The 72,089-nt window shown below is 43.8% G+C and overlaps 2 protein-coding genes across 3 annotated transcripts; both read right to left on the bottom strand.

The window, feature by feature from the left end:
• Window positions 1-30,046: 30,046 nt before the first annotated feature.
• LOC127000257 (short-chain specific acyl-CoA dehydrogenase, mitochondrial-like) lies at window positions 30,047-42,782 on the bottom strand. Its single transcript, XM_050863709.1, has 9 exons — window positions 42,639-42,782; window positions 38,828-39,012; window positions 38,497-38,606; window positions 38,037-38,188; window positions 37,135-37,323; window positions 36,190-36,333; window positions 35,550-35,677; window positions 32,823-32,918; window positions 30,047-31,861 (listed from the first exon to the last, which is right to left on the bottom strand). The coding sequence occupies exons 1-9, from the start codon at window positions 42,703-42,705 to the stop codon at window positions 31,649-31,651; spliced, it is 1,284 nt and encodes a 427-aa protein (XP_050719666.1). The 5' UTR covers window positions 42,706-42,782; the 3' UTR covers window positions 30,047-31,648.
• Window positions 42,783-45,583: 2,801 nt separating this feature from the next.
• On the bottom strand, window positions 45,584-58,406 carry LOC127000256 (uncharacterized). Of its 2 annotated transcripts, none has more exons than XM_050863707.1 (4): window positions 58,250-58,406; window positions 51,995-52,215; window positions 48,783-49,013; window positions 45,584-46,328 (listed from the first exon to the last, which is right to left on the bottom strand). In XM_050863707.1, exons 2-4 carry the CDS (start codon window positions 52,166-52,168, stop codon window positions 46,140-46,142), a joined length of 594 nt encoding a protein of 197 aa, XP_050719664.1. In that variant the 5' UTR covers window positions 52,169-52,215; window positions 58,250-58,406; the 3' UTR covers window positions 45,584-46,139. The 2 variants fall into 2 exon arrangements, with proteins under 2 accessions (XP_050719664.1, XP_050719665.1); XM_050863708.1 differs by having other exon boundaries at window positions 46,304-46,849.
• Window positions 58,407-72,089: the final 13,683 nt, after the last annotated feature.

Here is a 72,089-nt window from a genome sequence, read left to right as displayed (position 1 = left end):
TATATCTAGCTGGGGGTGTTCCGTCGTCTGAGAGTCCTACCCCTCCTTCCCATCCCTTCCCTTTCCTCTACTTCGTCTGATTTCTGCCTCCTCCTCCGTCCCTTCCCTTTCCTTTCCCCTCCTTCCTTCACTTCCCTTTCCCTTGTTTATCTATTTCCCTTCCCTTTCCTCTACTTGTCTGATTTCTGCCTCCTCCTCCGTCCCTTCCCTTTCCTTTCCCCTCTTTCCTTCACTTCCCTTTCCCTTGTTTATCTGTTTTCCTTCCCTTTCCTCTACTTCGTCTGATTTCTGCCTCCTCCTCCGTCCCTTCCCTTTCCTTTCCCCTCCTCCCTTCACTTCCCTTTCCCTTGTTTATCTGCTTCCCTTCCTTTTCCTTTCCTTTCCTATCCCTTCCCTCCTTCATATCCTTTTGCTTTGTTTACCTTTTTTTCTCTTTCCTCCTCTTCATCCCTTTCCATTATTTTTCCTTCTCTCCTTCATATCCCTTTTCCCTTGTTTATCTATCTCGCTTTCCTTTACTTTCTATTCCTTCCTTTCCCTTGCCTCCTCTTCTTTTCCTCCCTTCCCTACCCTTCCCTTCCTATTTCTCTTCTTTCCTTCCCATTCTCTTCCTCCTCCTGCTTCTCTTTTTGATGGTATAACTGTTTATCTTCCTTCCTTCCTTCCTTCCAACCCCCTTCCTCCTCCTTCTCCTCCTTCTCCTCCCCCTCTATTTAATGCTATGAATATTTATCTTCTTCCCATCCACATCCTCCTTCAACCTCTCCTTCTACTCTCGTTTCTCTTTATCTTTCCGTACTCATCTTCCTTTTCCTCCTCCTCCTACTATTACTAACACCATTTCCAACCCCATCTTCCTGTCTCTCCTCCCGTTGCAACTATTACTGTTTTTAAATCATTTTCCTGCTGCCGTTTCTCCTCGTCCTCATCCTTCTTCTGTCCCCTTTCAATATAACTTCTTTCTTTCTTTTTATTAGCTTTCTCGTCACCCTCACACTTTCTACAGTCAAGACCTTGGAGCGGTAAAAAGAGGAGAAGGAAGAGGAAAAGCAGGAGGAGGAGGAGGAGGGGGAGGAGGAGGAGGAAGAGGAAGGAGAAGAGAAAGTGTAGGAGGAGGTAGAAGGAAAAGGTAGACATATACAGTTACAGAGGAACGTACAAGCAAAACACACTAAATAGTTTCAATGAGTCACAGGACAGGAAAGAACGTCACTGGAAAGAAGTACGAAAGAAAACGTTTATGTTGGTTATTTCCGTTCCTGCATGACGTTTTTTTTTCTCCTCTATTCTCTATTCCCTCTATTCCTTACCCATATTTTTCCTATCTATCTTCTTCATTCCCTATAGCAATTCATTCTTTTATAACAGTCCATTATTTATTTTTCTTTTACTGTGAATTTCTTAGTATAATTTCATCCTTGCAATCACATATCAATTTTCCTTCTCTCCTTTCCCTTTCCTTTCCCTTCCCTCCCCTACCCTTCCCTCCTCTTCTCTCCCTTTCTTCCCTTCCCTCCTCTTCTCTCCCTTTCTTCCCTTCCCTTCCTATTTCTCTTCGTTCCCTCCTATATTCTCCTCTTCCAGCTTCTCTTTTTGATGGTATAACTGTTTATCTTCCTTCCTCCTCCTCCTCCTCCTCTTTATCTTCTATATCTCACTCCCGTACCCTCTCCTCTGCAAACATGGCTCTAACATTTCTTTCCTTCTCAGCGCCTCGTTCCAAATCACAGCATCACTAATTAACTTTTTTTCATTCCTCACCCTCTTCAATGACCTTTTTTTCCATCATCTCACAACTTCTACCTCCACTCATTTCATTCTTCCCTGTTCTACTTCTCCCATTCTCTATACTCTTTTGAATATTTGTCCCTCTAAAGTCCTATGCGCTTTACACCTTTTTTTTATTTCTTCTTCTTCTTCATCCCCTTTCATCGTCACGTCGTTTTAGCAGCAGCATCTTCTATTTTCCCTCTTCCCATTATTTTCCCTTTGCTATGCTCTGCTCTCAGTCTTTTAATCTTTCTCAACTTCTTTTCTTCTCTTTCTCTTATCCAAATACCATTCCAAATATTTCTAACTTCTCAATCTCTTCCTCATTCAACGCCTGTAAGAAAGACAATACAATTCTTGGGTTCATAGCGAAGAACTTCGAATACAAAACGCCGGGAGTTAAGTTATTCTTGTATAATTCGCTGGTAAGGCCCCACCTGGAATACGCCGTGCAATTCTGGTCTCCAATTTACAGGAAAGACAGTGAGTTACTGGATAGAGTACAGCGCCGCGCCACGAGGATGATACCATCACTGAGGACGATGCCTTACGAAGAGCGACTCGAGCGACTCAACCTCTTCACGTTGGAAAAGAGACGACCGCGGGGAGACATGATACAAGTCTTTAAGTACCTGAACAAGCTCAGCAATGTTGATCATTCGAATCTCTTCACGCTACAAACAAACCCGAGGACAAGAAACAACGGAAAAACACTTCAAGCAAAGCGATGCAATACCGACATCGGCAGGAATATTTCTTGAATAGAGTTGTTCGCCACTGGAACAGCCTTCCTGCAGAAGTGGTTAGCGCAGAGACAATCAACTCCTTCAAGAAACGCATTGATCGCCACTTTGCTGCATCGGGAGTGAACTGAACGTATGCAAGAGTAGGTACACAAGTGCTTTAATCCTTCCCTGCAAGCCACTCCTGTAGCAAACGGATTGATTAAATCACTGAAAGCAGGCAGCCTTGTAATGAGCCAACAGGCTTTCTGCCGCCTGCTAGTCCATGTTTCCATGTTTCCTCTACACTATCAACTTTTCACTTTCATAACCTTCTCAATCCTTCTGTTTTCCATCCCCAGCACTCCCTCCTCCTCCCTTCCCTGCTCCCTATCATCCCAACAGACAGACAGACAGACGGCAAGCAAGAGAGGTAACGCGAGCAGTCTAAACCAGTTAACGGGTGTCGGGAAGAATGTCAGTCAGTCAGTTACTCGGTCAGTCAGGCAGTTACGGAGTCGGCATTGTCTGGGAAAGATTCACGTCTGTCTGTCTGTCTATCTGTCTGTTTGTCTGTCTGTGTTGGCTCTGGTTCTGGCGACCCTCTGTTACTGGTTGCCTGGGAAAATAATTCGATTTTTTTTTTTCCTTTTTTTCGGGTCGGGGGTAGGAGGGGAAATATTGGGTGGTCAAGTTTTGCCCTCATTTTTTTCCTCTCTCTCTCTCTCTCTCTCTCTCTCTCTCTCTCTCTCTCTCTCTCTCTCTCTCTCTCTCTCTCTCTCTCTCTCTCTCTCTCTCTCTCTCTCTCTCTCTCTCTCTCTCTCTCTCTCTCTCTCTCTCTCTCTCTCTCTCTCTCTCTCTCTCTCTCTCTCTCTCTCTCTCTCTCTCTCTCTCTCTCTCTCTCTCTCTCTCTCTCATATTCTCTTTCTTTGTTTCCTTCTTTCTTTATTACTCTCTCTCTCTCTCTCTCTCTCTCTCTCTCTCTCTCTCTCTCTCTCTCTCTCTCTCTCTCTCTCTCTCTCTCTCTCTCTCTCTCTCTCTCTCTCTCTCTCTCTCTCAATGAAGGGAATCAAACACCTCATTCACCGTCGCCTCAGATTTCCACTTCACACGCGTTTGTTTTCCCTGAATCCTCATCTTCGGCCTGAATCACCTGTCGCTCGCACCCTTCAACCCTATACCCGCCCACCTGTCCACCTCTCTCTCCTCCTCCTCCTCCTCCTCCTCCTCTTCCCTCTACTCTCCTCCTATACTTTCCCACCTGTCGATCTCTCTTTTCTCCTCCTCCTCCTCCTCCTCCTCCTGATACTCCTCCTCCTCCTTCTCCTCTTCATCCTCCTCCTCCGTATCCTTTCTCGTCTTCCTTAATGAGTTGAGACAAGGGGTTAATACGCTGTCTGCCTGCCTGTCTGTCTGTCTGTCTGTCTGTCTGTCTGTCTTTCTGTCTGTATGTATGTATATTTATGTCTGTTTTGGTCTTCTAACAAGGACCTCAGCTTTACTAATGAGCTCTGGTGCGTGTGAAGTGCGTAAAAGCATTGAAGGTAGTTTTCTTTTTCTTTCGAAGTTGATAAATGGCACACTTATTTTTTCTATTCAAGTTTGGAATTTTTTTTTTTTTTCTGTGGCTGATGTTCAAGAATAAGCGGTATATACTCGTCTGTAGGAGAGTTCTTGTTGTTGTTGTTGTGGTGGTGGTTGTTGTTTTTATTAAGGTAGTGGCGGTGGTGGTTAGTATCATTATCATTATTATTATTACTATTACTATTATTTTTATTATTATTATTATTCTTGTTTTTATTTATTTATTTTTTTTTTTTTTTTGTTTTTTTTACATTCGAACGCAACATATGTGAGGTAAAAAAAAACTAAGGTACAAACAGGTGAGACAAGATTACACACACACACACACACACACACACACACACACACACACACACACACACACACACACACACACACACACAGCACGGGGAAGGGGGGACACATACACAACCACACCCCGGCTCTCTCTCTCACTCTCTCTCTCTCTCTCTCTCTCTCTCTCTCTCTCTCTCTCTCTCTCTCTTCCTCGGGGACGATATCGGGTTTCTGATAACAATGACGACAGACAGAAAACCACGAGCGGGGGGAGGGGAGAGAAGGGGGGAGGGGGGGAGAGAAGGGGGGAGAGAACGGGGGAGAAGGGGAGAGAAGAGGGGAGGGTGGAGAGGAGGAGGTAAGAGAACGGAATAAAAAAGTGTCTGGCATGAGGAACTGTCGATGAAATTTAAAAAGCAAAAATGAAGACCAAGGAAAAAGGATGAAGAAGAGACGAAGAGGAAGAGAAATTAAGAGGAAAAGATGAGACGAGGAAAGAGAAATTGTGATAAATGAAAAGGAAATGAGATGAAGAGAAATGTGGATAATGTAGAGGAGATGAAATGAGGAGAAATGTGGTATATAATGAGGGAATGAGATGAGGAGAAATGTTGTAAATGAAAAGAGAATGAGATGAAAAGAAATGTGGATAATATAGAGGGAATGAGATGAGGAGAAAAGTTGTAAATTAAAAGAGAATGAGATGAGAAAAAGTGCGGTAATTGTAGAGGGAAAGAGATGAGGAGAAATGGAGAGAGAGAGAGAGAGAGAGAGAGAGAGAGAGAGAGAGAGAGAGAGAGAGAGAGAGAGAGAGAGAGAGAGCGAGAGAGAGAGTATGCAAGAAATCTTTATTTGAACCGCATTCCTGACTCAGACTTTATCACTCTTCGATAAACTCCCATAAGCTAAACATAGGAACGAAATATATGCATGTGTTACTGGATAATAATGAATGAATGTGTGTGTGTGTGTGTGTGTGTGTGTGTGTGTGTGTGTGTGTGTGTGTGTGTGTGTGCTATTTCTTAGTGCATTGTAAAGCATAAACATTGAGCATAATATTTACTTAGCGCATGAAGAAATCGCCAGAGAAAGACCCTTGTTAAGCTAACCCAAAACTGGAGTGAAACGCTGAAATACACTAGTCAACCTTTGTCCAATTTTCTTTAATTCACGTCACAAGGCTGTCTCCCACCATGCAGCAACTTACCATATCAACCATTTCTAGACCCAAAACATGCACTCCTAATAGTAAATCGATCACGTAAGAAGAGAAAAAATATATTACTAAACAATCTCAATTAAAAAATAAACCCAAGGAATAGAAGTAGTGATAAAACAAAGAGGCGTGTGGGCAGGAGGCAGGGCAGGGGAGGGCAGGGCAGGGCAGGGCAGGGCAGGGCAGGGCAGGGCAGGGCAGACAGGCAGGCAGGCATGGGCGTATCCTGAGCCGCGGGCCATGTAGGGTAATCACTAATATTCTGCCCCACAGCCTCGCGCGGATCATTTACACCCGTAGGCTTAGTCATCGTATCGACTGGCACCCTCGGGGAAGGCCTGGAGCTGGGAGGGGGGGGGGACGGGAGAGACGAGAAAAGTAGGGACGAGGGGGGACTAAAGGGGACTAGAGGGGGCTAGGAGGGGGGTGTAGAAGGTTGTGTTGATGGGGGTTGGGTGGGGCTGAAGGGAATGTTAGGAAGGGAAAAATGAGTGTGTGTGTGTGTGTGTGTGTGTGTGTGTGTGTGTGTGTGTGTGTGTGTGTGTGTGTGTGTGTGTGTGTGATTTCCCAAGCTCGAGTGTGAACCTGAGAGCTAGTGAGACACACACACACACACACACACACACACACACACACACAGTCTCCACGTCATCCTCACTATTTACCTCTAGACTTTCACACAGTCATGCCTACAGTAACCATCCCAAGGACTAAAACAAAAATGGACTTTAAACTTGTACTGGACCGGGATTCAATTTATGGAACGACACCCGGTAAATGTTGGCACGGCGCATTTTCTTGTAGTGTTGAGGTATAGGCCTGCAGCAACCTCTAGACGGCCCTTCTTGGATGGGCCGCGCCTGGCTGGGAGTGAAAGCCTCGGGCGCCGTGACACACAGGCCACAGGCAGCAAGAGGCCTCAAAGCACTCTTAATTACAGGCAACAAAGGCCGTGCGACTGTCAAGGCCGAGGAGCCCAGCGCTGGGCCGTCTTGTTAGCATTCAGGGGGCAGGTTGCTAAATAGCGTCTTGTGTTACCGGGAGAGCGATAACCCAAGGGGGCCCTCGCCCGCCCCCTGGCCCCCCGCCCGCTGCACAAAGCCCTCGCCAGCCCCCCGCGGAGCCTCAATAACGCCACCCTTCCCCGCCTCCGCGTATTTACTTTTTTGCTCGGGCCTCGTTAAAGATTTCTCAAAACAGTATGAGGGTGCGGGCGGCGGCGCGGCGGTGACTCGGGCGCTGAGGGCGGCGCAGCGGGCGGGACAGCGCGCCTGGACGGCCACTTGTCAGGCGGCGGGATTATAATCGGGGGCAATCAACGGGCGCGAGAGGAGGTCATTGTTTAGCGTGTGGGGCCGCGGCGAGGCGCGGCGACCTGCGGGGACTACTCTCCCCCAACAAAGCCGCCAATCACTCACCGGCCCCGCCGCCCTGCAGCTCCGCGGGGCGCCGCCCTACCCGCCGTGACCGCCTCGGCTCCGGTGTCCCGCGTCTCCGGCGGGGCCCAGCCGCCGTTTGTTTAGCCACCCACAAAAACAGCCCACCAATATGTGGACTCATCTCCCCGGCACGACCCACAGGTGTACGGAGCCTCGTGTCAACGCTGCAGCCTCCCAGACGAGACGGGATGCACGAAATACAACATTTCTCATTTATATTATCTCAACATCTCGCCACCATGGCAGACGCCCTGAGTCACTTAAGTCCTCAAAGATATGTTTGTGTGGCTGCAGCTCAGCAAGAGTGTTTAAGGGGCATGAAGACACCCACAGCACCCAACAGACCTTAACGTTCCTATGCCAATTTAGACGAGTTGTTAAGAACGGAATGTTCCACCTCTCCCCTGCTCCCTATCCGGTATCCTGGCGCGGCGGCTCGGCTGCCTGAAAAATAGGCGCATAACGACCCTTTAAAGTTGACCCTTTATGTCAAGGCTGGAGAACAATGACCACTTACAAGCCACTTACGATAACAAACAGGAATCTCTGGAATGACGTGTAATTACTCAGTTAGTCCTCTATGGCGATCAAGCGATGATTCTTTTACCTTTCACTCCTATCTCTTGGTCGCTCTCGAGGGTTGTTTTCTCTTATGTTACAAAAGTGACTGACCTACAAGTATCAGCAGAGACAAATAATACAAACATAAGCGGAGCGTTCCCTTTAGGCGCGCCGCGACGGCCAGACAGCAGCAGCGCGTTAAAGTTACAACCCTTGAACGCCTCCCAAGGTCCAGCGTGGCATTACGGACTCCTCCGGTTACCAGGGCTCGTAGGTAATGTTCCGGCACTGTGGTTTACGAGCGAGATGCCACCGCGATAGTCCCGCTACCCCACACCCGACACTCGTCCTCCAAAAACAACTACACGGCTCCTGACGCCCCGACACCCCGAGCCCTGAACCGCGACACCACACCATGCATGTCACACCGCGCTCCTCTTGCCCTTCCTGCCCCTCTCACTCCCCGCGTCCCCCAAAACCACGACGAACCTTCCTCATCGTTTGTGTCTGTTACAAGCATTACCGCATCATCCTTACCCATAACACCAATTTGTCTGTATATAAAAACTACAGCTATCCTCCGACACCATATATATATATACCTTGTCACACCGAGCCCCTCCTGTCCCTTCTCCCTCTCCCCTCCCGCGTCTTCTAAACCATGACAAATCCTCCGCATAATTTCTATCTTAAAAGCATACCGAATCCTCTTTAGGTATATCACCATTGCAAACCAGCGCCGTCATTTGTGTCTGCTACAGGGCCATCGAATCCTCCTTACCTATCACACCATTCCATACTAGCATCGTAAATTCTGTCTGTTAAAAGTACGCCGTGTCTTCCTTTCTCCTGACACCATTCCACACCACCACCGCCGTTTGTGTCTGTGTTAAAAGCCCGCCACATCTTCCTTCCCCATACCATTCCAAACCATCCTTGTCACTATTGTCTGTAAATAGCATCATAGCATCATCCGTACCCATTACATGATTCCCCGTTTAAAACATCCTTCTCCCCATTATTTTTACAGTAGTTAATAGAAACAGCTCAAGGGGGAAAACAAAGAAAAAATAAACAGTCCGCAAAGAACCGATCCTATGAAGTTAACAGAATGAGTCAATTTCGGATGGAGAAAGTGTCTTGATATTCCATTATCCTTCCCGTCCTTCACCTTCCTTGTCTTCGTCTCATAAGAGCACGGTGAATCGCTCTCGTCGTCCGTTAACAGCCTTCTGAGCCCTCCTTCTCACTCCTAACACCACATTATAGTCCCTTTCCTCTTCCATCTCACCCTCCTCGTTTTCCCGATCTTCCTCGTCTTATAAGAACACGTCAGATCGCCTTCATCGTCTGCTTCTCACCGCTACACCACTTCACAGTCTACATTTCCCCTCCCCCTTCTGCAAAAATATATCACACCATTCCATCGTCTAAGTGTGTGATAGATACACAAAACACTCAAGAATTTCCTATATATTTAGACAGTTCCTGTTTTGTTCCACGCTGTATATAGCCTCAGATAGATGAGGCACTTCTAACGACACAGTGCAGGTAGACTCTATACGTAAAGCTAGTACGTATATATACAATGAAACACCTTAAAAAAATGACATTAACTTTTCTGATCCGTTACACAAGCCACGTAACTGAACTTACTGAAATTATATTATGGCTTCCGACAGAACGCGTCTGACCCTTGTATACTATACCTGCAATAAGTGACTCATGCAGACGCCCAACAAGACCCAAAACTAACACCAACAAATACGAAAACAAGTTCCATTACAACATCAAAAGAGAGTTATTAGACGCACACACGATATTTTTGGGTTTTATATAAATCTAGCAAACTTATGAAAAAGATACACTGCTATCCCCCATTAGGCCCACCGAGACGAACATCAACAGAGGAAGCCGAAGGAGGTACTAGCAGAACTGCTCTGAAGATACTAATGCTCCATCGCTCCTTCCCTCTCGCTTCGCTCCACCGCAAGACACGCAGTTACTCTCCACAACACCCGCCGAGTCGACCATTACCACAGAAGGTCGTGTTTGGGGAGGCAGTTCACGAGCGATGGATTGGCGGCGATGGAACAGAGATACCGACGCTCCGCCGCTGACCTTCGCCTTCCCGCAAAACACGCTCTTAGCTCCCATTACGCCCCCAGAGCAAAGCATTAACACGAGAGGTCGAACTGGCGGCGCAGGAGAAGCAGGGATTGATTGCGCCGGAGGGACTGGTTGTGCGAGAGGAATTGATTATACAGAAGGAGGGATTGATTGTGCGGACGAAGGGATTGGGTGCCCAGGTCCTTATACTTTCCAGTCGCTCATTCCATCTCCCCACTAGACACATTTTTGTTCCCCATTACGCCCGGTGGCTCGAGCACTACAGGAAGTTATGTTCGAGGAGAGGCTGGGCGGGGGGGCGTTTAGGCGGGGGGGGCGTTCAGGGGCGTGGGAGTGCCTACCGCCCACCCACGCCCTCCCGCCCACCTGCCGAGCTTCTCATTCTCACAAACAAGGCCACAACTTCCTTTCCTCTCCTTTCCTTTCCCTCCCGCGCCTTCCCGTGTGTGGTTTTCCTTTTCTCCTCCCCGTAAGGCATGAGATGAGATTTACTGTACCCGGGAATGCTAATTAAAACACTGCGTAGTCTAATAAAACAAGAAAGGTGGAGAGGGTGGAGGATGGAGGTGGCGGGGAGGAGGTGGAGGAGGGCTTGAGAAACGGCTGTAAATGTTGGCTGTGATTAATTGTCGAGGTGGTGGAGCGGCTCTTAGTACGACCAGGCATGTGTGTGTATGTGTGTGTGTGTGTGTGTGTGTGTGTGTGTGTGTGTGTGTGTGTGTGTGTGCCCTGACTATGCATCGTAGGCGGGACGGGGCGTAACATGAGGTGCCTTCAGGTGACTCAAATGAGGCTGCAGGTGAAACTAAAGTGTCCCTATAGATTAGAGGGAGATGGATGGTCCCCGGGTGTGGCGTACCCTGGGGAGGAAGGGAGGGGGGGGGGGTCGGCGCCCAGCACGTCGCGGGGGTTCGAGAGGTGAGCTCCCCCAGGTGGCGGCCAGGTGATTGATGCGTGTCCCACTACATCGCGAAGCCCCCGTTGCCCCCCGCCACGCTCACCTGTTTTATGGCCCAACTCCTTGCCTCCCCCCCCCCCCCGTTCCTCCTCTCCTACTCCGTGTCCTCCTCCTCCTCTTTTTTTTCCAACTCTGTTTTTTCTCATCCTTCTGTTTAAGTAAATCTTTTATTACTTCTCTCTCCTCCTCTTCTTCCTCCTTTCTCCTCCTTGTCCTCCCTCGCCTCCTCCGTCTCCTCCTGCTCCTCTTTTTCTTGTAATAACTTATTTTTGACCGTCTCGTTTATTTCATAATTCTGTTCTTTCTCATCCTTCTGTTTTGACTTAATTCCTCTTAATTCCTTATTTCTCCTTGCCCTCTCTCACCTCCTCCGTCTCTTTCTGCCCTTCTTTTTTTCAACTTTTCTTTCTTCTCTATCTCACACACCCGATCGTTCTCATCCTTCGGTTTGAACTTCTCTTTTAATTCCCCATCCTCATTCCCTACTAAATCCTCCTCCTCCTCCTCCTCCTCCTCCTGATCTGCTCCTTTATCAACTCTCCCTCTGTCCACGAGCTATCTGTGGGTATTTTTTGCTTTCCATTACCATTTCATCACTATTCCTTCCCACCCATCTCTCCTGCGACCATTCACCCTGCAATAACTTTCTTAACTCGGCCTCCCCTGAATGACTTCGTTATGTACAGGAATTAGTAGTGATGTTAGTAAATTTGCAGATGATACCAAGATCGGTAGAGTAATTGAGTCGGATCAGGATGCTAGTATTCTCCAGGGTGAACTCAACAGATTGTATGACTGGGTGGATAAATGGCAGATAGAGTTCAATGTAGGGAAGTGCAGTATTCTGAGTGTAGGTAGGAACAACCCCTCACATAACTATTGCTTAAATGACACTCTCATAAGCAGATCTGGGTGCGAGAGGGATTTAGGGGTCTTAGTGAGCTCTGATCTCCGTCCAAGGGCACAATGCATTCAAGCTAGAAATCGAGCTAATAGGGTACTGGGATTTATTTCAAGGAGCGTAAGCAACAGAAGCCCCGAAGTCTTCCTCAAACTATATTTAGCATTAGTTAGACCTCATCTTGACTATGCGTTTCAGTTCTGGTCACCTTACTATAGAATGGATATCAAAATGTTAGAATCGGTGCAGAGGAGGATGACTAAGATGATTCAGGGGTTGAGAAACTTGCCATACGAGGAAAGACTCAAACAGTTAAACTTGCATTCTCTAGAAAGGCGAAGGGTGCGTGGAGACATGATCGAGGTTTATAAATGGATGAAGGGCTATAATAAGGGAGACATTCATAAGGTTTTGTTGGTAAGAGAACCGGGTAGGACACGAAGTAATGGGTTTAAACTGGATAAATTCAGATTCAACAGGGACATAGGCAAAAATTGGTTTACTAACAGGGTGGTGGATGAGTGGAATGGGCTTAGCAGTCATGTGGTGAGTGCCAATACAATCGTCACATTCAAAAATAGGCTAGATAAATTCATGGACAGCGATATTAGGTGGGGTTAGATACACGGGAGCTTAGGGTCAAAGGAGCTGCCTCGTACAGGCCTACCGGCCTCTTGTTGACTCCTGCGTTCTTATGTTCTTATGTTCTTATGTGATACTTTTCCTATCTCTTGTCTTTCCCTTCCCTCCTCGACCTCGATCCTCAACTTTACTAAGAACATTAGAACAAAAATTATGGAGTCTGCAAGTGGCCGGTAAGACTATATATACAGTGCAGCTCCCGTAAAACGTAACCCAACCTCACCTCAGTATGGATGAATTTATCTAACCTTATGTTCTTATGTTCTTGAATGTATCTTTCATATAGGCACTCACAACATGGTTGCCAAGCCAGTACGGTTATCCACCACTCAATCAGTAAACCAATTCTTGCCTACTCTTAAATCAATTACTACGCGTCTTACCCGGCTCTCGTACCACCGAAACCTTATCATCATCACCTTGTTAAAGCCCTTCATCCATTTACAAACTTCGATCAAGTCTCCTCGTGCCTTCACCTTTCTAGAGAATACATATTTAAATTTCGTAATGAGGTCTAACTAACGCTAAATATAGCTTGAGGATGACTTCTGCGTTTCTCTTGCTTACGCTTCTCGAAATGAAACCCAGTAACCTGTTAGCATGATTCTTGGCCTGAATGCATTGAGCGCATGAACGGAGATCACAGCTCACTCAAATCTTGACCTACTTGTGGAGTGTCACTTCAGGAGTCCTTGTGTGATGGGTTATTTCCGATTCAATTACTCTTCCGATCTTTGTATCATCCGCAAAATTACTGATATCACAAGTATTCCTAATCAGTTGATTAATTCAAGTCATCAGTAATGTAAATGATACACAGCATTGGGCCTAATATCAAACCCTGAGGGACCCCATTCGTAACACAGCCCCAATCAATTTTTTTACCACTGACTTTCACCCAGTGCTTTCCTACTTCAAGTCTCGCCTTTATTCAGTTCAGCACTGCAATTTTAGTAAAAGCTGTTGGTGAGGAACTGTGTGGAACGGCTTCACTATAATCTAAATACATTATAGTATAGTGTTCATTTATCTACCGCTTCAATTACCTTATGATTCCAGTCCCCACAACCTCTTCATGCTTCTGTTCTTATAAAACCGGTATTTCAATAATTGTCATGCATTATGTTATGGGTGTCGACAGGCCGACTCAGTAATATCGGCTGACGCCCACCAAGTCAGTCTGTCGACGAGGACTGACGTGTCTATGGGGCATTAACTCCTGATAATTATTAATACGTGAAAAAATAAAGGAATTGTATATCTTACTTTTCGCTTTACAATAAAATAAAAATCATAATTTTGTTTAGGAATAACTAGCACTATGTTTCGAAGACTTTTATATATATATATATATATATATATATATATATATATATATATATATATATATATATATATATATATATATATATATATATATATATATATACACGGTGGCTGAGTCGACAGAGAAATGGCGCCGCGTTCAGGAGGACGCGAGTTCAATCCCCGCCCGGTGCCACCAAGCTGGGATTTTTCAGCCGCCGCCGAGTGGCTTAAAACTACCCACATGCTGTCCAGAAAACCACATACCAACCCGGACTCTAGATTCTAGGATTAAAGATGAGCTCCGGGAGGTCAGCATGAGCCAATGCATGATGGCGCCACTATAAAAACTCGCCTGCGCCAGAATGGGCTGGGCCGACCATCAGGCCGTACCGGGAAGAAGCCTACTAGCGCAATAGGCCGCGACGGAATAAAAAAAAATTATATATATATATATATATATATATATATATATATATATAGAGAGAGAGAGAGAGAGAGAGAGAGAGAGAGAGAGAGAGAGAGAGAGAGAGAGAGAGAGAGAGAGAGAGAGAGAGAGAGAGAGAGAGAGTTGGTGATCTTCAAAAAAGAAATTTACATATATTTTACTTTAATAAACATGAATACATATTATGTATGTTCTCATACTTACTTCGTGTACGCTAACTTAATACTTATGAGAAAACGCTTTCGTTTGGGTCTCATATATTTCGTATTGTAACATATAAATATATTGATTTTAATGTTTTCGTCTCCAAAAATCGCCCAATCAACACTTTGGGTAGGCGGTGGCTGAAGTGGTAGCGTGCTGGGCCCACATTCACCGCGTGATGGACGACACGAGTTCGAATCCCCACGCTACCACCTCGGATTTTTCAGTCACCGCCGAGTGGCTTAAAACTACCCACATGTTGTCCTGAAGACCACTCATCAACCCGGACTCTAGAGGAAACCGTCCAAGAATCAAGAACGAGTTCCGGGGGGCAGCATGAGCCAAGAGAAGATGGCGCCACTATAAACACTTGCCTGCGCCATGACGGGCTGGGACCGAATACCATCCAGGCCCCACAAGCAACCCTACCGGCGCAATAGGCGGAGACGTAAAAAAAAAAAAAAAACAAAAAAAACGACCGATTTCTGTCGTTGCCCTTTCATTATCAGTTTCATCAACAAAATTACTCGAGTGGCGGCGACAAGTGTTGAAAAGCGATGGGGCAAGGACACAGCCCCGCCTCACTCACTCCCGCATTCACGGGAAAGAAGCTGGACAAGCCCCCCAGCCCCACCCCAATTCACAGCACACACTGTCCCAGAATACAGGCAAGTCAGCAAACCAATAGTCCTCGCAAGAATCCCACGGAGTCGCAGAAGATCCCAGAGTGCCTCACGATGCACTGAATCAAACGCCTTCTTGAGATCGACATAGGCTGCAAGCATCCCCTGTCGAAACTCACGTCGGCGCTCCACCAATACGCGAAGCGCTGGGATACGGTCAGTTGTTGACTTGCCTTGCCAGACAACAGGTGTCTCAGGTCTCTCAGCAGCAGCTGGCTGCATCTCATTAGCAGCAATAGGTAGCAAGCACCGCTGCCACCCGGGTACACTTTTTTTTTTTTTTTTTTTTTTTTTTTTTTTTTAACGTCTACGCCAATTGCACCGGTAGGCTTGCTTGAGGGGCCTGGATGGTAGTCGTCCCCAGGCCGTCATGGCGCAGGCAAGTGTTTATAGTGGCGCCATCTTCTCTGACATACCACGGTAGTTGTTGCAATCCTGGCGGTCCCCTTTCCCTTTCCAGATAGGGACAACCAACCCCCTCTTCCAGTCAGAAGGAATGGTACCGGACTGCCATACGGCAGTCAAGACCACATGCAACCCGCAGATCATGGCCTCACCTCCAGCTTTGATCAGCTCCGCACTGATGTTACAGGCGCCAGGTGCCTTTCCACCCCTCAACTTGGACACAGTCTCTCTGACCTCACCCAGAGAGGATGGGGTTTCGTCAATGGGTGGGTCAGCATCCGCCACCTGCAACCCAGCAACTGGAAACTGCCCACGTGGAGGGTCCGCCATGTACAGCTGCGCAAAGTACTCAGCCCAACGAGCCCTCTGCCCATCCATGTCCAACACGAGGCAGCCGTCAGCTGTTCGGATAGCGCTCACCTGAGAGGAAGACTTCGAGCGGAGCTTCTTCAGGGCTCGGTAGGCCGGTCGGAGGTCATTCGCATTTAAATGGCCCTCGACCTCCTCGGCGAGACCTCTGACATACTCTGATATACCTCTCCTTGTCTCTCCTCAGGACAGTCTATATATATATATATATATATATATATATATATATATATATATATATATATATATATATATATATATATATATATATATATATATATATATATATACATATATACATATATACATATATATATATATATATATATATATATATATATATATATATATATATATATATATATATATATATATTACTTTTTTTCATATTATTGTTCTGTTGTTTATTCAATGTTCTGCTCAACAAAAAATGCTCATTATTTTAGTTATTTTTTGGTTATAAGGATTCTTTACGAAATACAATTATAACATTACCGCCTATAAGTTAGGAAACGTCCTGATCCTGGATTGGCTATGGTGATGTTAGGTGCGCCTAAACAAGAGAATTATTTCATCTGCAAAACTCTCGGATGTCACTATTTACACAGGTTTTTCATTACCCTATCGTTACATTTCTATACAACACTAGAATATATCAATGTTTCATGAATAAAATTACGATTGCGTGACGACGCCCCGCCCCGCCAAGCAGCTTACAGGCGGAGATATTAAAAATTATGACCAAAAACATAAGAATCACCCAAGCTGCAGCTTGCCTAACAGTCTTGGAGATTAAATAACATGTTTTGTATGTTTCATCCTCTCGCCTAGTGGCCTGACCTGACTTAATTGAGATGAATAACCTACACACACACACACACACACACACACACACACACACACACACACAGACAGGCAGACAGACAGACAGACAGACAGACAGACAGACAGACAGACACACACACACACACACACACACACACACACACACACACACACAGACAGACAGACAGACAGACAGACAGACAGACAGACAGACAGACAGACAGACAGACAGACAGACAGACAGACAGACAGACAGACAGACAGACAGACAGACAGACACACACACACACACACACACACACACACACACACACACACACACTCTCTCCTGCTCGCCCTTCTCTTTCTCCTCTTCCTACTCTCATCCATAATCCTGCAACGGCGATGAAGAAATTATACATCAAATGAAGTCAGCTTTCGTGAGACTTCCGTATTAATCTGCACCGCGCGTATCTTCCTCACATTTTTAACGTTTGTGAAATCCAATAACTTTCTCGGCTGCTCGGAGCGGCTGCAGCTCATCACATAGTTTCTGAAAGTGTTGATTAGCTCGGCTCTTGTTACCTCTGCCTCAGACTTCTTTTCGGGTGGGTATACGAGGGTCTTGCAAGGGAGGGAGGGGAAAGCCTTACTAAGGAAGGAAAGGCTGTCGCTTATAATAACCAAAGAAGATTTGTCGGTGGGATTGGAAGATCAATAAGGCACATGTTCCTTCTTGCTTTGCCTCGCCATAATTAAAGGAAATGGTCTTCGTATGCTAACGATTACAGATGAGGCGATGGCAGCAGGTAACAGTAATAGTGACTGACTTCTGCAGGAGGTTGTACTAATCAATAATAACAGCAACGGATTCAGCTTGTTACATTGTAACAGTAGCCGTCATGGAAGACGAGATAATAGGCCAGTGGATGGCACTTCCTTGTTTTTCCTACAGTTACTGGGTTAGTTTGTTTAACAAGGATTTGCTTGCAAAGTAGTTAAGTACTGGTTCTATTGACATTGTATGCAAAAATATAAACAATGATGAAGTAATGGTAATAGTATTAGTAAAATATAAGTAATATAAATATAAATACAAATATTATAAAGATTAAAATCATGAGTAGTGGAAATCCTGTATCATATATATATATATATATATATATATATATATATATATATATATATATATATATATATATATATATATATATATATATATATATATATATAAACATACGCCACAAGGAGAAGGGCGAGGCGGAGGAGGACAAGGGAGAGGACGAGTGAAGATTGCACTAACTTATCACCGCTTCGTATGAGAGAACAAGCCTCATAATGTTTCCCTAATAGCCAACGATCAAAACAACACGTATCGGTGGAGGTGGAGATGGATGGCTCGGTGAGGGACGAGGTGGAGGGCGAGGGAAGGCTGCGTTACCAACACCACCTCGTGATGGATGGGCGGCGACCGAGATGCGGATGAAAATAAGTAAATAAAGAAGGCAGTCGCATGATGGGGCAGCGCGGCCGGGCACCTCACCCACCCAGCGCGGAGGTGTGACAGCTGGATGAAGTGGAGCGGCGCCGACAGATGACAGGCAGATAGCGACGCCCGCCACCCAGCCCGCCGCGCCTCGCACCGCCACCACCGTCACCAGCCTAGCCGGGACACACAAACCGCCCGCAATCTCGTCCAGCAGAGGTAAAAAGTGTATACAATCCCCTTTAGTTTTGTGAATAGTCTCATGCCGCCCCCGCCACTTACACCCATTCGCTGCCCCACTGCAATCAGAGCACCCATAGCCCCGCGCAACGCCAGCCCACACCGGAGGAAATCAGTCTCCTCATCCCCTGATAATGGGCGTGATGGACGGGGAATTGAATCACCTCCTCAACACGATAAAGGGGTGAGTCTTGCCTTACGCCCGCACCTGATAGTCATGTGTTTGCCGCTCCCGAATTACTCTATTTTTTTTTTCAAGCTACTTCAGTGAACTTCAAATATATACAAAGGCACTAGACAGTCATATCCCATGCATACGTAGATACTGCTTTCCTCCAAGAATTTTCTTTACAACGTTACTAGACATAAACTATTGCACTGTTCGCCTAGGTGGCCCATCACTAAATATTTCCTCCACTTTAAATAATCAAATAAAGTCAGGTACGTTAGTTATAGTCTTCAGTAGTAAAGCGAAAAGGGATTCCGAGATGATGCAGTTCTGGGATTACAATTATTATTACTATCATTATGATAAGCTACCAAAGCCTTCCTTCAGGGTGCAGATACAACACGTTGAACCACATAAAATACCAAAAGGTACTGGAGAAAAGCAAAGGCAAAGAATAGTTAAGAAAATGGTCAGTCAAAGCCAAAGGGAGGAATTTTTTTTTTTTTACGTCGCAGCCTATTGCGCCAATAGGCTTGTTCCCTGTGGGGCCTGATGGTTGACCCAGCCCGTTCTGGCGCAGGCGAGTGTTTATAGTGGCGCCATCTTGTTTTGGCTCATGCTGCCCCCCGGAACTCAACTTTGAGCCTCTCTTTGGAGAAGTAATCTAGCGTCCAGAGTCCAGAGTCCAGAGTCCAGCGTCCACATGGTCTTCAGGGCAGCATGTTGGTAGTTTTAGGCCGCTCGGCGGTGACTGAAAAAACCTCAGCTGTACGGCGGCCAGGATTCGAACCCGCGTCCCTCCTGGAGCTCCTGAACGCGGGGCCGGCACGCTGACCACTCAGGCACCGCCTCCCCTAACCACCGCCTCCCCAAATTACTGTTTCAAAAAGACATTCACACGAGACAAATGTAGAAATGTCTGCAGAAAGGACAATCTCAGTGGGTAACTGATTCCATAAACTTGTCAACGACGGAAGAAAACATCGTGAGAATAATTGTGTCGTACAAAAAATCATAGTAGTAAAAGCAAGATCGTTTTGACTAAGAGCAAACCTCGTGACCGGGGCAGGAGTAAAAGGATTAGGCAAAGCATTGTGTAAGGGATGCCGATTATTCTTAAAAACTTTAAATAAAAAGCCGATGATCAAGATCAAGAACAAGTGCCGGAGGAATAAATTTAATTGAACTGATAGTTCTGTTAAGTAATTTTAGATGGTAATTGGCAGCAGACATCCAAACAGGAGCACAACACTCAAAGTGGGGCAAAATGAATGCATAAAAAGATTTGATTACAGTTGAGTCACAAGCAAATATTTTGAAGCACTTACGAAGCAAGCCTGTCTTCTGTGCAATAGTGGAGGACACGGAACGGATGTGCTTCTCAAATGTCAGTTTAGAATCAAGAGTGACTCCCAACAAACGAATACTAGAAACATCCTTAATCTGTTCACCAAAAACATGCAAACAAGGATGAGGTGGATTCAAGGTACGGGATCTACTGATGGTAATGGAATGCATTTTATTAGCATTAAACTTCATGCCCCAAGGTTGACACCAAGCAGTGATCATTGCCAAGTCCCTATACAGAGATGCAGCAACTTCACCTCTGTTGCTAGGAGAGTGAACAGAGGAGTATAGAGTTGCATCATCAGCATATGAAATAAGCTTATTTTCGAGGTGAATGCCCAAGTCAGAAATAAAAATGTTAAACAATAAAGGTCCAAGGACACTGCCCCGAGGAACACCAGAAACAACGGGCAGAGAAGCAGAGCAGCACCATCAACAACCACACACTGTAATTTTTTTAAAAATACTGAGAAGACTTCCACCAATGCCAAGGAGTTGTAGTTTATAAATTAGAGCCCTATGATTCACATCAAAAACAGAACTGAAATCAATAGCAACAATTCGAGACTCATGCCCACGATCCAAAAGAGACTGCAGGTCATGAGACAGAGTCAAGGGAGCGTCACATGTTCCCAAACCCTTACGGAATCCGAACTGAGAATGAAATAACTGATTGAGTTTATCACAGTATATGTAAAGTCGTTTAGCCAAAAGCCTCTCAAAGATCTTGAGAGGATAGAAGTAATAGAAATTGGGAGGTACTCAGTAGGAAAAGTTGAAGCTGAGGCTCCCGTCGGGATGGAGGTGATGTTGGCCTTACGCCAACAAGAAGGAAAACTACCAGATTTCAGCAGTAACCTAAATACTACGGCAATTTTTGGTGCTAAGAACGTAGCAATCTTCTTAAAGAATAGAGAAAAAAAAATCTGGGTCCGTCCCACCATATTAATATCAAGATCTAGAAGATACTTTTTCAATTCACTGGATCTAAATGCAACTGAGCTAAGTTTTGGAAAGGGGAAACAAGTTAAAGGTAGGGAAAATTCATCACAACACTGCCTGTTAATAAAAATATCAGAAAGTAAATTAGCCTTTTTTAAAGGAACAAAGGGCAATAAACAATCAGACTTGCGTAATGATGACATGCTAGAATCAACACCAAACAAGGAGGATTTAAGAGAAGCCCACCATTTGTGTGGTTGAGTAGTTCCTACAAGAACCTCCGGGATATGAAAATTATAAGAAGCTTCAGCTGCATTATAGATTCTCTGAGCATCAGCTTTAAGAGAAACATAATTATCCCATAGAAACTGGCATCGATTCTGTCTCCATAGGTGATAAGCAGCCTGCTTATCATCATAGGCCCGCTTACAGTCATCATTGAACCAGGCTTTATCTCTCATACGAGATTTGATTACTTTAGGTGGAACTCTTCTGCGTAAAATATCCAAAAGACAAGTATTAAGAGCAGGGACTGGGTCATTGGATCGAAAAATAGTATGCCACTGAGTATTATCAAATTCAGAACCAACATTGTCCCGACTCGAGATTAAAGATAGACCTGACGGGAAATGGTGATATCAGGCACAGTGAAGTCTAAACAGATCTTACAGTAAGTGGCATTATGGTCAGAAGTACCTATGGGAGCAAGGACAGAAGCCACTGCAACACCAGGAATGTCAGATAAAGCTAAATCCAGGCAGTTCCCAGAACTGTGTGTAGGTCCATGAATTAGCTGCTCACAACCAGACAGGTTAGAGAAATCCAGAGCAGCAAGACCATTAAACTATTGGTTGGAGATACAGAACCCAACCATTCTTGGTGATGGCCATTCAAGTGCCCAACAAATATAAAAGATGCTTTGACATCAAGTGACTGTATTGAGGCCACACCAGTTAAAAGGCAATCATACAAGTCATTATATAAGCTGAAAATATAATGATTATTATATTTGCTAGTGGCTTTGACAAGCTGCATCTCATGGCAGTGACATACAAATTTAGTTAAGTGTTGTGCACTGTAACCAGATATAATATACAAACCCATACCACGAGCACGAGGAATGGAATCCCGTCTAATTAAAATATGTTTATTAAAATTTGGAATAAGAAGCTCTGAAATATCTCTAGTGTTAGAAACATGAGTTTCTGCACAGAAAACATATCATGGTTGACAACAGCCACTGTAAGATCCTTCAAATTCTTATAAAGTCCACGAATGTTGGAGTAAAGGACACGGCAACTTTTAGCAGGTTGTCGGCGTGGGGCAGGATTACTTTCAATATCAACGGCCAACAGAATAAATAAAAACAAATAAAACTGATAGAAAAATCCCGTCAACAACAACAAAGATGTAAAAAGATAACAATAAAAGAAAACTGATTTAAAAACAAAACAACAACAGAAGCGAAGACATTCTTCGCACCCCCGACCACTTAAGGTCTGCTCCGGACTAGGGGCCGTTGGTACAAGAAACATGCATAAAAAGCTGACAAGATGATGGCAGAAAACAACAGGATCCAGCCGCCATCATATGTCCCAATGCCTTGTCAGCTCAGCAGGACCCTGGGAACAGAAAGACTGGGAAGTGTCCCCAGATGAAGACGATCAGTGTAGTTAGGGGAGGCGGTGGCTGAGTCGACAGCGTGACAGCGCCGCGTTCAGGACGACGCGAGTTCAATCCCCGCCCGGTGCCACCAAGCTGGGATTTTTCAGCAGCCGCCGAGTGGCTTAAAACTACCCACATGCTGTCCAGAAGACCACCTATCATCCCGGACTCTAGATTCTAGGATTAAAGATGAGCTCCGGGAGGGCAGCATGAGCCAATGCAAGATGGCGCCACTATAAACACTGGCCTGCGCCACAACGGGCTGGGCCATACCATCAGGCCCCTCCAAAAACAAGCCTACCGGCGCCACAGGCGATGATGTAAAAAAAAAAAAAAAAAGTTGGGGAATGAGAGGCACTTCGCTGCATGTGGATCAACTACAAAACTCCACTCCCTATGAATGGGAGAAAAAACAACAACAAGAATAAAGAGGGAGGAGTACCGCCACAAAAGAAAAATTGAAGTATAGAGCTATGGAAGGTAGAGGGCACTCACACCTCACTTGGAGAGAATCCTCCTTCAATGCGGAAAGATTAATTACACCTCCCCTCTTTCTTCTCCTCCCACTCCTCCTGAATTTCTGAACAATTTCAACTCTCACCTTCCCGCGAGGCATGTTATCGCATCTCATCTCGGATTAGAGCCACGCAAAACACCTTCCCTATATCCATTTATCATTCTTATGGAAAAAAAATCAGTGTGATGCAAGCAGTAAAACAAGTAGCAAGAATCGTAAGCACACGTTTTCGTTCTCTCTCTCTCTCTCTCTCTCTCTCTCTCTCTCTCTCTCTCTCTCTCTCTCTCTCTCTCTCTCTCTCTCTCTCTCTCTCTCTCTCTCTCTCTCTCTCATGCAATAAAAACACATAAATCAGAATGACCCGAATCCTACTTTTTTCCTCCCTTTCCCCGCGCTATCTCTCTCCATCTTGAATACTTAATTATTTATTCTCTGACTTTATCTCCTTTCATATTCGTCCTGAGTATACCACAAGGAAGGCAAGTAAGTGGGGTGAGAGGATGATGATTATGTGTGTGTGTGTGTGTGTGTGTGTGAGAGAGAGAGAGAGAGAGAGAGAGAGAGAGAGAGAGAGAGAGAGAGAGAGAGAGAGAGAGAGAGAGAGAGAGAGAGAGAGAGAAATTATATCTAGTAACGTAGTAGAGAAAATTCTTGGAGTAAAGCAGTATATATCTACGTAGGGGTGGTGATTGCCTAGGCCCTAGAGCATTTGTATATATTTGAAGGTCACTGAAGTAGTTGGGAAAAAAATAGTGCTGTAATCCCGTAGCGGAAAACACACTTGACTATCAGGTGGGGGCGTTAGGCAAAACTCGAGAATCAAACCCACGACCTTTAGTAAATTTAGATACTATATTCTTGTTTGTTGAAGTTAACAAAATATCAGCTTATTTTTTATTAATATCGTTTATTTGTAAAATATATTAACAAGTAATGGAAAAGGATATTAGTTATTCCCAAACAAAATAGCCATTTCTTTTGTGTACAACAAAGTGAACAATTTACATTGCTATTCTTCTGACGGATATCACTCGAGCGTTAGATGGGGGTCGATGTAACAACATTGTAAATTGCATAACAAATTTTGTAAGTCTGCGATCCAGGCTAATAAAATAACGAGTGAATTTGCAGGAGGTTGAACAGCGCGGATCGAGTCATGACGGCTGACGACGGATTGACTGCCCTCGGAATTATGAACTCATTATGTCCGTATGTAACACAGAAGACCTTATCATGAAGTATATATAACGCGACCTAGCCCCGTGGTCCCTCGACGGAGGGACAAAGGATTGGGGAAAAAAAAAAAAAAAAAACATGCAAGATTAGCGGGGCGAAGTCGCCGCCGCGCGCGCAATTTTGTTAATGAAACTGCTAACGAAGGGACAGCGACAGATAGGAGTCATGTAAAGTGTTGATCGAGCGAGTTTTGGAGACGAAAACATTAATATCACTAAAGCATTATTTTGTGTGTAACAATATGAAATATATGAGACCCCCATAAAAGAGTTTTCTTATATAAGTTAGCGTACACTAAAGTAAGCATGAGAACATACATAATATTCATGTTTATTAAAGTAAAATAAATGTATACTTCTTTTAAAGATTACCAACTATATATGAAAAGAAATTTACAAGTCTTCGAAACATAGTGCTAGTTATTCCTAAACAAAATTATGATTTTTATTTTATTGTAAAGCGAAAAGTAAGATATACAATTCCTTTATTTTTTCACGTATTAATAATTATCAGGAGTTAATGCCCCATAGACACGCCAGTCCTCGTCGACAGACTGACTTGGTGAGCGTCAGCCGATATTACTGAGTCGGTTTGTCGACACCCATAACATAATGCATGACAATTATTGAAATACCGGTTTTATAAGAACAGAAGCATGAAGAGGTTGTGGGGACTGGAATCATAAGGTAACTGAGGCGGTAGATATATGAACACTATAATATAATGTATTTAGATTATAGTGAAGCCGTTCCACAGTTCCTCACCAACAGCTTTTACTAAAATTGCAGTGCTGAACTGAATAAAGGCGAGACTTGAAGTAGGAAAGCACTGGGTGAAAGTCAGTGGTAACAAATTTGATTGGGGCTGTGTTACGAATAGGGTCCCACAGGGGACATCTTCGGACCGTCTAGTGATACTTGGGTAAATCTTTAACAACAACAACTTGCAGACTCCCTAATTTTTGTTCTAATGTTCTTAGTAAAGTTGAGGAGCGAGGTCAAGGAGGGAAGGGGAAGACAAGAGGTAGGAAAAGTATCACATAACGAAGCAATATGGGGGAGGCTGACTTAAGAAAGTTATTTATAGCGTGAATGGTCGCAGGAGAGATGGGTGAGAAGGAATCATGATGGAATGGTAATGGAAAGCAAAAAATACCCACAGATAGCTCGTGGACAGAGGGAGAGTTGATAAAAGAGCAAATCCGGAGGAGGAGGAGGAGGATTTAAAAGAAAATGAGGAGGGGGAATTGAAAAGTTTTTTCAAAGAGAAGGATGAGAACGAGCGGGAGTATGAGATGGAGAAGAACTTAAAGTTGAAAAAAAGAAGGGCAGAAAGAGACGGATGAGGCGAGGGAGGGCAAACAGAAAGAAGAAAGAGGAATATAGTTAAAACAGAAGGGTGAGATGTTAGCCTGCTTTGATAAAAGCATTAAAGATCAAGTAGCAGAGGGCTTCATTCAAAGGATGGATCGAGGGAGTGTTTATAGTCACGAAGTAGGACACTACTTAGTACCCCACCATGCCGTAACCAAAGACTCTCTTACAACACCAATAAGAGTGGTATTCAATTGCAGCTCGAATACTAAAAATCAGGCAAGTTTGAATGATTGTCTTTACACTGGACCCACAACCTCTTAGAGAATTTAAGAGATGCTCTGATTAAATTTAGAACTAGTGAACATGCTTATATATCTGACATATCCAAAGCTTTCCTAAGAAAAGGCTTATTAAGGGAGGAAGATTGAGATTTTACAAAGTTCATTTGACCAGAAAACCCTGACAGGGAGGACAGTCCACTAGACACCTACATATTTAAATCAGTAATGTTCAGTTCATGTAGTATAGTCCCTTTCTCTTACAAAATACCTTACAACATCATTTCAACTAAGCAGGATGTTCAGCATCAGGACAACCTTTTTATATGGATAATCTACAAGGAACTACCTCTTCCAAGGAAGACTTTAAAAGAATTTACAATTTGGCCAATAAGGAGTGTGACCGAGCCGTGCCTCTACAGAGCTAGAATACTAACTTGCCCCACCTTAATAAAATTATCCTCAAAGATTATAATAATTATATTCCCCCAGAACAGCAACCAGTATTGGGGATGTTCTGGGACACTAAACCAGCCAAACTTGGAATAAAAACTCCCATATTCCCTGAAACTACCCTAACCAAAAGGTAGACAGGGGGAGGAATATCAAAGAATGGGATCTTATCAAATAGGAAGTTAATAAATTAAATCAATTTAGAGTCTGCTCAGATAAGTGACGACCTAGGCAGACATATGCATTCTGCGACGCATTAAACATTGCCTGAGGGGCAGCGGTTTATTGCAGAACCTTAAATAAATGTAATTTGGTCCTATCTAAGGCAAGGGTAACCCCAATTAATTAAGCAAATAACCCTGCCATAAATGAAATTGACTACACTATAGTCTATCGAACTTAACTTGAGCCTTTAGGCACGGCTCCCCTGAGCCGCGCATGTGCCACATCACCCCATCACTCTTCTCAGAGGAGCTCGCTACCCGCCTCTCTCTCTCTCTCTCTCTCTCTCTCTCTCTCTCTCTCTCTCTCTCTCTCTTATTTACGTTATATATAATATATTTTGCTTGGCTGTGCAGGACGTGAAAGTGAGACTTACGTAAGTCTTCCATAGTGGCGGATAGGTGAAGGGTGCGGCCCCCATCGCATAAGCCACGTTGCCAAGTGAATTGGAAGGTTTACAGAGTCGTTGTCTTTCCCTCAAATCCCAAGCCCTTCATAATACCATGCAGTCGTATTATATGAATATATTTATATTCCATCAATAGATAACGTACAGGCTAACAGTGAGGAATATCGCCATGCGCAAGTCATCGCTAGATGTGTAACCAATGGGGGGTCCCCGGGCCAAGTTAAGAGTCGATGGACTATAGTTGTTCACTAGGTTAGAGGAGAGGAAGCATATGTTTTGACCGATAGTGAAATTTGCTTACATTGGATAGGGAAGGATAATTGCCATATAAACATGTGTCAAGCAAAGAAAACCCGGCGGATCATCTGTCTCGAGGTACAATACACTTAAAACGACACGGGGTTATGGTTTCAAGGCCCTAACTGGTTAAACCCCAGTGAATAAAGAAACGAAGCTTTACAAAGCAGCCTGACCATCAAAATAAATAGCAACCTCGTATGGCAACAGTTTGCTTCACGTTGTATCTTGAAGAAGTATCATGACACAGTTTCTTGATATATTTATGCTGCAGTATGAAAACAGAGCACTCAAATATACTTTTAACCCCTAATAACGATAGAAGAAATAAGCAGCTCTCCATTTAATACTCCACAAGAAGTTAGAGGCAAGTGAATGAAAGTTAAGATGGTTCGACACGGTGTCAGTGTTTGAGTCGCAGGGGTGAACCATAGACAAGCGGTTATTGGTACATATTGCAGTTAGCGGATTCACGCATACCCTAATCACTATATTAGCCAAAATCATAAAATAAAGACAAATGATGGATTAGTAAATAAACTGATTGATTACCGGAACGCGCACCAAGACATATCAACACAGACGTTAATTACCAGCCGACGTTCACAGCAGTTCAAAGTATAACATGTACAAAAACAAACATTCCCGCCACTCACACACGTAACAATTATAGGGGTAGGCCTATTGTATAATGCCGTGCCTCGCTCACATAATCTTAGCAACAAAGCCTGCAGGTCCATTCTTACCCGTGGTGGAGCGAGGATGAGCAGTCCGGCTCGCGGCAGCCTCAGGAGCCAGACAAGACCACGTTTCCTGGTTTAGCGTTCTCCGTGCCGTGGCCACATCGCCCTGCACCGCCCCCACCACCTCCCCGCCCTGCAACACCTCGCCCCCAACACTCGGCAACACCCCGCCCCGTGCCCCTAACACTCGGCAACACCCCGCCCCGTGCCCCCAACACTCGGCAACACTCGACAACACTCGTCACGTCAGCCCGCCACGCGCCCCGTCGCTCAACTCGCCGGATTTACCTCAATCAGCTGATCGGACGATGACGTATGACTTTTTTATTTTATTTCAACATTCTAATATGCATAAGATGAAATTGTATAAATATATTAATTGGGCAAATTAGTAATTACACACAAAATAAAACATATCACTCATTAATAAGATTTATGTTACGTGCATACGAGTTTTTAGAGCCTATTGAAAATTCAATAACATCTAAACTGTCCTCCTTAATCCATTTGAAAAATCCAGGTAATCACCTCACAGTCTGTCTTTCTATACAGTGTTTACTTGCAACAATAAACTATCAGTCAATCAATCAATACATACAGTGTACCCTATAGTAATTACTTTTTTTTTTTTTTTTGTATAGTAAGTTCCTAAGTCCGTAAGTCACTTTAGTCATTCTTCTGTGGTGATTTTAAAGAATCATAAGTTTCTGTGACCAGGGCACGAAAACGAAGCGGCATAATCAGGAGGCGTAACCGCGATGCCAGATACAATTTAAGGGAACCCTTCACCTGTTACTCTTATACGCCAACTTTTTTGGGGGGGTCCTCTAAACGTTTTTCTTATACTTATTATTGTTATAATGAAATATCAAAAACCTGAAAGTTTGATGAAATTTGGATGAGCATAGTGTTTGAGAAAACATTTTTTCTCTTCGCAAAAACATTATGATTCTATGAAACACTCCTTTATTTTCAGTAGTACGCCTTTTTAACTGACTGCTGGTCCACAAAATATTTATACCCGTTGTTACAATTCGTCCGTAAAACATTTGTACTATGTAACATTATCAATTCTTGGCTCATGCTGCCCCCTGGAACTCATACTTGATTCACTTGGATGGTTCTTCTAGAGTCCGGGTTGATGGGTAGTCTTCAGGACAACATGTGGGTAGTTTTAGGCCACTCGGCAGTGACTGAAAAATCCCAGCTGTGGTAGTGGGCAGGACATGAATCAGGGTCCTGTTGGATGCCACGCCCACACGCTAACCACTCAGCCACCGGCTCCAATATATAGCTGTGAAATAGTTCCCCTGAGGCATAGCAATTCCCAGCACACTTACATAATGCATGTTGTAATTAGTGGCAACATAATACTACAGTAGAACCTCGTTTATCCAGCATTTGAAAGCAACAGCACCCTCAAAACAACGGCACGGATCTGATCTGATCTTGAGATTTTTCTCAAGACAGGCCTTTGTATTGGCAGCTCGATCCTGTAGAAAGATAAATATACAGAAAGATGGTGTTCTACTTGAGGCAAGATATCATTGCATACATCTTGCACTCCACATACTCCCCAAGTCAAAGGGGTGAATTCCCCTCCGTTAGCTCTCCCATTAAGGGGTCGAGGGGGTGAAGCCATTTCTTTAGGTAGGTTACGTTAGGTTAAGTTAGGTTTGGTTAGTTTAAATTTATTCGGCACGCTGTGTGGCGTGACAGTGACAGCGGAACTATGCAGTGCAGGACAGGACAGGGTGGCGGTGGTGGTAGTCCACTATGCGGGCAGGTGTTGTGAAAAATACCTCATCGCAGAAATTTGTTGCTCTGCTGCTCACCATGCATGCCCACTGGGGGAATACACACCAGGAAAACATAAATTTGTCTGGTTTTGTTCTAGTGTGTCCACTTATGATTTTTGTGAGCGGTGAGTGAAATGTATAAACAGTAAGCAAGTTCAACCTCTCTCTGCGAGCTATTTTGCAGCTGTGAGCAGATTCCTACAACACTGGTGGCAACGAGTGGCAGCGAGCAGCAGTGGGTGCACAACAGGCATTAAAAAGTCAATTATTTAGTGATTTCCAGAAAAAAATACTATCCATAATAAACAGCATCCTATTTTGTCCAGAGACAAGCAGTCAGCATCTCAAAACTAGTAGGCTACCCTCTTGTTAAAGATCCCCAGAGTTTTAGCAATTCAATAGGAATAGTAAGTCTCAAAACAACGGCAAAATGGATTATCCAGCACAAGCTTTCCCCCATTCATGCCGGATGAACGAGGTTCTACTGTATTTATAATATGATAACAATAATGATTATAATAATATTTTACTTATTTATCCAAAGCACCAATTTATGAAGAATTCATCAACACTTGACAAACAAAGAGGGTATTTTCTGCATTGTCACATTATTTTTCTAAGAATGATGATCTCAAAGTGTACACCACTGAGTGCCAAGAATCAAACCCAGGTCTTTCAAACAGAGGTCAAGGCAGCAAACCAACGAGACACTGATGATCTAAACCATAAAGGGTCACTCTGCTGAGGCCGCTTCTGCAGCACTTAATCTGACATCCCAGCCTCCACTGTGGACATGAAGGAAAGGTGACCCCCCTTACACTCAGGGTGACTGGCAAAGCTTTTAACCCGGTAGCAGCGACGGGCCAAATTTGTGGCTTTACCGTGTACCAGCACCGAGCCAAATTTTTGCCATGATATAAACCCCCAAAATAGATGATGCATAAACTGATCACAAATGCGTTGATATATATTATGAAATGGTTTGCAAGAGTGATGATTTTTTCTCATTAATTCACTTAGAGGAACTTTTAAGAAACATGATCCCTGCAGCTACCGGGTTAATTAACCCATGATGACACATACAGTGTTCATATGCATTAAAGAAACTGCAATAATGCAGTGCAGTCAGATTAAGAGCTGCTGAAGTGGCCCCTGGAACAGTGACCTTACAGCTCATCAGTGGCTCAGCTGGTTAACTGCCCTGACTTCTATTCTGAAGGCCCCGGTTTTGTCCTTGGCAGTCAGTGGTGCACATTTCAAGATTTTTCACTTGTGTTATTGCAGCTTTTGGGATGATGATTTATGGTGGTAACAGTGTAGTGCAGCTGTCTTGCCTGATGGGCGAGCCTCCCATAACTCACTCTGCGAGGGGGTTACCTCTTTGGCCGACTGGTTAAGGAGTGGCTCTCCCGTCTCGCTGGTCGTGGGTTCGATCCCAGGCACCGGCAAAACCTTTCCTTGTCTGGATTAATTTCTCATGTGTTTCGTTACACGCAGAAGTCGTGTGGGAGTGTAGTAAAGAGGAAAATTCTGGCATTTCAACAGACAAAATCAGGAGGTGAACTACTACACCATGCAGCTGATATGAAATTTACAATTCATGATAAATTCAACATAAATGTTACTCCATATTAAAACCAAATGAACACTGATGAAAATGTAAAGAGTCATAATGGTTTAGGGATGCCAGCATGAGAGCAGATATTTCATTGATATTCTGTGGCAAAAGAAAAGAACAGATGTATTTAGAAGCTCTGCATACCACCCAGTTCTCAAAATAAAAAAAATGTGATGCATGACACTATTTTTAAGAAAACACTATTTATTTGCATTTCTCTTTCATTTACCAATATAAGGTAACAAAAATATCTCATCTAATATTGCTAAATATGGAATACCAGGGCTATGTACCTAATAATCTGTTATGAGCAGAGTTGCATTGATAAGTTGCTTAATGTAAGTTTTATACATATTTATTATCCTATATTTGTAGTTTATATACACAAATTACATAAGAATACACATGGTACTCAAAAATAGTGGTGTGGTCAAAAATTTTGTCATAAAAAACTTTGATCAGAATTATAGAGAAAAAAAGGGGTGCCCTGAGTGTTAGAGGGCTTGGTACTCCTTGATGAGGTTGCCAGCTATCACCAGGCGCTGGATCTCCGACGTGCCCTCATAGATCTCAGTGATGCGAGCGTCCCGGTAGTGTCGTTCAGCCGGCATGTCGCTGACGTAGCCCATCCCACCCAGAACCTGGATGGACTGGTGGGCACAGAAGGTGGCTGTCTCCGAGGCAGACAGCTTGGCCATGGCTGCCAGCTGGGGAAGGCAGATTGTTAGGCCTCTGTCAAACAATTTTACATCATAATGCATTTTATACTAAAGGTTACAGGAAGGAGCATTAATATTCTGCCCCCTTATATAATGAAAAACTCCAAAAAAAGTTTAGCCATAATAAATTCAGTATTGTTTCTTTTGTGGTTTTACAGGCAACTATCACTATACAACCGATTTCTTGTACGATCTTGGACTTTCCCTATCAAAAATGTACATACCATCCCCTATGATCAGTTCTAGGATCTGTCTGTGATAAGCAGTGCATTCACGTGATCACTGAACCTCACAGGCCAGTGTTCCCTGACACACTCTGCTCAGTCTCTGTCAGCTGTTGAGTGCATCTGTATACCTTTCCTGTGTTTTGCTAGCCACTGAGTGTTTGTATTCAATATGTGTCTTGTTATTCTGTTGCTATAATAATGTTTTTATTTTTCTTAAAATAATTTGATAAGTTCATTCACTGTGAAGGATGCCTGTATTATTTTTTTTTTTGCATGTTCTTCAAACCTTGTCTTTTCACAAAGATTAATTCAATAATCCCTATTCAGTGGCCTTTGTGGAGTAGTGAAGTGCATCCCCCAGCCACCCCAGGACAACCATACAGTTTAGTGTGATGGACAATGTACTCCTGTCTTTAGCATTACATACAAATGTTTGGGTTTTTTGGGAAGTTCACCATCCTCATTTATATTTCCGTGAGCAAGGCCATACATTTGTATAAAAAAAAAACACCCTTCCTTGGTAACTTTAGTTGCCATTAGGCAACACATGCATGTATGTTTAGACCCTTTCAAAATTAGAAGAAACATATCACAGCAACTTTAAAGGATACAAATTTACTGCTGCCTTTCCACAAACATTATTAGAAAACTCAAAACTAAAAAAAATTCACAGCAGCTACTACTACAAGCTAAACTCTCCCCAGTGACCCAGGAAGCCTCACCTTGCTGAACGGCCTCCCTTCATCCTTGAGGGCAGCAGCCTTGTAAGTCAGGAGACGTGCTGATTCAATCCTCAGTGCCATGTCAGCTATTTTATGCTGTAAAATTTCAACAATCAATTAGATGCAATTTAACAAACCATCTTATTGGAGTCAACACTGCAAATAATATCACACTTAACAAACAGCCACAGACACACAAAGAGACTCCAAAGGACTTGAGTCATGAGGTAACCTTTGGCTCAACGCTAGATTGTCCACCTCATGTTTCAAAACTCCAAAACCTGAGCAGATTGTTGGGAAAAACTGGAGTAGTGGAAGCAGTTAAGTGCAGCACTCTCAGGTGGTGTGGCTATTTGAAGAAAGAGTAAACAGAGGAAGTGAACCTGAGTAAGATCAATACTGTAAATGCAGGAGGGCGACCCAAAATCAAATGGAAGGACGGGGTGATGGAATACTTGAGAAAAAAGTCATTAAAGAATGAGGTGACTGAAGTATGCAAGGATGAAGTGTGTGGACAGCAAACAAAAACCCTGCTGCTGTGGCCACTCCCAAGGAAAAGGTGCCAGAGTACTCAAAGCACTCAAAACATGTAATAAAAGCTATGGTTCAAAGACAAAGTTTCAGCATTCTAACATGTAGGCCTATACAGTACCCTCCCGAATTTCGCGCTTGCTTTGTTCCGAAGGTGCAGTGCAAACCTCAAGGATCGTGAAACTCAAAGTAATGAAAACACTGAAAAAGCGCTTATTTGTTCCAGCCTGTGGAGAAGCTGGCTTCTTTTTCACACTTTACTTTCTTGTTATTTCAAAATACTTACCTTGGAAAAATTAAGAAAATGGGAAGTGAACGGGTCGTTTTAAAGCCGCAGCTGAAGATGGCTGCCTTACGATTGGCTGCTAGTTCTGAAAACACGCTTGTGATTCACTATAAGTCTGATGACATCATCAACTATGTTCACCCAATCAGCAGTCTCTCTGCCTTAACCCCTTCAACACGAGGACACGTATACTGCGCCCTTGCGTATCCTGTACCATGTCCGAGGATGCCCATACTGCGTCCTGGCTCGCTTTAGCCAATATACGAGTTATTTCATCTTTATATTTATGCATACATCTCAAAATTATCAATTAATTTATGCTTCTTTATGTGCACCATTTAATTCTGCATGTATTCATATATAATACATGATGATTATGTTGAGTTTATGGCTGAAAACTTGTTATATTTAATAGCAACATTTGAAATTTGGCGAGCGCGGCGATCCTGGATATGACGCAGGGCGCTGTTTTGGCCCGGCCATAGTGAGTTTCTTGTGTGTACCATTTAATTCTACATGTTTTCATATATAATACATGATGATTGTATTGAGTTTATGGCTGAATGCTTGTTATATTCAATAGCGACATTTAAAATTTGGCTCACGTGGCGATCTCGGATACGGTGCGGGGCGCTGTTTTCGCCCGGCCGTAGTGAAAGGGTTAAAGCGGTGTCACACTGAACATTTTCCTCCAACCATAGGGGCTACAGGTTGCCCGTACGCCCAACCATAAATGAGTTGTTGTTTGTCCATAAGCTGGTGTCACATTGGGCCTTTTTCCTCCAACCACGTTAGCGGCAGGGGCAACCAGCAACATCAACTTTTCCAGGTGTGCATCACACACGGCCAAAGTCAGTTGCCCATATCCACAACGTAAACAAAGCAGTTGCCCTGTAACAATGTGACACCATCAGAATGGGGTGTTCTCTTATCTTGTTGATTAAATACAGGTTGAGAATTCCTTATCCGAAATTCCCGGGACCGAAAGTGTTGCGAATTTCGGATTTTTTCGGATTTCGGAATATGAAGGCCCTATTGACATTTTCAAGAATATCTTTACACCACAGAGCACACAACATGCGATAATCACAATGAGTAACGAGCGAAGATGTTATTGTGACGACTGCTGACAGAACTAATGCATAGCAGCACCAGAGTTGCCAGGTCGTGGACTGTGTTCTCGCCCAATCCCAGCCCAAAGCCCGCAGAGATGGTGGGCAGATGTTTTAAAGCCCAAGGTGTCGGTGCAGCAATAGGTTTACCCGCCCAATTGGGCAAGTAAAAGACAGACATGGCAACCCTGAGCAGCACACAACAGCTGTATGTGGTGAAACCTTTCCCTCACATTGTTGAATTTTCCATTTGTTATGCGTCATGTCAGCATTAAAAAATCTTTAGGATTTATGGGTTTTCGGATTTTGTAATTTCGAATAAAAGATTCTCAACCTGTAGTAAACAAAGCAGCTCTGCCAGTCCACTTTACAAGTTTTTTGGTGGGCCATCTTCCACTGCTCCTCACTCCTCAGCCACTGCCGTCGTCTGTTTGTCTGCATACAGTCACGCAGTTACTTGTACCCAGAACCATTTTCCATCCGTGTCAACAGCTGACAACTCGCTCCCGGTTGGGTGTACGGGCAACAGGCCATAGCCCCAATAGTTGGAGGAAAATGTCCACTGTGACACAGCATTTTAAGGCAGCATGTGTGATGCCGATGGTAGAAAGACGTGACCCATACATGTCAAAGCAGTGCAAAACTTCGGGCAATAATGCACGAAACTCGGGAGGGTAAGAATTTAGAACTAAGCAAAAAAACTTGAGGATCACAAATCTCGTATAGCGCAAAACTTGGGTGGGTACTGTAGTTAAATCAAATTCTATATCAATGTCTACTTTAATTACACAAGCACACCTGGATCATCTGCATCTTAAGTATGGGAGCATTGAAAGCCATCCTCTTGCCAGCATAGTCAATGGCACACTCAAAAGCTGCTTGGGCAATCCCTAAAGCCTGCCCTGCAATGCCTATCCTCCCAGCATCTGCAAAACAAGAGGCTGTCATTCACCATGAAATCATTGCCGTCCATATCTGTTATGAGGGAATGTATGGGTAAGACAAGAGACAAACTTGACTGATAGAGGTTTGTAAGGAACCACAAAATGTTTGAGAGCATTTGAAAGCCTTTTTATCCTCAGTGTTGCCAGACTTTGATGATAAAGCAAATAATGACAATGCAAAGTTGTAGGAAAGAACACTGACAACACAATGATAAAACATAAAAAGCCCTTTCATGGGACAAGTAGATTCATAATAATTGTCTTCTCACTTAAGTAGAAGCCTTGCACCATTTTTCAAAGCCATGGTAAATTTATGTTTACTCCCTCAGAAATAAGCATTATTATTTAACATGAACACTAATCATATACAGTGGCCGAGTGGTCAGCATGCTGGCACAGCACCCAGGAGGACAGGGTTCATGCCCCGCATGCTGCTACAAGCTGACAATTTTCAGTCGGACTTTGTGAAATAACTTAAAGGTCTGATCTAATACCTAGAGTCATCATTGCAATCTTGAACCCACTGCCCGGCTCCCCGAGCATGTTTTCTGCCGGGATGCGACAGTCTTCAAAGATGAGATTACAGGTTGAGGAGCCTCGGATGCCTAACTTGTCCTCCTTTTTGCCCAGAGACAGACCTGAAAAACAATGGATGCAGAAAATGTTTTGTCACATCATATTATTTCTGTAAGGGACAAATTTTAGAGACTGTCTACAAATGAGATGCACCTGCTCATTAAAACAGGACATGTGTTTGTATTACATGGAGACAAATATGCACAAAGTAAACCCTCAATTTTACTTATCCCAATTTTTTTCTATTCCAGATTTTCTGGATATAATTGAGGATTATCAAAATTCCACAATGCTATCTGTTTTAAATGCTGACAGGAAATCAATTGAGCCAGTGAGTGGCAGTACTGTTTTTGTTGTGGCAGGATGTGGGTGGCTGGACAATGCAGTTTTCTGGTATTATGTCATGTAATTTTCTTGACCAGTAATGGCCGCAATATGAACATTTTCCAAATACCAGCTGTAATTCATATAACATTTGTAAGTTAGAATTCACAATGGGATTTTTTTTTTTCCTGCACCTGGCTGTGGGCTGGAAAGCTTCAAAGCTGTGCATCAAAGCTTTGAGTAAGATAGGATCAGTGCTGGAAGAGCAGCGTACTGCTCCTGTCATCAAGAGAATTCATAGAAAGCAACATGCTGCTGACCACTCAAGTGAACAAACATGGCGCTGGCAGGCCAGGAGAGATGCAGTGGAAACATCTGCTGAGGAAAAATCTGACTATTGCTTGGGCCCATTTATTGTTATACTGTCTAATTTAAAAATAAAATTGATTCCTAACTTTTAAGACAACCATCCCTCCTGCTAATCTGTGGAGCATGAGTCCTTTGTACATCCTTTGAGGTGAAAAGACTGGCTGACTCACCTTCTGTGGGCTTTGGCACGACAAAAGCTGAGATGCCTTTGTGCTTCTTGGCTTTGTCTGTGGTGGCAAAGACAACGCTTGCCTCAGACTCAATGCCATTCGTGATCCAGGCCTTGGTGCCATTCAGAATGTAATTGCTGCCACTCTCCTTGGCAGTGGTGGAAGCTGCACCGGCATCACTTCCATTACCTGCAGACAAACGATCAGTAATAATGACATTTTTACTTCAGGCAAACCAATACGTATTCAAGCGAAAATTTAGGAGAAAAGGTGAGTCACATGGCATTAAATCAAGAAAGAATTTTTGGTTAAAACTAACATTTGACTGAATATATATGAGTGTTTGGAGAATGAAATATATAAAAGTAATGGAAAATGTAGCCAATGATGCAGTTTTATAGATTTGTTTGTCCTTTCAAGTGCTGGCTGTGAATGACACACACTGTTGTGGGAAAACATAGGAGTGGTGTAGGCAAGGAATGAAAAGGTAAATGGAAAGAGAGGATGAGCACTATTACCTTAAAACTATAGATGGAAGTGGACAGGTATGGAAGATGTTGACCAAGCATATTGTGGATGACTGGTAAGATAGATATCATGAAGTGTGCATGGGTGAGTGTGCAGGCAATAGTAAACAATAGGGGAAAGAGGCAAGACTGATACAAAAAGATTTTGGGAGGATTTTGGCCAATGTTTGAAATTTTGGGGAATTAAAAGAAAAGTAATTGTGTTAGGGGATTTGAATGCAAAACTTGAAACTGTGGGAATTAGGAATGTAGTTAAGTTAATTATGACATAATTAAATGGTAAACTTCACATGAAAAACACCTAATGTGAAATAATTACAATAAATGTGGCTGCATTTAAAAAATTCCACTTGCAATTAAAGAGCAGTGTCATACCTGGCTCAGAAAGGGCAAAGCAGCCCACACGCTCCCCGCTGGAAAAGGGCGTGATCCAGTCCTGCTTCTGTTTCTCACTGCCGGCCATCTGGATGGGTCCAATGTAGAGGGAATTGTGGGCACTCATGATCACGCCAGCTGATGCACAGCCCCTGTCAGCACACAACCACAGAAGAATAGAAGAAAGAACATCACATTAATATTTTCTGTAACAATGAATAGTCAATCCGGCATTATGACGGTAAACCTTATAGTTAATCTTGTAGGAAAATAGGCTAATACTTCTGATAATGAAACAACTGAAGAAATGATGGTTAGATTACACTGCAACAAATGGAGAAAACAGTAATACTGAAATGAAAACATTAAATTAAAATGTTATATTGATAAACACTCAGTCTTGGCAAAAGGGTGTTAGGTCTCATGTTTGTGCTGATCAGAGTAAACGTCAGCTGCTGACCTACTGATCTCCTCCATGGCCACGGCATAGGCCAGGTAGTCCATGCCAGTGCCTCCATAAGCCTCAGGCACTGCCAGGGCCATCAGGCCTAAGTCACCCATCGCCTTTACCTGTAAAAACATTTCTTTGTTAGTCTTCCCAGTATTGCAATTCATAAGGACTCAATATTATTTGTAAAAAATTGAACAAAATTGAAATATGATATACGTCTACTGAACACATACAGATTGAGGAAATATTCTCTTCCAAAGACTCATGGAATTCAGCTTTGATTAGCACATCAATTAAAAAGTATGATACAAACAGGAGGCAGCACAAAATCACAACATACTTTCTCCTGAGGAACCTTGCCCTCCTTGTCAAACTTCCCGGCAAAAGGCTGCAGCTCTGCATCAGCGAAGTCTCTGCAGGTCTTACGCAGCATCTCATGGGTCTCGGGCAGCTCCACCAGGTCTGAGGCGCAGCGCACACTGCCCACCGCGGGGGTGACAGGAGCACACGGCATCGCCCTCCATCCTGAAAAACATAAACTTTTGCAATCTCAACTATATAAAATACAACTCAAAGTAACAAGTAAGGATTTGAGTCATGGATTTAAAAAAAATGATGCTGATAGCCATGCCTTCACAACAGTGAATTTTGCAATACATAAGGATTCATACTCTAAAGCATATAAGCTCATTTAGGTTAATGTCAAAATTTTTAACTGTAATGCAAATTCATCACATTTTCAAAGAGAACTTTTACTTACTCAGCTTCACAAAGCCCTTGAAGAGTCTATATGTGAAGCATTTCGTTAATTTCCTAGCTTGACCTGTCGAAAATCATGTCTCCTGAGTTTCCCCCCACCTTAAACTAGTGATTAATTAGAAAAAAGAAAGATCATTAGTGAAAAATGCTCCAAAATTGGCCAGAAAGAGTGTTGTCCACATTACAGTCACAAGGAACAGACAGAGACCAAATCCTACACTAGGCCATGAGGCAGGCAGACCTGCCCACTGCTGCCTCTGCCACTGTGCAGTGTGAAGCACATTACATCCACAAATTAAAATACATTAAACTCAACAACTCTAACCTAATCTACTGCAGGAGAAGTTTTCCCCCTCTTGACTCCCTCATTACCTTAATCTAACCAAACAAAACCTAATGTCTCTCTTTCAGGGGCTCCAAGCCATGCCGTGGGTAAGATCTCCATTATGCACCCTCCTCATCTCATTTCCTACTTAACCCGTAAGCTGCGGGACTGAGATTCTGAGTGCGTCGCCTAGTGCGGCTATATCAGCGAGAGATTGACCTTCAATAAATGATATCTAAGTTACATAAACGTGTCATAAATATTACAATACACAATACAATTACAATAATGTGAATGTAATGTTGTAATTTCTTAGATTTTTTTTTTTTTTTAAAATGTTTTTTTTTTATCTGAGTATCTCTGTCACAGCTTTTTTTTTTTTTTTTGAAAAAGCCCGCTTTCAGAAGAAGGCTTACAGCAGCGCTCTCAGCCGCCAGAAAGGCGCGTACAGCAGTTTGCGGGTTAACCAACTGTTCTTCTGTTCTCGTATAATAATGTCTTATGCTAACCTTTAAATCTCCCACAGTACCACAGGAAAGAATGCAGAGATCAAAACTAGTGTGACAAAAGCCTTGAAATGTGTGAGGGAACCTGTGCAGCTGTGGCCATGGGTCAAGAGGGGCAAAGCCCCCTCCCCCCCCCCACCCATGTGCCCATTAGAAGATTCATGTATACTCACCTGTCTGTTAGTGTGCCCAAGGGGGGTTGATTGAAATGAAGCCCCCTGTAGATAAGAGCAACTGGCAGATGCATTTCTGCTGACAAGTGCAAACTTTTAAGATTTACCAGAGCTCACAAGCCCATCCATCACACCTACACTCTTCATAACACAGACCTTGAAGCAATGCACACACACAAGTATCTTGGTGTTCACCTCTCCATTAACTTAAAATTTAACATTCACACAGACCATATTAGTGCCACAGCCAACCGAACACTGGGGTTCCTGAGGAGGAATCTACATAACTGCACACCTGACATAAAACACATAACGTAGCGTATAACACACTTGTGAGGCCAACACTAGAATACTGCTCCAAGGTGTGGAATCCTTACACACACACAGAAACATTGATAGGTTAGAACAAATCAACACCAAGGTGACTAGGTTCATTACAAAAAACTACACTCAAATGCCTGGCATCACAACACGGATGAAACAACAGATAAACATGGAACCTCTTCACATACGCAGACAAGCACACAGACTTACACTTATATACAAGATCAGAAACACTCACAATGACATTGACCCACATACGTACTTAACACAAGGTAAACAGTCAACGTACTTGTAACACACACAACCAAACATTGATGCATACAAGCACTCATACTTTCTACGCACCCTAAGTGACTGGATGTCTGCTGCCAATTACCATTTAAAGTTACATGACAGAGCTATCAATTCAATCAAATCTATTTTTCCGGCACTTATTCTTAATATTGATCATCAGCGTGAAGTTGCTGCCCTTAGCATTTTATTTAAAGTTTTTTTAAGAGTAATTGGCATCCCTTACACCAGTGCTGCCCAAACTTTTTCTCCTATTCCACCATTTATTACCTTCTCCTACTGTTACGTACCCGCAATGGCTTATTAAACTGAATTATATTATATTATATTTATATAATATTATATCATATTTAGGTACATACACGTACATTACACGTCCTTCCTAGGTATACCCGTCCCTCCCTCTCTCTTTTCCTTCACAGAACATGGGAGGTTTCTGCTGTGTGTGTGTGTGTGTGTGTGTGTGTGTGTGTGTGTGTGTGTGTGTGTGTGTGTTCATCGTCTTTTCACGTACCCCTTTGATCTATGCTGCGTACCCCCAGGGGTACGCGGACCCCAGTTTGGACAACACTACCTTACACAATGCTTTGCCTGATCCTTTTACTCCTGCCCGGGTCACGAGGTTTGCTCTTAGTCAAAATGATCTTGCTTTTAACCCTACAAATTTTTGTACGACACAATTCTCATGAGTTTTCTTCATCGTTGACATATTTATGGAATCAGTTAGCCAATGAGAATGTCCTTTCTGCAGACATTTCTACATTTAAGTCTCGTGTGAATGTCTCTTTGAAACAGTAATTTTATTTTTCCTCCCTTTGGCTTTGACTGGCCAGTTTCTTAGCTATTCGTTGCCTTTGCATCTCTCCAGTACCTTTTGGTATTTCATGAGGTTCAACTTGTTGTATCTGCACTCTGAAGGGAGGCTTTGGTAGCTTATCATAATAATAATAACAGCCTCCCTCAACAGATTGTAGACTGCGGAGCAAGATTCATTCAGAAAACAAATACATATGCACTTGTCACCACAACACATCATGTTCTCTTACAATTACACTTGGTTCACTTCCCTCCCGTGAACACTTGGCTACCCCTTCCCCTCAACAGCCAACACAAATAGACATGTTATGCACCTGCATAGTGCCCTGCACAAGATCAACATATTGGATTTCAGCTGTGGTGAGCCACGGTCTTGACAGCCACAGGATGCTGTGGGCTTCACCGCCACCCACAGCTGTGTGGGCTCCTACACATATTTCAGGGCTACTTTCACATGTCTCCATTTCTACATTCTTGCCAATGGCTTTCTGGGAGGTTTGGAGGTTGGTAAGACAAGGAGGACAACACAGGAGCAGTTGATTATATAAACAGATATGGAAGGGTGCATAGAGTTAATCTTTACCCAAGCCACACCTAACGATGACACACAGGATCGAAATGAACACTGCTAATAAATAATAATAATATACAATAATTGAGCCCAGCCTGTCTCAGCCAATGACTGGGTCAAGTGAGGACACCGACACAACACAGTAATAATGCTGCCAGGCCCTTCCCGCACCCTGGGACCGCTCGGGGCAGGCACGGGGGGCGGGGAGGGAGCACCGCCCCCCGCACCGGGATGATTCCACAGAAATTAACTAATGCAGACCCCCGCCTGCCCCAGCCAGGGCCTTACACAACGACCCCTGGCGGGAACCTGAGGCCGCTGCACCCTGGGTTACATGATGGACTACACCTCCTATCTTCATGTTAGCCAGGCACGAGCACCAGTACCTTTGGGCAGAGAGGCCAGGCGCCTGGATGAGCGGGAGAGGCTGACCAGCTGACCGAGCGACGCCATCTTTGTTGTTATGAAGCCCTCAGCTGATTGGGGGGTGGAGGCCTAAAGGGATTTATCCATTGTATAACAAGTAGTAGGTATATATTATAATCTACATGCATAGGTTGAATATTAGGGAAAGTGCTCAATTTATTGTGAAAGTACTTTACTGGGTAAAGATTCGTTTTAGGACCGTGCCAGTATCACATTATCTAATCACACTCTGCACTGCCTGGGGGTTGGGATGGCATGCTCCTCCCTTCTCCTTTGTTGTTTTACTTGCAACAATAAACTATCAATCAATCAATCTACCTTATGAAACATCACTATCTCTTCATATATGGGTTAAGATTCGTTTTAGGTCCGTGCCAGTATCTCATTACCTACCTTATGAAACATCAGTATCTCTTAATATATCTTTTCTACAAACCTTCAACAATCATGGAAACGCTTTGAAAATCCAATTCAAGGACTTTCTTTTTTACTCTTGAAAATAGGGGATAATGTTTACGAAAGCGCGTCGCCTGCTCTGGCGGCGGCCGCGGCGACTCTGCAGCCGGTGTTGCGAGAAATACCTCCTCGCTGAAATAAGTCACATATACATGTGGGTGGGGGAGGGGTCCAGGGCGCAGCCCCCCCGTTAGTAGGTCGTTAAGTTCGGTTGGAGTAGTTTAAATATGCTCCCCGACCCTAAACCCTCTGCGAGCTATTTTTCGGCTGCGGCGGTTGCAGCGTTGCCGTTGCCAGAGGAGGCGACGCGGTTTCGTAAACATATCCCCTAATTTCAAGAGTAAAAAAAAGTCCTTGAATGGGATTTTCAAAGCGTTTCCATGACTGTTGAAGGTTTGTAGAAAAGATATATGAAGAGATAGTGATGTTTCATAAGGTAGGTAATGAGATACTGGCACGGACGTAAAACGAATCTTAGGTAACCCATATATCTTTTCTACAAACCTTCAACAGTCATGGAAACGCTTTGAAAATAAAATTCAAGGACTTTTTTTTTTACTCTTGAAAATAGGAAATAATGTTTACGCAAGCGCATCACCTCCTCTGGCGGCGGCCGCGGCGACGCTGCAGCCGCCGCAGCCGCAAAATAGCTCGCAGAGGGTTTAGGGTCGGGGAGCATATTTAAACTACTCCAACTGAGCTTTACGACCTACTAACGGGGGGGGGGGGGGGCTGCGCCCCCCTCGACCTCCCCTTCTAACCAGGGGGCTACGCCCCCCCAGGACCCCCCCAAATATATATATATATAAATATAAATATATATATATATATATATATATATAAATATATATATATATATATATATATATATATATATATATATATATATATATATATATATATATATATATATATATATATATATATATAGATAGATAGATAGATAGATAGATAGATAGATAGATAGATAGATAGATAGATAGATAGATAGATAGATAGATAGATAGATAGATAGATAGATATAGATGTGACTTATTTCAGCTAGGAGGTATTTCTCGCAACACCGGCTGCACCGTCGCCAGAGGAGGTGACGCGCTTTCGTAAACATTATCCCTTATTTTCAAGAGTAAAAAAAAAAAAGTCCTTGCATTGGATTCTCAAAGCGTTTCCATGACTGTTGAAGGTTTGTAGAAAAGATACATGAAGAGCTACTGATGTTTCATAAGGTTGCTGATGAGATACTGGCACGGTCCTAAAACGAAACTTAACCCTTTACTGATTATGTGACACGTACAGTACCTTCGAGTAGCTGGTTTTACAATTATTTTTTTTATATAATGTGTCAATGCCCTTATTAATCGGACTGACAGGTCGTGCAGGGCTGTACATCAACCAGAATGCACACAATTAATCAGGTGTTGTGGAGGGATTGATATGGAAGTGGTTGAGATTCTCTTTATTAATTTCAATAACATCGGAACATTTGATATTAGAATAAGCGCAGGTCTGCAGAAGCCTTCAATGGGTTGAAATGCTAATTATACTTTATAACTTTAAAAGGCTTAAGATAAGACATTCGCTTATTACCTCTCAAAATATTTACTTTGAGGCCTGCAAGCTGCCAACTGTATGGCCGTTTGTGGTTCAGTAGAAGTAATAATGACGGTGTGTGTAGGGCCAGGGAGCTTAGTCTTTCCACTCCCATATATCAAAGGATCCTCTGGGATACTGTCATGACTAAGACAACCCATTCACAATAATGGTGTGTAGATTGGCTCGTCTCGCTTGTTGTTCTCACGTATTTGTATCTACCCACAGGGACATGCATGGCTGAGTCAACCCTGCACACCGGGTTGTTTCAGCAAGACACATTCCTGAGTGGAGGAGGCCAAGAGGACACCCAAGGAGTTCATGGCTTGAGGAGGCCGACACAGCCTACCATGAGGTACGTACGTGAAGGATGGGAAGGTGGGGCTGCATGGAGACTTACCCGAAGGACCCCATGGGTTTGGCATTGCAGGGTGGGTGAGGCAATGCATCCCCCAACGTATGCCCCTATTACTTGATGACTGAATGAGTCAGCCTCATAATGTTCCATATTACATCACACTGTCAGATTGCTGCTTGAACCTATGTATAGTTGTCACACAGGGGGCTTAATTTTGTCAAACATTCCATTCGTCAAGTGCTGTCAGGCCCTCTCCGCACCCTGGGCCTGCTCGGTGCAGGCACGGGGGGCAGGGAGGGAGCACCGGCCCCCCGCACCGGGATGATTCCATAGAAATAACTAATGCCATCCCCCACCGACCTCTGACAGCTGTCGTTTTTCCTTGCTATCTAAATGAACCGGTGACGCTCACAATCTATTTCACTCACCCTGGATGCCGCTTAACACCCGCCAGGTAAATCAAACAAGGTGCAATTATGATGAGGATAATGATTTGTAGCCAAAGCGTATCATATTTATTTCAACGAAGCTTACACGAGGGTGTTAGTGGGGTGACACGAGGCGCCATACACTCTGGCGGACTCTGGCAACCAAAACACAACCAACGTAGCTTCAAAACTTTTTAATAAATATCCCAAATCCATTTTATGCAACACCTATAAAATTAGATCATTTGTAAAACATATCACAACAATTCTTTCTTCCATGTGCTAATGGGAGAGAGCTGAGAGAGGCTGCGGGCCAGGCTGTGGCGGCCCGCGCTGTACAGGAGCATTACATCAACAAAGGCAGCACGAGTTAATGAGGGAGATGAATGCTGCTTTTCCTGTTGATGGTGAGAGAGCGATAAGAGAGAAGGAGGAAAGACACACTGAAGAACTGAAGGAAAAGAGATGAAGAAAAGGGAAAGGAGTGGAGGGGACTTCATCCTAAACGGGGTCTTTTTCACAGTCAAATGTCCTACAGGGGGATCATGGTAGTGGTCTCGTAATGGCGTGGCCGAGTAGAGCCGAGCAGCGCCTCCGGGACTGAACGAGGCGGCACACATGCGTCGCCCTTAGCGGTACACAGGGTACTTGAGGCCGAGGTACCCCACCATGGCATCGTAGGAGGAGACCAGGTTGAAGTGGGGGACACTCTCGGGCCAGATGGAGCTCTCATGTGGAGGCACAACTTCGTCCTCAACAGCGAGGCGGTAGGGGTGCTTCATCCATAGGGGAACGAACCTCTGCTCGGCATCTGACACCTGAAGGGAAGACCAGCACCGCGTTAGCCTCCTTGCAGCCTCCTTCGCCTGCTGCGCGCCCGCCAGTCAGCCTCCTCTCGCGGAACTAAGCCACTACCCTGAGAGACGCCACACACATGAACCGAAGTGACCGCAGGTATCTGAAGGGAAGTTTGACCCCGTGTGGTGGAGGTGGTTGGTGGTGTATTTTGCTAACTAGTCACCCTCACCGATGGATGCTTTGAAGGATGCTGGATGTGGTAGTTTGGGTTGGGTTATAGAAATAGAATATGTTTGTCGGGATTCCTTTGTTCCTTGTCGGGTGGGATGCTTGCAGGGAGTCGTCGGGCCGGTATTTAAAAATCGAGAAATAGGTCGTCTAAGTAATAGTATCGGCGAGGTCGCTTTGCCAGGAATTTGAGGATGAGATCGTGGTTCGTCCCAACGCCGAAGTGGGGGCGGGAGCGGTTCTCGTGAGGGGGAACCCACACGCAGTCCCAGTCCCACGGGTGGCGGAACCAGATGGGGTCGAGGCGCCACAGCTGCCGACAGAACCAACCATCCATTAGTCCTGCAGTGCCCCCCACTGTTGAGCGGCAAATAAACCAAAACGAAAGCAACGCCAAAACGCAAGTAGAAGAAAGCGTAGGAAAAGAAACATGGCATAAAAAGAACTGGATCGGCGCTCCATTTCCTTATTGCATTAATTCAGCAAATGACAAAGAACAAAATGAAAAAGCATAAAGCTGAGAAAGAAAGGAATGAAATGCAAGACAGCAAAATAAGAATGATATCAGTACCGCTCTGCCCCGCCCGTTGGCAAGTGGCAAATAAACGAAAAATAAATAAAAATAAAGCGCAAGAAAAACAAAATTAAAGCGAATAAAACATTGAAAATAAAAACAATATCTGAGCTTGCATTAATTTTGTTGCATCTCGCCTACGAAGCGCGAAAAAAAATAATCGAAAGCAAATCAAAACGCAAGTGAAAAAAAAAAGGTCGACGGAAGTAAAGAAGTAAAATGAAATGAGCTTTTTGCTTTACTTGTCAGCTAATCCGCCTCAGGAAGCAACAGAGTAATGCAGAATAAGCTTAACAAGACACAGGGTAAAACAATGTTTCAGAAAATACATGAGGATATGTATTATGCAGTTTTTCCACCAAAAAAGACTATTGTTAAGTGACGATACCTGCCTGACAAAAGTTAGAGTACCTGTGTGGCCATGACATGACATGACCTGTGTGGCCATGACGTGACATGACCTGTGTGGCCATGACATGACATGACCTGTGTGGCCATGACGTGACATGACCTGTGTGGTCATGACGTGACATGACATGCACAACACAAGAATTGACTGGAATGCCTCACTGTGTGTTCATTCTGTGGTTACTTCTTCCATGGTAATGTTGAATTTAATCTTACTGCAAGTACTCGATATTCTTCATTAAAACTATATTTCTTATTTATTGGTTTCAAATAATCTACATTGATTTATGTGAATGTACTTCTAGTTAATGAACTGTAACATTAATTAAGGTTTATTATCATTAGAGATAAAGCCACACTAAGAAGGGAGGTGCCTGTTAAAAGGGCGTTTCAGCCAGCACCTCAAGGGACCGTCAAGACGACACCCACGCCAAAGTCGACCTTCGGACAACAGTTTGGTCTGGCATCAAAAAAGTCTTTAACATCTTATTAGGTCGGGGCAAAACAGGCCAACGACTCAATGTTTCCCCTTATGATTCGCTGTTGGCTTTCACTTAATTTCTCTGAGTATAATGCGTGACGTGGCTGTCAGCGTGACGGTCCCTGTGTGTCAACAATCTCCCTCCCGTCGCCTGGTCACCTGTGGGAAGTGTCTGTAGGAGGAACATGAAAGAATTAACTCACACGTGAAGGTTAATTATGCACGTTAAATAATCGGAGGCCCGACGACTTTGCATTTCGTATTATCGGCGTGACGGTGTGTAGTGGGGAGTCTACATTCTCCTGTTGATTCATATAGGCGTATTGCGACGTAAGGGTGTGGGGGTATACGGGGCAACACCTCGTATAGTACTCATTCTAAGGGGGAACAACAGACAAGGCGACTCTGAGTGTTGATCTGTGTACTGTGGCTGCGAGGGTGGGGGGTGTAGGGCTGGGCAGGGCAACACCACATACTACTCGCTCTAAAGGGAAACTAAGACGCAAGACGATTGAGGAGGTGACGGGATGACCACGGTGCACAAGACTTGGTTCTTATTCTTTTCTCGAGAGGAGCAACGACTGGGCGAGGCGCGGGGCGATACAGTTACTCTTACCAGCTACAGTGTTACACCTGACCTGCCTTACCTGCCGGCCTCGTAAATGGTCCACCTTAACCAATCAACCTTTGCTTCCTTACCAGATGAGATGATTCTAAACTGATCACAAATTTAGCTCGACCTTGACACCAGAGCGGAGAGCCTCGAAGAGATGGTTGCGTTACCTTTGCCATTGCGCTCGGCTCGTAAGTGGACAAGGGTCTGGTCGGTTTGCCTGGTGCTCTCCTGCCAGCGAACGGAGCTGTGAAGAAGTCGTCTTCAGCTTCCTTCGAGGCCTTGGATGGCTTAGGGAAAAAGTCCTCATCATCATCGATGATATAGAACCGGCGGGTGGGCGGAGCGCTGGAGGCCCGAGGGCGGTAGATGCTGCCGTCCATGGGGTAGGTTTTCAGTCGCTGAGGAGAGAGGCCGACACGGGCTGAGTGTGTGAGTCAGTTTTAGTGTAGTGCGGAGGAGGAGGAGATGATAATGATGAAGATGACATGGATGAAAAGAGGATGAAGATGACGAAAGAGATGATGGAGAGTATGACGAGGAAGAAAAGAAGATATAGTTCAAGCGGAAGATGATGATGCGCTGAAGATGGGACAGAGAAGGGAAAGACAGGAGCAAAGGCTGTGAGTGCGTGAGGCCGTGCGTGCTGTCGTGTTATGCGGGGCGGGGAGGTGAAAACTGTAGGGGCGTGTTGGATGTCTACAGCGTACTGGTGCAGGGACGTCGAGTGGTCCCATGGAGGCCAGGGCACGATTTGGCATCACGGGAAAGCACAGACTGAGAGGGAGAGCCAGGGAGAGCAAACCAAGGCTGTAGGCTCATGATACTTATCATATCCTTGCTTTTAACAACAACGAGACTCCCGGAGAAATAAAACAAAACGAGTCCCCACTCTTCTATAAACTCGCTCTGGGTAGATGGGTGTCATGGGGAAGCACCTAACAGGAGGCTGAAGATGAACCAAATCAAGGCTGTAGGCTTCTAATAACGTTGAGACTCCAGCAGAAACACAAATCGAGTATTTTCTTTACTCGTTGTGGGGCAGATGGGAGTCATGGGGAAACACAGATCGACATTATGCTCAAGAAAAACCAAACGTAGGTTGTAGGTTCATGATACTTCTCTCTCCTTGCCTCTGGTAACGGTGACTCATAGGGAAATGCACAACGAGTCTCCCCGCTGCATCTTCACACTCGCGCCGGGAGTCGTGTGGGACAAAGACTCTTAAAAGAAGGACTTGCTGGGGTCGTCTGGGCTCTCGCTTCACCTCGCCTGCTCCTCTTGCAAACGTTCCCTTCAATTTTCACCGTCGGGAACATCAACTACGTGTCAGTAATATAAAATACAGGGCCTGATTATACTGAATGAAGGCACATGCAGTTTATATCGAAAAAAAAAATCGATAAACACAAACAAGTAAGAACAAACACACAGAAACAAATAAAAATCCATACATATATACTACAAAGGGAACACCGTCTAGTGGAGAAATCGATTTTCTTGGTTTATGGAGAAAGTATTGCGGTTTTAGTTCTGTTTCTACTCAAGGATTTTTAATCAAGGTGGCCAGCAGAGGCGCTGACGGATTAGTTCGGTGTCTGAAGAAGCTTGCCGCTGCGGAGAAGTCAAGCTAGAAAAAAGTGCGTATACAGGGATGTTATTGCTTTCAAAACGGCTTTGAGAACATAAAGAAGTGAGTGTAACAGAAAAAGTAGTAATAATATAATAATAATAATAATAATAATAATAATAATAATAATAATAATAATAATAATAATAATAATAATAATAATAATAATAATAATAATAATAATAATAATAATAATAATAATAATAATAATAATAACTACAGAACCAATAAAATACTGCGCTGAGTATCGGTAAGAAATTAATTAAGAGAAAACGTCAAAAGCAAAGTAGATACGTTATTTTTTCAATGAAAGCAAACACACTGCCAAGAGTACATCAGTAACACGCTGCTCATGCACAGAGGGAAAGAGGAAACAAGAGGAAAATTATTAACCCAAGAAATCATTAAAAAAAAAAATTACCATCATATGATCCTTAAGACATTCTGCCGTCTGATTGTCTCGGTCTGTCTGGTGTTCCTCGCGTCTTCCTCAATCCTTTGCAAGTTTCACTCACTTTAACTCTTTTTTTTTTTTTGCAGTTTCTCTTCTTCAATCACTAATTTGCTGCCTATTCCATTGTCTTTTCCATTATTTTTTTTTTGTCTTAGTCTTGCCTTGTTTTTTTTTTTTTTTTTTACAGCATAGGAGACAGTTCAAGGGCGTAAAAAAAAAAAGGAAAACAACAATGAAAAAAAAAGCCCGCTACTTACTGCTCCTGAAGTGTCTATGTTACTGCTTTTCGTCTACCTGTCACCAGTTTTCTTACCTTTAGTGTTCCTCAGTATCTCTATCATAATGTCTTTCTGTCACATCTCAGCTTGCCAATCACACACTTGAACCCTAATGATCTACTTTGCTTTGATTACTGAATGCCTTGTTTCATATTCACAACTCCTCATTACCTATTACTAGCCATTCATGTTCTTCCTTGCCTCTTAATGATCTGTTTCAGTGAGCGCGTCCTTGTTTACTTTTCAGATGCTGTCTTAGTCGTAGTTTTGCAAGTTTTGTGTTTGTGTCCAATCGTCTCGCCTGTCAGAGTTTCTAAGATCATTATGGACTCTCTCTCTCTCTCTCTCTCTCTCTCTCTCTCTCTCTCTCTCTCTCTCTCTCTCTCTCTCTCTCTCTCTCTCTCTCTCTCTCTCTCTCTCTCTTCCTCTTCCCTTTTCCTATTCTCCCTCTCTCCTTCTTAATACCATTGTTCATGTCCATCTTTTGTACCTACAGTTATCTTCCTCTTTTCTGTTCTTTTATCTTTCTCCTCCTCTGTCCCGTGCTACTTTTCATCTCTATCTATTTTATCTACGTCCATATATTCCTGTTTACCTTTTTTTCTCACTTTCCTCCTTTCTTCCCTATGCCAACGTTCCTTTTCATTTGTTGTCTCTCCGTCCATTATCTTCTTTCTGTTCTATCCTTCTCCTCTCTGCCCAATGCTACTAGTTAACTCTATACATCTTATCTACATCTTTGTCTACATCTTTGTCTACCTCTTTATCTTGCTATCTTGCTTCTCCTTTTCTTCCCTAAGCCAATTTTTCTATTCGTCTTTCTTGCTCCCTTATCATAACCAAATCTAACCCAACACACCCTAAATTCAAACCATAAAATACCTAACCAAACAAACTTAGCCCACCTCTTTGCATCATCAAAATTTAAAATTAAACCTTAATAACAACAAAAAAAAAAAAAACCCCAAGCCTAACCTAAAAACCTAAACAACCTCGCCTCCTTCACAGCACCAGCCTCACCTCCGCCAAGGACTGGTGGCCCGGCTGCTCGCTAGGGGCCCTCTTCGTCCTCTCCGGCAGCACCTCGCTCTTGGTCTCGATGTATTGGGAGAGAGGCTTGTAGTAATTATTCATGTACTTGTAGTTGTAGGCGTAGAGCCTGTTGACGGGCTTTTGGTAGGCGTAGCGGGGCATCCTGATTGAGGTGAGTGGGGCAGGTCACGTCAGACTCTCACGACGGGCTGTGGATGCGGATGGAAAGTGATGAGGTTGACAGCGAGGTGAATGGAAGAGAAATGGGATAATACTGAGGAACAACAAGGAAGGTGATGGTAAGGTTGACAGCAAGGTGAATGGAAGAGAAATGGGATAAAGGAACGAGATGGATGAAGGTGTTGCAAGTTTCTTTTACGGTCTGTTGAAGGAAGAGGAAAGTGGTGGAGAGGTTGACAGCAAGGAAAATGGAAGGTAAATAAATGAATACCGAGAAACGAAAGTGAAATGGAAGAGGATATTGCAAGTTTCCTTTACGGTCTGTTGAAGGAAGAGGAAAGTGGTGGAGAGGTTGACAGCAAGGAAAATGGAAGGTAAATAAATGAATACCGAGAAACGAAAGATAAATGGATAAGGATGTTGCAGATTCTTGTGAGGAGGATGAAAGTTGACGGAGGATGAAATTGAAGAGGTTGAGAGTGAGGTGAATGGAAGATAAGTGAGTAAATAACGAGTGAGTTGGATGAGGATGGGAGAAGGAAAATGATGAAAAAGTTGACAGACAGGAGAACACAAGATGCATTAATACGTGAATAGCAATGAGAGGAATGAGGATGGTGCAGATTTTTACGACGCGCTGTTGACTGAGAAGGAAAGTGATGGAAAGGTTGTCAGCCAAGAGAGAGAGAGAGAGAGAGAGAGAGAGAGAGAGAGAGAGAGAGAGAGAGAGAGAGAGAGAGAGAGAGAGAGAGAGAGAAGGGAGGGGGTTGTAGATTCTTACGACGCTCTAAAATGCCAAATAAGTAAAAGATGAGAAAAAAGTGAAAAAAGACGAGAACGTGAGATGGTAGAGGATGGTGATGGAGGGCTAAGCTATATAGGACAACCCACCACCTACACACAGGAACCACTTATACACAAAAACAGTAATGGAACCAGTTAAAAGTAGATGCACCTCTTATAAAAACACAAATAGGAAAAGGAAAGTAGAGTAGGAAAACGGGTAAAACAAACATGCTCCCTTTTATAAGTAAACCAAAATAATAAGTAGAAAGAAAAACAAATAGAAAAAACAGACCCAACGTGAGGAAACAAGAAAAATAGAGAGAAAAAAACATTAGAGGAAAGTTAAGAGGATTTCAACACCTTTCCCTTTCAATACTTCTGTTCACTCTCACCTCCTCCTCCTCCTCCTCCTTTCCTATCCTCCTCCTCCTTCTCCTCCACACACAACACAACCAAAATAAGCAAACTCCCCCTTATAAAAATATAACAACACACGCGGAAGGAATGAGAAGTAACATGTGACGAGAACATGTGACTTAGCTAAAATTAAGACGAGAGAGAGAGAGAGAGAGAGAGAGAGAGAGAGAGAGAGAGAGAGAGAGAGAAAGGGGAGGGGCAAATGCAGACATGAGCGCGCATGACATAACAAGCAAAGAGGAACGGGCAATGACGAACGACCTCTCTCTCTCTCTCTCTCTCTCTCTTCACAGACACACGCGGCAGTTGGCACAGACGACGAGAGAGCAGCATTCCGAGGGGAGGAGTGAGGGGAGTGAGGGCGAGGAGTGATGGATGGACCAGCTGACCCTCAAGACGGGGAGGAGGAGGAGGAGGAGGAGGAGGAGATGATACTTATGAAAATGACGATGACATAAAAAGATGATGAAGATGATGAAGAAGATATAGTTCACTCGAAAGATGATGAAGTATGGATGATGAAACAGAGAAGGAAAAGAGAAGAGGAAGAGGAGGAGAAGGAGAAGGAGGAAGAAAAGGAAGAAATAAATAGTACACATGCAGGTTTGAATCTTACCAAGCGAAATGGTGACGAAATATAATAAAACAAATGAAAAATGAACGAAAAATGAGAGAGAGAGAGAGAGAGAGAGAGAGAGAGAGAGAGAGAGAGAGAGAGAGAGAGAGAGAAAGTTGGCCACGGTATCCAAATAAAACCACAACACCCTTCTTCTTTCCCTTACAGAGCCTCACCACACACCCTTAACACCCTGGTGCCACCCTGTTAGTGCCAATAGATGAAGAATGGGTGCCAAGTCCTGCCCTCGTTCCTTGTATCAGCCTCCAGCCACCTGACACTCGAGGGGGAGGGGAGGGGTTTGAGGAGGAGCGGAACTAGAATGAATATACAAACATACATACACTTAAATAGAAAGATAGATAGAAAGAAAGAAAAAAGAAAGAAAGAAAGAAAGAAAGAAGGAAGGAAGGAAGGAAGGAATGAGAGAGAGAGAGAGAGAGAGAGAGAGAGAGAGAGAGAGAGAGAGAGAGAGAGAGAGAGAGAGAGAGAGAGAGAGAGAGAGAGAGAGAGAGAGAGAGAGAGAGAGAGAGAGAGAGAGAGAAGCTATTAATACCCCCACCAGAGGCCACTACCGTTCACCTGTCTGCTCCATCCGTCAACTGACAACAACGCCGTCTACACGAGGCGCTGCTGAGGCTGCCGAGAATCACTGCTGCCCTAAGCCTTTTATGCGATGTACAAAGTTTATAATGAGAATAAGTGGGCATATATAGAGAGTACTTTTTGCCTCTTAACTAGCACATTGGTGGTGTTTATAATGATAACAATGTAGAGGGTGGTTCAGTGATAGAGGCAGGGCAAAAAGGATAAAAAAAGAGTATGCAATGAGAGAACATAAATATAATGACGAAACTAATTGTCTGGCCTGTTAAACGATAGCGACCTCTCTTTTTGGCCTCTCGTTCTATTTTCTTAACAGGAGCAGCACGTAGCGGGATTTTATAACTTTTTTCTGCATTTTTTGCCCCTGAGCTGCATCCTTTACTATAAAAAAAACACAGAAAAAAAACAAGCAGTACAGACTTCCCCTTAACCTTGAAGCGCGGGCAGCGGTCGAGTCGTAAGAGAAAGAACGGAGAGGAAGAAGAGTTCGATTGTGTAAAGGCGTGGGACGGAGGTTTGTGTTTGCCCTTAATAGACGCGGTATATGTGGCCCAGTGCCTCGTAAAGCTGTAGTGCCAACCAAGGCTGCGGGAGGGGGTGCCAAGGCGACAAGGACGTGGAAAGGCGGGTGGGGCAGGGGAAGGGCGCGGAAGGCTGGCAGGTAGGGAGGCAGGGAGGAGGGCAGGGTGTTAAACTAATAGGGGGACAGGTGGGTGAACGAGGATGGCAGCGATATAGGTGGTGCGGTGGTAAGACATGTTTCTGGCAGAGTGGTAGGGTGTCTAGGTATCTATGAGCGTGATAGGGTGGCTGAAGAGGACGGTGATAGGGTTGTAAGTTGTCTGTAAGCTGGTAGGGTGACTATGTGTGGCAGGGTGAAAGTCTAGTGGTAGGGTTGCAAGGTGTCTGTATGCTGGTAGGGTGACTATGTGTGGCAGGGTGAAAGAGTTAAGTGGTAGTAGGGTTGCAAGGTGTCTGTAAGCTGGTAGGGTGACTGAATTGTACGGTGATAGGGTTGTAAGGTGTCTGCATGCTGGTAGGGTGAATGTGTGGCAGGGTGGAGGAGTCAAGTGATAGGGTTGCAAGGTGTCTAAGCTGGTAGGGTGACAAAAAGTGGCAGGGTGAAAAGTCTAGTGATAGGGTGGCAAGGTGTCTGAGACTGTAGGGTGATTATAAGTGGCAGGGTGAAAGAATCGAGTGGTAGGGTTGCAAGGTGTCTGTAAGGTGGTAGGGTGACAATGTGTGGCAGGGTGGAGGCTTGCAAGGCATCTGTAAGCTTGTAGGGTGACAGAAAGTACAGCATGGTGGAGGAGTAGAAAAATGGTGTGCCTCGAAGACGAACGAAGGCCAGGCAAGATAAGAAACGAAAACAGGGTGATGGTAAAGACAGGGGCCGGACAGGGTGGAATGCCGGCAGGGTGTGAGGAGGGAGGTCAGTCTAAGCCATAACTTCTTGATTCTCCTTGCCCTTCAGGATGTCAGCATCGGCTTAACACGTGTCATATAAGGGAAGAGACACCGGAGGAGGCCCAGACGTTGCCACAGTTGCCTTGGCCGCCAGCGCTCCCAGTTTAGGCAATGTTTACTCTTACGGGGCAGAGGCAAGGGAGAGGCAGGGGGAAGGGACGGGAAGGAGAGAGAGGGAAGGGGTTAGGGAGAAGCAGAGTGATGTAGGATGTAAAGAAGGGGAGAGACAGAGAAGTTTTAAGAGAAAAGAGATTGGAAACGAGATAAGAAGGAGAGAGAGACAGGGGAAATGGTAGAGAGAGGGAAGAGGTTAGGGAGGATAGAATATAGGTGGGAGGCAGAGGAGGGATTGAAAAGGACGAAATGGGGAGAGAGAAGGCAGGAGGAAGGGTAGGAAAGGAGAGGAAAAAGGTAAGGGAGAAGTACAGTGGCTTAAGCTGCAAAGAAGGGGAGAGGCAAAGAAGTTGAAAGAAGGAAGTAATTGAAAAGGTGGAGAGGGGGAGAGAGGCAGGGGTGGGGTAGGAAGAGAGACGTGAGAGGGGGGTTGGCAGGGTCGAGGCAGGGTGTGGACGGGCCAAAGGAGGTTAGATTCGACGGGATTCAATTTGATGTTTATAAAATTAACTACATCTTGACTTCCGTGTTTCTGCTTCACTGCATTCGGTTTATTTTCTCCTCACAGATGCCTAACAAATATAGTAAACAGTTCATCTTTATCATTTATCACCTATTTACTTTTAGGTGCTAAGTTATGGGTAAAAAGTATAATATAAGGTGTGACAGTGAGTTTATGGAAGTAAGTGGAAAGAAGAAACATCAAAAGAGGGGAGAAAGAGAACGGAACCTAATTTTAGTATGATTCTAAGCTCTCGCAGGTGATAATATATGGGGTGACAGGGAGGTTTGTAGTAATAAATGGGAAGAATAAACATCACTGGAGAGGAGGAAGAGAACGGAACCTAATTTTAGTATGATTCTAAGCTCTCGCAGGTGATAATATATGGGGTGACTGGGAGGTTTGTAGTAATAAATGGGAAGAATTAACATCACTGGAGAGGAGGAAGAGAACGGAACCTAATGTAAGTATTGTTCTTGGCTCTCGCAGGTGGGCCATATAATTACCTGACGACATCAAACATCCGTCACGGCCTAATAGAGTTTAGGCAGACATTTATATTCGTCCTCCACTCCTGTCACCACCCCCACCACCAACATCATCACCACCACTCACCAAAATTGCCACCTCCATCACCACCACTATAATAAAGACTCATTCATCACCATCCTGTCTTTCTTTCATCACCACCACCACCACCAGGACTACCACCACGAAATCACACTCACCATATCACCTCCACCACCACCACCACCACTATAAAACTCCTTCATCACCATCACTGTCACCATCATGCACTCACCATTGATCGTAACCTACCACTGCCAAAACCTTCGCCGTCACTACCATCACGCCACCACGCCCATCATCACTACACCATAAAAAAGTAGCTTCTATCATTAAGAGGAATTATAATGCAGGAGAAAGGTCACCACCACCACCATCACCATAACCACCACCATAACTATTACAACACCGATACGTTTACACTTACACCACCACCGAAACCACTCTTATCACTACAACCACTACTACCACTACCACCAGGATCACTAAAAGCACCACACATCACCACCACTACCACAGACACAACACCAACCAGTACACGGAACACAGTAACTCACCACCACCACCACCACTCCCAGAAACACTACAATCACCATAAAAGCTCCCCAAATCAACACCACAAAACCACATATATATATCACACCAAAGAGAGGACCATAACATCATTCATCACATCCTACGGGCGTTTCCTCCCTCCCTCATCACTACCAGTCCCACTAACATCACAATCACAAAAACGAAACCACCACCACAAATCACCAGCACATAACATAAAAATCACACCAATAAGAGCACCATAAAACCATTCATCACATCCTACGGGCGTTACCACCCTCCCTCATCACTACCAGTCCCACCAACACCACAACCACACACACACAAAAAACACCATCACAAATCACCACCACATAACATAAAAATCACACCTATAAGAGCACCATAACACCATTCATCACATCCTACAGGCTCCTCCTCTTCCGTCTCTCACCTCTTTGTTCTCTCCGTCGATACACGTGCGAGCAGACGGGATCCTGGTGGCCAACTGGTGACTTTCTGAGCACTGTGTCTTCACGGGGTACTCCGGGGGTGGGACGGGCACTGGAGAAGGGTGGGGCGAGGTAGGGCGGGGCGGGGGATAGGGGTTGTAGGGGATAGTGGGTGGGGGATGGGAGGGTTGGTAGATAGTGGGGTTGGGTGGGATAGGACGGGGCAGGGGATAGAGAGGGCAGGGTGTGGGATAGTGTGGGTAGGCCGGGGTTATAGTGGGGTAGGTGGAGGATAGAAGGAGAAGGGCGGGGGTTAGGGGTAGGGTTTGGGATAGTGGGGTAAGGCGGAGGATAGTGGAGGGGGGGGTAGGCCGGGGCAGCACCTGGGGTTTCCTGGAGTGAAGCGAGGCCACACAACCCCCAGTGGCCTCTTTGCCACAAGCTTTGGGGAAACTTGGACAATTGGCGACAAGGAAATGCAGGAAATGGAGGAGGACTTGCGATGATGACGGATAGAACAAAAATCAGAAGAAAAAGAGAAATGAGAAGTAAAGATAAAACTTGGCGTGATAAAGGAAATATCAAGAACCGAAAAGGACGTAGTGTAAGGAAAAGAAGATAAAAAAAGATGATATACTATTTGATGTGTGACCAAGATCAATTTCAAGAGTCCTAAGAATATAAAAAAAAAAATTAATAATGAAAAAACAAACAAACATATAGTAAGATATATGTTGCTTTAAAATTAGATCCGTATTTAGCCATTTATTAGCTCATCCAAACCCCCGCTGACACTGTAATGAAAGAATCCGTTTCATTCTGACACAACCTGACGTTACATCTTTCGAGGCACGATGAACTAGAACGAGTCAGGACGCCACTGGTAGGTCAGGCTTCAACACACTCCATGCAGTATCCACAAAAAAAGAACAAGAAATACGAGCAAGGGAAGCATTCAAGAAAACAATAACGAAAACAAGATAAAAAGAGGAAGGATTGACGCAACCAGAGAATGTTGTGTCAGCCAATCACGAGTTGAGGCGTCCAGGAGGCCAGCCAATGAGGGGAGGGTGACTCAACGCAGCTGGAAATAGCCGCGGGAGGGAACCAGTTTAAGTAGATTTCTAGCACGCACTGAATCCTCCTCCTCCCTCCCCTCTGAACTTACACTTAACATTATATTCTCCTACTAGCAGGCATGACACGTTTACCAATTTCACCAAAGCCCAAGACCTAACACTATCACCCTAGAAAAGTCGAACATTTACCTCCCAACTTAACCTTATTCTAACCAGCAGTCATGGCACGTCCATCAATTACACCAGAACCCCAAACCTAATGGTATCATCCCATAGTCGAGCATTCACCATCAAAACTAACAAACATTATTCTCTACGTAACTGTCATGAAAAATGTTCAACGCAAAAAGGAAATATTGCGAATTACACCAAAACCCAAAAACTAATACTTCCACTTAAAAAAAATCAAATATACTTCAAAACCAATATTATTTTTAATCAGTAATCACGAAATATATTCCACGTCAACACACAAAGAAAACAAATGTTGAGAATTTCTCCGGAACCCGAAACCTTACGCATATCATCCAAGAGAAGTCAAAGATACATCTCTAATTCTAACGCTAACTCTAACGCAAAAATCAAATGTTTTCAAACCACTGAAAACAAAACAAAGAACATGACACAACAACAGTTCAACGTATAAGATTTCCCTCCCTCACCAAAATAAAAATGTTTGCACTGAAAAATATCTCTGACGAGGACGAACTGCGGGGGCCCGGAGGAACGTGCTGCCAGGACGGGTGCCAAGAGGGGGCAAGACGGGGCCTGTGGGTGCCGGGTGCGGTAGGGAAGGAAGGAGGGGGAGAGGGAAGGGGGAGGGGGGAGGAGGATGTGGGAAGACAAGGGGATGAGAAGAGACACAAGACACTCGTCCCAAAGTAATGAGAACGCGATGCTAGGGGTTGAGGTGATACTGGGAGGGATTGGGGGGGGGGGGGGTGCTGAGGAGACGTGGGTTGTTCTCTAGCACCTGATACTGAGAGAGAGAGAGAGATTTACATAGATTTACATAGAAAATCAGACCACACAGACCCCATGGTCCAGACTTGGTGGTCTGTCCTTAAACCTAAGTGATTTTACATTAATCAGAAGACTCCAAAACGTTGCATTTCTACTCTAGTTGATATTAAGTTGAAGGAAGTGACGGTCGAGCTTATTTTTGAAGGAGTCAATCGTGTTACACTGGACCACTGATGATGGGAGCTTATTCCATTCTCGCACTACAACGTTGGTGAAGAAAAATTTGGTGCAGTCTGAATTTACTTGTCTACATCTGAGTTTTACGCCATTGTTCCTCGTGCGCAAAGTGTCATCGATCATAAACAATGTTGATCTGTCTACATTCGTGAAACCATTAAGTATTTTAAAACATTCGATCAGTTTTCCTCGGAGGCGACGTTTCTCAAGAGAGAACATGTTAAGGGTAGAAAGCCTTTCTTCGTAGGATTTGTTGCGCAAGGAAGGGATAATTTTCGTTGCCCGACGCTGAACACCTTCTAATTTAGCAATATCCTTTGCATGGTGGGGAGATCAAACTGTACCGCATATTCCAAGTGGGGTCTGACTAAACTGTTGTAGAGCGGGAGTATTACATATTTATTCTTAAATAAAAAGTTTCTTTTAATGAAGCCCAACATTCTGTTCGCTTTATTTGCTGCATCGATGCATTGCTGTGAGAATTTAAGGTTTGACGCGATTTTGAGAGATTTTTTTGAGAGAGAGAGAGAGAGAGAGAGAGAGAGAGAGAGAGAGAGAGAGAGAGAGAGAGAGAGAGAGAGAGAGAGAGAGAGAGAGAGAGAGAGAGAGAGAGAGAGAGAGAGAGAGAGAGAGAGAGAGAGAGAGAGAGAGAGAGAGAGAGAGAGAGTCAAGTCAAAGTCAAAGGTTTATTTTCCATCTTGTAATGGTTATACTTCACGGAATGTACATAGATGTAGTAGAAAGAATTTAAATTTGAATTGAAGACATAAGCCTTAGAGTCATTAGATAATCAATTACATAAGACAGTGAACCTATACCAGCATTAAAATGCATTAAAATCAAGCTTCATAGTGAAATAATTGCCCTAAAGTTATGAAATAAACAATAATATAAAATCATATCATGCTGAGCCTAAAATATAAAACAAAATAAAACATTAAAGTACAATATAATCAAACTTCATAAAAAAAGGTAAAATTGTCCTAAAATAACAACAGTAAGATAAGGAGGGGTGAGGCGGTATAATTTGCAAGACTGCGCTACGTGTTAAGCTGTTCGTTACGGAGATGCGACAGTAGTTGATTCTTAAAAGATCTTGTGGACTGTGCACACCTAATTTTGGAGGGGAGACTATTCCAGAGCTTGGGACCGTCCACGAGAATAGATCGTGCCCCAGTACTTGTGTTCGTGTTGGGGACATACAGGTGGTCCTGCTGTCTGGTGTTGACTGCGCACGTTCCTCACTGAGGGCGTCGAGAACAAATAGTTTGGGACATTTCCCTTAATAACATTATACATCGTTATTCCTAGCTCATGCTTGTATTTTTCGCGTATTTTCAACCAGCCCAGTTCTTTAATAAAAGGTGTGGCGCGGTCACGTTTTGCTCCACCGCATAGTGCAACTTTCGCAGCGAAGTTTTGTAGCTTTTGTATTTGTTGTAGGCGTGTCGTATTCGCTGTGCCCCAAATTCTTATACCGAAATTAATTATGCTTAAGACGAGTGACTGGATAACAATGATTCTAGAATTTCCTTTAAAATTACCCTTAATTCTGTTTATATAAACTATAGTGCTGAAAACCTTCCTGCTTATATGGTTGATGTGAGCATCAAATGTCATGTGTGTGTCGAAGCACAGCCCGAGGTTCTTCACCGAGCTGCTCGGGACAATGGCGGTGCCGTCGACCCGTAAACAGGTGTCTTGTGGGATCTGAGACATTAGTGCCCTGCTTCCAACAAACATGCATTGGTTTTTTGATGTGTTTAGCATTAATCCATTCATGTTGAAGTATTTTTTTGCCTTTATCAGAGTCTTTTCTCCATTGCGAATAAGGTCCTGGATATTATTGACATTTCCGGTGTGTACGAATTGTGTGTCGTCAGCATACTGGATAACGAGGCAATCAGACATGTGTTGTGAGAGGTCATTGACGTAAATTAAAAACAAGATTGGTCCAAGGACTGACCCCTGTGGAACTCCGTATGAAATTTGAAGTGTATTAGAAACAGTGTTGTTAATACGAACGGACTGTGTTCTGTTGTGTAGGTAGCTCTCGAACCAAAAGGAGTCGATTCTTAAGTTTGTTAGTTTGGTCTTGAGCTTTTCATGACTTACGCTATCAAATGCCTTAGACAGGTCACATAAGGTAACTAGAGAGAGGTTCTTTTTATCAATATTCTGGTACAGCTTGTTGGATAGAGAGAGGAGAGCACTATCTGTTGACAGAGATGATCGAAAGCCATGCTGAGTGTTACTGAGGAGGTGGTTCGTTTCTAAGAATCTGTTAAGTTGTCGTGCAATGATTTTTTCTAGAATTTTAAAAATGATAGGCAGGAGGGAAATGGGGCCGAAATTTTTTAGGTTCGTTAGCGTTACCTGCCTTAAAAATAGGAACTACTATGGCGTGTTTCCATAGTGTCGGGAATGTGCCAGTGACTATGGAAGTGTTGAGGATACACGTGAGATATGGGATGATTACTGGAAGAGATTCTTTTATGTAGCGGAGTGGAATACCGTCGGAACCGCAGGATGAGGTGTTTTTCACATGCTTAATCGCTAGTATTACTGTATCACTGTCAGTGGGTTGAGGTCGAAACATTTGGTACGTTGGCACGGCGGTATCGAGGTTAAGGTGTGGAAATTCATCTCGATCTACTGTACACTGTTGTGATCTTTCGTACATTTCTTTCCCGACATTAGCAAAAGACTAATTAAAATTTTCGGCTTTAATTTTAGCTTTATCTTCATCTGCTACGACGACTGAGGAACGATTTTTGGCGCTGGGTATTAGTTGCCTCAATACATTCCACGTGGCCGCAGTGTTACCTCTGTTTTCATCAAGTTTCTTATTGTGATACTCGGATTTGTATTTATGCAGTAGTGTTTTTACTTGTTTTTTAAAAGCCTTATACGTTTCACATAATTGTTCGTTACGTCTGTCATTTTTTTGTTGATTTTGTATATTATTCCTCTCCTGCATTAAAACTTTCAAGTTTTCATCGATCCACGGGGCGAAAGGTCTTTTAAGTTCTCGAGTTACCAGAGGAGCACACTGGTTTAGGCATTTATTAAAAATATCCGTAAAAATAGTTGCCTGTATATTGGCGTCGTCAGTCATAAAAATGTGATCAAAGTTTTACACTTCATGTCTTAATAAATTACAGAATATAAAAGGCGAATAGCAACTCAAGTCACGGAAAGTTTTTATAGTGGGTGGAGGCTTTGGCTTTCTTAAGTTTACCGTAGCAGTGATGAGTTCATGGTCCGCCACTGGACAGGGAGTCGTGTCTGAGTGAATGACAGAGTCGGGCCTGTTAGTGAGAATCAAATCTAAGAGGGTTGCGGAGTTGTGTGTTATTCTTGTTGGCTTAGTGATCAGCTGTGTCAATTTTGCATTTGTGATGACTTGTTTTAGCTTACTGTTGTTCAATAAAAAGTCGTCGTTAAAATCTCCTAAAATATAAAATACCTTATTTTTTAAACTCACAGAATGGATAACATCCCTTATATAATCATATGTACATGCATGAGACTTTGGGTGACGGTACAGGCAGCCAACAATCAGTGAAGGAAATTTACAGCGTTGCACCGACAACCAAACGTCTTCCACACCCTGCGGTCTTTCAGTGATTAATTCCACAACATTTAATTCGTACACGTCCCTAACATAGATACACACGCCTCCTCCCCTACCTTTGTCATATCTATATACAGCATAATTGGGTATTGCAATGTGTTCATTAGGGGTGTCAGGTGATAGCCATGTTTCTGTTACGCAGAGGATGTCAGGGTTCCTTTCATTAATGAGGATGTCTATCTCATCCTTATTACTTAAGATGCTCTGAGCGTTCAAGTGGTCTAACTTTAAATTGTGCCTTTCTCTAATCCGTCCATTGGCCCTTCCTTCTTCGCCGTCTTCCTATTGATACGAATATCGACACATCTTTTGTTTATGACCTAATCTATGACATAGTGCACATTTCACCTGATGATCGAATCTACAATATGATTGGCAATGGTTGTATTCACCACAGTTGTAACATCCTTGTCTGTGGCTTGTGTAGTTTGATGTGTTGTGGGAGTAATGTGTGCGATGCGTTGTGTATGGCGGGGCGGGATGTGTGGGTAAGCTTGACCTGTGTCGGTGCAGCTCAGCCCCACCCCAGTTCGCCGGTGTGCCGCCACCGGCACCGCCTCTCCCTCCCTCGTCGCCCCTTCTTGTTTCTTGTTCCTTCCTTATGTTGTTTGGAGAAATCCTTTGAAGAGCTGCTGAGTAGGAGTGATGCGGGTTTCTCTGGGCAGGTACTGAGGAAGCTTCCGTGTAGTGCTGCCGCAGGATTGCCGGGGGTGTGCGAGGAGAGGGGCGGGGTACAGGCCAATTAGGAGGGTGCGGAAGAAGTCCTTGCCGAGAGAGAGAGAGAGAGAGAGAGAGAGAGAGAGAGAGAGAGAGAGAGAGAGAGAGAGAGAGAGAGAGAGAGAGAGAGAGAGAGAGAGAGAGAGAGAGAGAGAGAGAGAGAGAGAGAGAGAGAGAGAGAGAGAGAGAGAGAGAGAGAGAGAGAGAGAGAGAGAGAGAGAGAGAGAGAGAGAGAGAGAGAGAGAGAGAGAGAGAGAGAGAGAGAGAGAGAGAGAGAGAGAGAGAGAGAGAGAGAGAGAGAGAGAGAGAGAGAGAGAGAGAGAGAGAGAGAGAGAGAGAGAGAGAGAGAGACGCAGAAATTTAGGCACACACATGGGGAGCCGGTGGCTGAGTGGTGGACGCGTGGACGTGGTGACCTTGAGGTCCAGGGTTCAAGCCCCATTTCAAGACGCTGACAATATTCAATCATTGCCGGGCGGCGGAAGTTTACCCACACGCTGTCCAGATCTTCAGTCAACCCTAATTGCAGCAACTTCGGTCGGGAGGAGCAGCGGTGGGCAGCATGGGCCATGGAAATAACTTATGACGCGGTAGTCACTCAAAATAAAATTCACCCGCGCCACTATCAGGCTGGGGCCGTCCATCAGAACCCTCAAGAGCCTACCGGCGCTTTAGACAGCGCATAAAAAAATACAGACAATGAAAAATCAAAACCATACCGACAGATAGATAGAAAGGAATGGAAACAGACATATTAGGTATACGTCAAACACAGACAGGAGCAATACAGAAACGTCAACAACAACAACAACGAAAAAAAACCCTACCTACTAAATATAAACATTTGGTCACCCAGCCTGAGTGACACAGGGAGACACGAGGTGAACTTACAAACACACAGAAAGATGCTGTCACTCCCACTTACAAAGGAAAATAGTACACGTGTTATTCAACCGTCTGATGTCAGTAGAAAGATGTGCAGACAGGTGCGTATGATGCCAGTCACGTGTGTGTGTGTGTGTGTGTGTGTGTGTGTGTGTCCAGGTGAGCCAGGTGATTCCCCTGGTCCCCTTCCTTACCTTCTCTCCTCCCCTCCCCTCGCCTCCCAACTCCTCCCCTTCCCTTCCTCTTCCCTTAACTTCCCCTTTCCTCTTCCTCCTCTTCTCTCTTCTCCTCCTCCCCCTCCTCTTCCCTCTCCTCCTCTCGTTACTGAGTCACCGTCACCATACCATCTGCGAGGCATGTCAGGAAGATTAAAGCCCATTTTTTACTCTCTCTCTCTCTCTCATCATGGCTGTCACGTGGAGGTCTTAACTCTTCATCATTGCGACACAAGGGAATCAGATCGCTTAAAAGGGAAACTACAGGTGATAAAGAGCTTTGATTATACCTGCCGATCACCTCTACTAATTGGTTCATAGAAACAGAGATTCAAACTTAATATTAACGCTCTAAAATACAGATGAAGGTGAAGTCTTACAAGTATTGCCAGTATTTCCTCGTCATCAAATCAAACCCAGATGCTCGAGCGGTTTAGAGAGAATCATCGTCATGAACTATATACGTCGCTCCTCACGAAAGCCTCAAAATAAGGAGTGTTGTTGGCTTGGCATTATTATTTTTATCAGTCTGCGCTATTTTAGAGGACCTACGTAGTGTTCGTTTTGAGTACATTGCTTGTTGGTGTAAATTCTCATCCTGTTCATTTCTATAGTATTTTTTGTGATGTATAAATAGGTGACAATCGATTTAGACTTAAAGAAGAAAATAACTTAGCACAGTGGATTTAGGAATGATTCCCGAATCCACAATGATGTTATTTCTTTCTTTAAGTCAAAAGAAGAAAATAACTTAACATCAAGGTAAAAAAAGGACCTAATATTGTATATTATAAGGTAAAGATGTACAAACTGATAAAGTAACATCACTAAACTGATGATTTTTACGGAGGGAGTAACGTGTATCAAACGTTGCGGATAGATAGGTAAAGTAAGCTAAGCTGGGGGCATTCGTTATAGCTGCGCGTGGCAGCAGTGCTCATCTCCATCACACTGGCCCATGAGCCTGTGGGGGGTAAGAACCAGGGACACAAGGCCATTGTGACACCCGGGTTACCACAGTTTACCTTCCTCAGGTTCTCCCAGATAACATCGACCAGGATGAACAGCTCGGTGAGTTGCACGCTGTCTACCCAGACCGGGATTCGAACCCGGGCCCGCGGATTCGTGGCTAGCCACACTAACCACTAGTCAACGGAGGCGCGTGTGAACAGATAAGTGGTGGAACTAAAACCGTTATTCCCAAGCTTATTTGTTTTATACGTAAATATGGTGACTAAACACCGTAGAGTATTTACATTTATGACGAACGGTAACTTCTTTTCTCAAATAAAACATCGTAAAACATTTAAAACAATAAGAAAATGAAAAAAAACAAATAAAATATCAGGTATAGATACGGTGTAACTAATCTATGAATTAATATAGTGTAATTTAGTGTAGTTTATCAGAATCAACTAGAACAGCCTTTAAAGTGTCAATGGTAAGATCTGATAAGATACAGACTATAAAAAAACTAGCCAAAAACTAAAGAAAAAACAGCGGTGGTAGTGGTGGGTGGCTGCTAAAACAACATGCATAAGAAACAGGAGAAAAATGCGGGGCTGGAGGTGTTGGCAGAGGCGGCGGGGGAAGGCTGGCAATATAGACACTGTTTTTGGCTGCGAGGAAGTGGGAGTGGGCGGTGAGTCACGGCCCGGCGAGACTAGTCGAGAAGGAGGAGGAGGATGGTGTGTGTGTGTGTGTGTGTGTGTGTGTGTGTGTGTGTGTGTGTGTGTATCGGTGTGTGGGTGGGTGGGTGGATGTGTGTGTGTGTGTGTGTGTGTGTGTGTGTGTGTGTGTGTATCGGTGGGTGGGTGGGTGGATGTGTGTGTGTGTGTGTGTGTGTGTGTGTGTGTGTGTGTGTGTGTGTGTGTATCGGTGGGTGGGTGGGTGGATGTGAGTGTGTGTGCGTGTGGGGGGTGACTTATAAGAAGTGCTGGTCTGATTTGATCTGGAAAGGAAAATTTTAAGGCTAAACTAACCTAAATAAAGACAATCATTTACTTCATGTTATTTTTCAGACTTTTGATTAGTGTTACTTTTTTGTAAATGGGAGCACTGACAGACTTCCGGTGTAAATTTTAGTGACAAAAACAATCTAAACTTGCCTATAATTAGCTCTAAACTTAGTGTTCGAATCCTTATCCTGGAAAAGTGACTGACAGGTTAGGTGAATTTAAGAGTAAAACAAAACTACCCCAAGTAAGTGATCATTAACTTCATATTTCCTCTAAACTTGCAGTGCTCACAGATCTCTTATGCCGGAACAAAGGCAGACTTCCGGGTGGCGTGAATTATTATCCTCGCACCTCCCCAGTTGGTGTTTATCCACAAGGCAGCAGGTGGGAGAGAACAGCTGACTTCTTTATGTGTTGTCTAATCCGCCAAAGCCTGAAACGGGACCAGTATATTCGCGGCAGGGCACGTCAGCCTCTACACACACAGGCGGTTGACTTGAACCCGCCGAGAAAATACTGAAATAGAGAGCCCTTAAGTTAAACCAGGAGAACGTTTTCTTTGGCTCCCGGTTCTCTTCAATTCGTCGCAAATTTACGAGTCTTCCTTTCATATGGAGGGCGCACGTCAGCGAGGCAGCTCAGGACGAGAGAGTATTATGTAGTTCGGCGTGAAGGGTCGTTGACTCGCGAGCACTAAGAAGATAAACACCGTAAACCTGATTGTTATTATGAAGGGAATTCTCGTTTTCTTTCTCGGTGGTCCCCTACTCTCTCTCCGCCTGCAGTAATCGTTACCTTCCATATTTTGTACTCTCATTCTCATTGATCTTTTAAAAGTAATCTAGATACATTAGGGTGTTAAGGTGATTGCACAGCATTCAGATACCAAAAATGATTCACGAAGTCGATTTCTAGATTCTGGCATGTATAGGTGGCTGCAGGCATCAGCCTTGCCAGGCGTATGTTTATTCCTTATATGGCGCGTATTTAAATGCCCCGCGAGGGATTTAAATGGATCAGCTGAATGGAAGTGTTGCCATATCATGTAATGAAGATTTTGGTTTCATTTTTTTTCATAATTTTTCTTACTTTATCCAAAACCAAACTAGTTCTGGTTGATGTGCGATATGCTGGGCTTGTGTGAGGGAGGGAGTCAGTGTGGCAGAAAGGATCACAGCCACGAACAGCATCAAGGGACGTACGTAGAACATCAATCAATCGTTCCATTCTAAACTCTAGAAGAAGAGCATGAAAGTCAAGTTTCATGGCAGCAAGAAGGTGCAGCATGCCTTCAGAATGGCAGCGCTGGAGCACAGCTGTGGGTACGAAGCTGGTTCTCTTTTCAATAAGATCCGGGGAGCAGAGCCTGATGCAAGAGGACTGGACTTACAAGAAGAAGAACGCCTAGCAAGCTCTGCCAAGAGACCACCACGGAGGATAAAGAGAGGAAAAGTTGAAGACAAGGAGAGTGACTGTTCCTGGTGGGTACTAGCAGGGTATCATACAGTACGGTAGCAACCGGGGAAACTCCGGTCAAAAAAAAACGCAACGCACTCCACTCCTTGGGCCGTGTGGATGAGTTTGAACCTCCTAGGACAAAGTATGGAGCTCTATTTTAATTTGGATATAGTTAATTATATAATATGACATTACCCATTATTTCAACAGGCGCCGCAGAAAACGTTCAGGATACTTAAATAAAAAATGCTGTATCTGTTTTTTTTAATCATTAACTAATTTTTCATGTTTATTATTTTGGAAACTACATTAATTAAAAGAGCAATAAAACTTTTTTAAGTAAGATTTTCTGTGAAGTGAATTGTTATAGGAGTAAATCTTAGCCAAACTTTGACGGCCGTTTTCTCGAAATTACTTTTTTGACCGGTTTTGATGTTTCTTTGAGTAATAACATTTTTTTTTATTTTTAACCAATTTTAAATCTGTTAAGTTTATTTTGCAGAGTATGATATGCAGAAGATTTGGGCCTGGCAAATTAATTATATTTAAAAAAAATAAAGTTTACCTGAAATTAAATTATTATTTTTATTATTTATTATTTTTTTTATTATTATTTATATCTTAAGAGGTTATCAATATTCTAAACTTTACCCTGACCGTTTGGTAGATATGGAAGTCTTTAAAATGAGCTTTTGAAATATACAATACAAATAAAATTAGAGGAGTAGTTAAAGCTTTATCATATTTTTAATTAAAAATAAAAAATTAAAAAATAGAATGGCTTGATTTTTTTTATCTGAAGCCTTTTTATTATAGTCTCAACTTTGTATTACAGGGTCATGAAAATTGATCCATTCCTTCTATGTGTTGACCTGATCCTATGCAGTTACCTTGGGGTGGTGGATGACTCGCGCGAGCTGAGCAGGTATGCAGTTAAGGCTGACACAATTGAAAGCTTTGAGTGGAGATTAAATGTAGCTATGGATGGGAAGGGAGTTTAGTGAATAACCCATCTTCTGGAGCTGCCATGTGTAGGCTTTCTGAACTTTAGTAGTCTCATTATATCTTTCTGTATCTTTGTGTTCATGATCCATTTTTCACACACGTACGGTAGCACAAAACCTTGACTGCTTCTCACTTCACACAAGGATGCACAAGGACAGACGGATACGTCATGGGGACCACCGCTCTGCACACGGCAACACCTGAGAACCGGATTTTAACCACCTGTCCTCTCCGTCCATAAATTTGTTTGATCTCTATTATTTTAAGGTTTCAACTCGTATTTGCAGTACTTACCTTATATTGCTTTACAGTTAGAAAATGAATGAAATTTGAAAGAAAAGTACTACAGTTAAAACAAAAATATAAAATTATGTATTTTTTTCACGATGTATACAAGTCTATCAGGTGTTTCCCTCAAGAATACCACTTGAACCTCAAGAGCAGCCCTTGCAAAACACCACGAAGCATCCTTAACCCGGCAGCGTCGGCGGACCCATTTTTGGGCTCCCGCGAGTCGGTCCGCTTAAACGGCGGACCCTGTATGGGGCTCCGCTCAAAACGCCTAATTCGAGCTAATTGTAGGCGGTGGCGGCATAGAGCAACCCACCATGCATGCCCTGGGTCATTGTGGCGGGTGATTGATCTTGAGGTGGGCTTATTTGTCATAGGTGGTGCTGTAAGATAATGGCACACTGAATTAGCTATCCATATAGTAATCACTTGTCAAATTCTCTAAAGTAGACAACAAGCGACTCTCGGCTAGATGCCACATGTCACGAGACTGTTTATTTTGTAACAAACACCACCCAAAAAGAATGGAGTTTGAGTATAAATAAACATTTTTAACGGCTTTATGGTTATGATAGGAGTACTCTGATATACGTTCCATGCTCTTTTCTTAGTTTCAAAATGCAGTGTAATGGTGCCGTTTCTCGGCCTCTTCTCGGCTTTTCCATAGCCGAAGCCCACGGGTTAAAAGGTGGACCTGTGAAGCGTGACTTACTGTGGTCACCTGCCGGTGGAGCGATGGCCCGCGGCAAAGCTAGGGAGGGCCTGGGAACGGAACAAGGCAACACCCGTAACAGGAAGGCGAGATGCAAGCACAAAGTCAACATCAGGACTTCTACTCCAACAGGTACAGGAAAAGAAGATAGTTACAGGAATTGATGTACTAAAGATACCAGACATGTCAAAGCCTTAAAATAATAGAGATTAGACAAATTTATGGACGGAGAGGAGAGATGGTTAATATCTGGTTCTCAGGTGTTGCCGTGTGTGGAGCGGTGGTGCCCATGTCGTCTCGTGTGTCCTTGTACATTCTTGCGTGAACTGAGAAGCAGTCAAGGTTTTGTGGTTGGGGAGGCGGTGGTTGAGTGGTGTTGACCCCGCATTCACCGCGTTCTGGAAGACGCGGGTTCGAATCCGCCGCTACCACCTGGGATTTTTCAGTCAACGCCGAGTGGCCTAAGACTACCCACATGCTGTCCTGAAGACCACCCATCAACCGGGACTCTAGAGGAAACCGTCCAGGTGAATCAAGAACGAGCTCCGGGGGCCAGCATGAGCCAAGGAAAGATGAAGTCACTATAAAACACTTGCCTGCGCCATGACGGGCTGGGGCCGACCACCATCCAGGCCCCTCAAGAAAGCCTACCGGCGCTATAGGCTGGCACGTAAAAACAAATACA

This window comes from Eriocheir sinensis, chromosome 18, assembly GCF_024679095.1.
Source record: "Eriocheir sinensis breed Jianghai 21 chromosome 18, ASM2467909v1, whole genome shotgun sequence".
Lineage (NCBI taxonomy): Eukaryota > Metazoa > Arthropoda > Malacostraca > Decapoda > Varunidae > Eriocheir > Eriocheir sinensis.
Note: the sequence above shows the minus strand (reverse complement) of the source record. Positions and strands in the feature narration are given on the sequence as shown.

Bases quoted from the DNA above. Each gene is read 5' to 3' on its own strand.
- LOC127000257 (XM_050863709.1), bottom strand. From the start codon at position 42,705: ATGGCGTCGCTCGGTCAGCTGGTCAGCCTCTCCCGCTCATCCAGGCGC. The intron at 38,189-38,496 runs GTCAGCAGCTGA...GTGTGCTGACAG, and splicing joins GCCATGGAGGAGATCAGTAG to GGGCTGTGCATCAGCTGGCG. The intron at 35,678-36,189 runs GTATTAGATCAG...CTTGTTTTGCAG, and splicing joins GATTGCAATGATGACTCTAG to ATGCTGGGAGGATAGGCATT.
- LOC127000256 (XM_050863707.1), bottom strand. From the start codon at position 52,168: ATGCCCCGCTACGCCTACCAAAAGCCCGTCAACAGGCTCTACGCCTAC. The intron at 49,014-51,994 runs GTGAGGCTGGTG...CTCTCTCCTCAG, and splicing joins GCCACCAGTCCTTGGCGGAG to CGACTGAAAACCTACCCCAT. The intron at 46,329-48,782 runs GTAACGCAACCA...TCTTCCCTTCAG, and splicing joins AGCCGAGCGCAATGGCAAAG to GTGTCAGATGCCGAGCAGAG.